This window comes from Eupeodes corollae, chromosome 3 (genome assembly GCF_945859685.1).
Source record: "Eupeodes corollae chromosome 3, idEupCoro1.1, whole genome shotgun sequence".
Classification (NCBI taxonomy): domain Eukaryota; kingdom Metazoa; phylum Arthropoda; class Insecta; order Diptera; family Syrphidae; genus Eupeodes; species Eupeodes corollae.
In genome coordinates, this window is record NC_079149.1 from 136625830 (window position 1) to 136697045 (window position 71216).

Sequence of the window (71216 nt, forward strand, 5' to 3'; positions counted from 1 at the left end):
ACGCAGTGGTTTTGCCAGCGTTGAAGAACACCTCTTCAGAACAATAGCGGGGATACCATCCGGACCAGCGGATTTATGTGTGTTTAGATCTCTTAGGACTCTTGCCACAGTACGAGTGCGAAAAAAGATTGGTCCCATAGAATCACTAACTCGCTCAAGTACAGGCGGAGTCATAACACTCACTGGCAGCGTAGAATTGGCGGCGAACTGCCTAGCAAAGAGATTAGCTTTCTCTAAAGAGCTAACAAAAGGAGTGTCATTATCAACGAGCGTAGGAACCGAAGAAGAGGAAGAATTCCTCATGTTTTTTACAAATGACCAAAAATTTTTACTGCCTTTGGGACATTGCAGTATTTTTTGCCGTAAATTTTGGTCATGTAAAAATTTGGTCCGTCGAATATGGGCGTTGCAGGCCTTCCTGGCTTGTTTGAACTTTTTCCGGCTTTCCTCAGTACGGTTGGCTTTATAGCAACGGAAACTAACCTCTTTGACCCTAATAACCTCTTTACAGCTCGCATCAAACCAAGCGTTTCCCTTGGGTCTGATGCTTTTAACCCTATTCGGGATAAAAGTTCTCATTCCCAGGAGAATCAAACTTGTGATCATATCAGCGCTGGCGTCAACGTCACTATCGAGGAAGCATAGTGACCAGTTAAAGATCCTGAAGTAATTATTGAGACCGTCCCAGTTGGCTTTCTCGTATTGCCAAACGGTTCTCTTAGGAGCTCTTTCTTTAACTGGATTTTTGCACGAGAAATTTGCTGATATAACACAATGGTCAGATGTGCCTAGAGGAGATAGAACACTAACAGTGTACTTATCAGGGTCAGAGGTAAGAAACAAGTCAAGAGTGTTTTCTGCTCGACCTTCAACGTCCGATATTCGGGTTGGCTCGTTGACAAGCTGAGTTAGGTGGTTCAACTCAGCGAAGATTTCTGCACACACTCCATCGGGTGTTGTCTGGCCTGAATGTTGAAGCCATGAAGAATTGTGTACATTGAAATCGCCCGTAACAACGATTTCAGTGCGAGGATAGGACGAAACAATTCTTTGGATGGAATCAGACAAAGCATCAAATTCACGAGAAGTTGATACTCTGTCTAAATTTGGGCTTCGATAAAGGAAGCAGTAGTGAATGATTTGCTTATTCACGGAGAATTTAAACCACATATAATTAAAAAAGGAATTGGTGCAAAGACCATATTGTGGTAAGAGCTGATAAGCAACATCATTCCTAATGTATATGGCGAGGCCATGGTGAGAAAAGAATAAAGGCACCAAGCTATACCCATGAATAAAAAATTCAGCAGGATCGGAATCCTCACCTACTTGGGTTTCACTTAGTGCCAAAACAGCTGGCCTGTATGAAACAGTATGGCGGTATGCTAACAAAAAATTTGTCCTTAGCCCACGAATATTACAATAATCTACTCTGAGTTGTCCAGTCATTGCAAAATAAAAAAAATTTCTAAAACCAATACAGATAGAGATGAAAAATAAAATTCACTGAATTGAAACACAGAATAATTATCAATACCCTTCACTGCTAGTGTTATGCCTTAGCAGTGACGAGAACCGATCCGACCCTGTGATGCAAAACAGTAAATTCAATTCAAATAATCTGCTGAAACACAGATTAGCAAATGCACCAATTCCAATTGTAATTGATACATAAACTAGGCTGTGCAACTGTGGAAGAAGGGGAAAGTAAGGATGGGATGGTACTCACTGTGAAGTGCTGTGCTGAGTGGCTTATCATTTTTTTGTTTTTGGTGTGTTTTTGTTGTTTTTTGAGTGGCGTGATTTCTATGATATTTTATTATGGGGTTGCACTATTGTTTTTTTTGTTGTTGTTTTTTTTGGAACCACTAATATTAATAGACGGCATCGTAGGCCATGACTCTCAAGACGTTCAAGAAAAGTCTTTAGATTATCCAAATGCTCTCCTTTGCTTCTCCCAGAAATAATGACATCATCGACATAAGCTGCGCCAAACAGCCCGGTTGTCAATTGTTCGATGTAGTTTTGAAAAATTCCCGTAGAGCTAGCTGTACCGAAAGGTACACGTAGATATTGAAACAGACCAAACTCAGTGGAAATGACACAGATTTTCTGAGACTCCTCATCTAACGGGATCTGTAAATAAGCATCAGAGAGATCTATTTTCGTAAAATAACAACCACCTTCAAGACTGTGAAAAATGTCCAAGACCCGTGGCAATGGATGACGATTTACTATTAGTTGCGGATTTATTGTTTGCTTGAAATCGCCACAAATACGAATCGAACCATTCGCTTTTTGAACAGGGACGATGGGGGCAGCCCATTGACTCGTCTCAATTCGCCGGAGAATACCCAGCTTAAGAAGTCTTTCTATTTCGGCTTTCACTTTTTCTTTTTGGGCAAAAGGGACGGGTCGATATTTACAAAATTTTGGTTGTGCATCAGCCTTTAATACCAAATGACCAACGTAACTATTGCTACATCCCAGCTCTGAATTGAACACTGATTTATAACGTTCACAAAGTGTTTTTGCTTCTAAAGCTAGTTGTTGCTGCTCTTTGTCAGAATTGTCACTTGAAACATGTAGAGCTTTTTCTTCACTTTGTTGCTTTATGCTAAGATCAAACGCATCAAACAAGTCCATTCCCATAATGTTGGAACCATATTCGCTATCGACTACTAATAAAGGCAATCTACGTACAATACCCCTCCAAATAATCTCTGCCGAAATCATGCCTTTAATGGGAATTTTAATATTACCATATGCTCTCAGTACTCGGTCGGTCGTTGCACAAATTGGTTCTCCTAAATTCCGATAACCTTGCAAACCTATTAATGAGCAGGTAGCCCCCGTGTCTAATTGAAAATCAAGCGGCACTTTGTTTACTTCTAGTGACACAATTAATCTCTTTTTTGATTCTTCGCATTGACCAATTGATTCTTTTAGAGTGCATATGTCTTCATGCTGCACTTCGTGTATTAAATGTGCTGTTTCTCTAAAATCTTTATTCGAAGTATTTTGATTATTATGTGAACGCGATTGGTAATGACGATGCTTGGAGCTTGAGCGATTGCTTTGTCGGTTTTGAGAATAATCCCGTTTCCTACGACGTCGATCACGTGTATTTTGTTTTTTGTTCGAAAGACATACGCTCTGGATATGCCCACGTCGATGGCATTTGTCACATACAAAATCTAAATATTTGCAATTTTGGCGGTCATGTTGCACGTTGCAATCAGGACATGACTTTCTATTTAAATAATTGGCGTTTTGTGACTTACTCGAGTAAATAGCGTTGACTTCAACGGCGGCGGTGGTAGACATTGGTTTTCTTTCTCCTTCCTTCAAGATTGATGTGGCTTTCTGCGATAACTCAAAAGCTGTGATGATACTCTCCATCTTTTGTAAGGAAGGATCGCTGTCCTGCGTGGCTTGCAAACGTAGTAGAACATATTGTTTTTATAAAAAAGTAGATATCTTCATAATTTATTATCTGATGTTGGTTTAGCTCAGAAAGTTGTATTCGATGGGAGATTAGAAAATCGATTTCAAACCGATGTTGGTGCTGTTTAAATTTCGAAAGTATATTTTTTTAAATTTTCATTTTCAGGCAGTAGAACAAATTTGTTAAAATGAGACCCATATTAAACTACTTTATTTTGATTAATTTATCAACTTTGGAAAAAGGTTAAAACAACAAAACAATTTTCGTGCAAAGTGCAAACTGACCCTTAACACAAAACAAAATGTTTTAATATGACACGTTATAAACTGCAATTTGTTAACAGTGTCGTATTCATCTAATTTCTTGTTTATTTTTACTACAAAATGGCTTACTTTGACTTTTGACAAGCAATTTTTCGTTAATTTTGGGATATAAATTTTTCTCTGTATCGTATCTTCTCCAACATTTTAGAATAACCAATGTTTTTGAAAGAATAAACAAAATAATGGAATTTTTCCTACATGCAATGTTGCAGTTAAGTCTGGTATTACACGATGCCTCACGACTCACGACTCACATGAGTGCGAAAAAGAAAGCAACTATGAGAAAATGAGATGCAAACAAAAATTTCCGGTGAGTCTCGGGAAAATTTTTAGTAGACTCATTTTGACGTTTCTTTTTTCTTATATTCGTTTTATGCTGTTCTTTTTCATTCGATTTTCTTGTTGCTGGGATAAACAACATCCAATTTGTTTGAAAACCAGAAAAGTGTGTATCTTCAACAGCTTCAACAAATTTTCGGAATCCATTTCCAAGATCCTATTTATTTCGTTTTATAAATTTTACTCAACTTTAAATACTATCGAAAAATTAAAGCCAACGAGAAGGAGCATTCAAAACAAAAAAAACAATAATTGTCAAATTTGAGGCATGGGGCACGAGTCAACATGTAATAGCGCTTGCTTCAACGAATACAAATTTAAAAGAAAAGTCAAAAGTGAGTCGTGAGTCATGAGTCAACTTTTAATAGTGGACTAAGTAACTATTAACAATGTCTAATTCGAACTGTAGACATAAAAATGATGATAAACCTCGGCTGTCATTTCGGTTTGACTGCAAACAGTGATGGACTTGAACAGTATTCACATGAGCACGACCAACGAACGACGAATGAACTACAAAATATGAGTTTTTATGCGTTTGAAGACATATTTCCACACAAATTCTTAACAAAAAGATAGCAACATAGTTTCTATTTGATTTATGATGCATACTTTTACATTTCAATATCATATATTAATAAATTTAAGGAAACATATTTAATTGTCGCAAAAAAGATTGTAGTTGATACGAACTGTCAAACTTTATCCGCGTTTCACATTATTCACACTCGCAACAAATCAAATAATTGTGCGTACTTAACCTAAAATAATCATTCTTGTTATGATTTCATTGGTGAATGGTGTTCATTTGCAAACTGTCATGTGCAAGAAATGTCAAAATCGACGAATATTCGTTCATTCGTTGGTCGTTGGTCGTGCTCATGTGAATAGTGCTTTATTGTGAGAATTGACGTGTTTATATTTCTGAGAATTTTCTATTTCAGAATGACGAACGAAATTTAAGGAACTAAATTTAAACAGAATTCACTAATCATTTAAACGTGTTGGAATTAAACTTTTCATTTTTAAGTTTTTGCGATAGAGAATACCTGTGATATCTAATCATAATACTTCTATTATCACAGTTTTGACATCAAAAATGGGGAATTTTGTTTAGATTTCTGAGAATACGTCCTCCTGGTTAGATCAGTATTTATATTTCGACAGACATATAAATGCTGCTCTGACCAGGGCCAGAGGAGCCTTCGCTCTGACGAAACGGCTGTTTTACGGCAGTCGGCTTGACCCCAGAGTGAAGGTAATTTGCTACATGGCCCTCATACGGCCGATGATCGTTTATGGTTGTCCTGTGTGGTTCAGCGTTGCCCCTTCCCAGATGGAGAAGTTTCGGGTGTTCGAGCGGCAGTGTTTATAACGCTGTACCGGCTTATATCGAAATTGACAAATTCTGTACTGTACTGTAGGTCCCCTCCATTCCTAACAATATTACTCGCACACATGAATGGTTGAGAGTTGTAAGTCACTAGGCCCTAGTTCACAACGGACTGTTGCGCCACCCAATTTATTTTTATTTTTATAACTACGCAATTGTCTTACTTGTCGATTGTCTTACAATTTTTTTCGGTTACAATAATTTGGCAAAAAAGGTTTGATATTTTCACAAGCATTAATCATCATTTTGCAGATCTATTTTTCATCAATCGTAAATATTGAAGTTAGGGTTGTTTGTAAATGTAAAACGTATGAGTACGTTATTAATAGTATCTATTTCAAAATTAAAAATTGTGTTCGTTGAAAGAAAATCACTTCGCACGATTAGGATGCAAAAAATGACAGCTGTTGAGTTTGATGTTAGTGAATATGACAGTTTACATTTCTAAGATCTCAGAGATTTCCGCCTTCTCTGGAATATAAACAACATTTCTCACCTTTGTTGTCAGAAATGTCAGGCTAGAATGTTTTATAATTAGATTTCTCATAAATCCTTTATCGCAGAATTTTAAAGGGATAACAAGAATTGCAAAACTATTTTAATCAATAGTTAACTGTGCTTAAATTTCACATTACTGCTTTGTCAATCTGATTGAAAAAAATCCAAAAAATATTAGAAATATAAACTGACCACAACCAGAACTGTCATTTATTCTCAAGTCAACTCTTTTAGAAGGATACTGATTGTCAAAAAATAACTACATTCAAAAACCGAAAACGTTAAACTATTACAAATTTGAAAATAAAACTCATATAAATACATTTAATGTTTTGTTTTTATTAATTTTAATTAATTTTCCATTCTGTTGTGTGTTCGTTAGTTATAAACAATGATAGTCGATCAACGGACAATGATAGACATTTTGAGAATCTATTCAAAACCATAATTTATTGTTCACAGAAAAGGTTAGAGGAAATTACTTAAAAATTAAAGAGTAAATACAATTATTATACATCCAGAAATGATATCGCATTATCATTAATTTTAATATCATCGACAAAACGTTTTTTTTTTGAAAATTTTCATTTTTCTTTTTGTTTTCATCTTGTTTTTAAAAACCACAAAAAATTAACGGTATAATGGATGCTTTGCATAAATATGCCCGTTTTTGATGTGAGTTGTATAATGCAGATCATCATTTTGGATAAATCTAAAAGTATTTTCTGTTTTATGTTTTTCAACCAAATGAATTTTTGTTGTTTTGTTTTTGTATCTTAAAATCTACACAATAATTTCAGTCATGTTTTTCTTGTTTGCTCGATACCTACTTAAATGCCTAGTTGTCGATTTTTTAATTTTAATTATTATAAATTTTTATAATATTGTACACACAACGGTTGTGCCTCTGTCTGCTACAAACATCTTTTGTTTCCTCTTCTTAACTTTACTTTGTTTTTTTTTTCGCTTTGTTTTTTAATTGTCTGAATTTGATGATGATGTTTACGATGATCCTTGTAATTATTAAATTTTAAATATTATAATATATTTTTTTGTTTTGTTTTAAATTTTAATTTTATGTTCCTTATATGCATTTCTCTTTTCGTATAAAAATGATAGGTTTCCTTATTTGTTTTGCTTCAAGTGATTATTCCATAACTAAAATATGAATTTTTCCATTTTGTTGTTGTATATTTCTATTATCGGTTTTCTTTGTTTTATAATTAGTATTGTATGTATATTGAGTAAAAAGTTAGAAAAAAATATTTTTGTTATTATTTTTTGTTTTGTATTAATTCATTGTAGTGATATTATATTGTTTAGTACTTTTGGTTTTGGTTAATGCGTTTTTATTTTCATTATTTTGTTTTGTTTTTTTTTTTTAGAGACTTATTTTGTTTAAATTTTATTGTTTGTTTTTTTATTTCTGCTTGATAGAATATAGTTCTATTTTTTTGTTTCTGAATAACTTATAATTACTTAAGTTTGTGTGTTTTAACGAACTCATCCAGTAGTCCACTTCCGGGGGATACGGATGTGGACTTGGGTGATTGTGTCATCTTTTGTTAGAAACATAATTCCTACATTCATACATATTGCAACTTAAATATTGTTGTTGAGTTTTGTTTTTTACACTAAATTGGTTGTTAAAATATATATAATTGAATATGAATTTGCTTATTACATTAATTTTACTTTTTCTTATTCTTTGAGAATTGTGTTTTTGTTTTTGTTTTGTTGATTTCCTGTTTTATAAATATAGTTTTCGATATTATTGAAACGTTGTTTTGCTGTAACTGTATAATGTCGTCGAAGATAAATTGGCGGTGTTTTTTTGTTTAGTTTGTTTGTTTTTTAATTTAAATTTGGGTTATGAAAAATGGAGGAGGAGGAGGATTAGGACAAAGTAAACATAAGAAAACGAAACAAAAATATAAAGTATACTTTTTTTTATAACAATAATGTCAATGCATATTCATAAAAGTAAATTTTTGTTTTTTGTTTAAATATTTGTAATACATCATCGCTGTCGTTTCCGTGGGAAACAAATCAACTACATTATTATTTATATATTAGTTATTTAAAGACAGAACTGACAAATTCGACTTAATCTCCGCATCCATGGAAACGCGAGCCACAAATTAAATTGTAAAAATCCAATATAACTTCGACGAGGACCGCAAACACTGATGGTCTGCTGATGGGTTCGTTTTTGGGGATGTGGCTTCTTTAATCAATGACGGTGTTTTGTTTAAGATGACCAAATGTTTTGTTTTCAAGCCCATGATTTTGCTTTTTCGATTTTTCATATTTTTCGTTTAATTTTTTTTTTGAAATTGGGAAGTGAAGGAGCAAAAAGTGCGTGTGTTTTTTTTTAAACTCATCACCAACAGAAAACAGACAATTCACCTGTATGTTCGCTATTGTGCCGCCATGAGGACACCGATCGGTCCTGGAGCTGGAAATAAAAAAAAAAGAGAAGCAAATTTTAGTGTTAGTTCTTTTTTTGGAAAAAAGACAGTTTAATAATACTTTCAATTCATGTCGTTTGCAGTAATTTTATCACAGTAGTGGCTACTATACGATAATTCCTACAAAATGGTCATACTATTGGAAATACGCTCTTACACGTTGGAGGTTCATTGGTTGTTGAGTCACTTTGCTTAAATTTAATAAAACGGATACAAAAACAAGTCTTAATTCAAAAAAGTCTTTGAAAGTAGTATAGTTAAAATATTGTAAAAATAAAGGTATATTTTCCTTTAATATTATTTTAATATCACAAATCAAAAATATTTCAGAAAAAAATAATACTAAAACATTTACATGATATTTTATTTTAAATAAGAATGCAATTGAAATTCATTTAAATTAAATTAATATGCACGCAAATGTTAAACGAAAAAAAAACTAATTCAACAACCAAAAAATAAAAACATTTTCAAGATAATTTTTCCCTCAGTTGACTAAAGAAATATTATAATGTGGCGTTTTTCTAAGTACGTACAGTTCCCATGCAACAAACTAAATAACTCCCTTTCCAGAAAACTAATAGTAGCTTCTTATAAAATGTTTCATTCAATATCAATACAATCAACTATTTTTCTACTAGATATATTCAAAGATTTTAATAAGATGGAGCAAAATTACTAAGGAACTCAAAAATGTTAAACCTTTGCTAACAAGTAAATTGCTAATTGGCTTTTATTAAAAAAAAAACCAGCATCCAAACATGTCCAAAAATTGACAGTTCGTGAAAACAAAAAAAGGAACTACGCTTAAACGGACCTATTAATTGGAATTCCCAACGGTAGACGAGACCGTTCCAACTACTGCTTTTATAAGAACAATTGTATATTGTAGATGTCATATGGATTTAGCAAAAAGTTTAAGAGCGATTCTGTGATTTTAACTTTAGCAAATTGTTAAGAGATAGTAAGATGTTAAAATCGCTTAAAATTTGCCAAATCACATTTTTAGCCTTGTAAGTAGTATTACAATTTACTAAATGGTTAAAAACTTTGCGCCACTGATTTTAATTTTAAATGTTTGGAATAGCTAATATCTTAAAATTTGTAACGATTTTGTTTTATTTCTTTTTCAGGAAAAAGTATTCAACAACTGAAAATGGAGAAGTTAAAATTCTATAACGAGATCTTATGAACACCATACACAATGGAGTAGCAAAACTTTTTATCAAGAGACTCAGAAGTCCAATTTTCAACAATGTGTGTATATTTATCGTATTGTTTTAAGCACGGATATCTGGGCTAAGCTTAAGTCTTAGAATTTTATATTTTTTTTAAGAAAAACGAAGAGACAGCTATAAAATATGCCAACAAAGAAATGTGACAATAATTTCAGACGATACAAATATTAATTGGGTGGCGCAACAGTCCGTAGAAAACTAGGGCCTAGTGACTTACAACTCTCAACCATTCCTGTGTGCGAGTACTGTTGTCAGAGATGGGGGGGACCTACAATCTTAATCCGAATCCGAACGCCAAATTTAGGAAAGTCCTATTTATGACAAGAATAACTTTTGGAGAATTTTTCAATTCCTCGCAAGAGGCAGTACTAAAAAAAACTTTAGAAGGCATATGCATGCCAGAGGTACTATTAATTTCAGATAATGCCAAAAGTTTATTCAGGTAATGGTTTAAATAAGTCATTTTAAAGAATATTTAAGGTACTACTGAGGATTTCAAAACTGATCATCAGAACAACTACGCTTTAAAAATACCATAAGCTAAATGGATACAGAGTAAGGCCTTAAAATATTCTAGGAATTTTCTTGTAACCTTTAAATGTATACTGATAACTCTTTTTAAGGGTAACTGAACTAAATGGCAAAACAAAGTTTAATGACTTGTGGAATTGTGTTCAGTCGGAAACGGAAATGTTTATCAACAAAAATCAGTGCAATATGAGTAATTTAACCTCAAGCATATTTTTAAATAAGACCACTTTAAAAAGAGTGTTTTTAAGGGGTATAGAACTTTAAATTGTTAAATCTTTTATGACTATCCGCCATTTTGTCAGCTGTCAAGGGATTGATAATCAAATTGTTTTGGAATTTCAACGTGACGCCTGGAAAACTCCTCTTATTTGGTTCATTGTAATGTTGTTTGGTGATGAAGTCCACTTTTGGTTGGATTGATACGTCAAAAAACATAACTGCCGTATTTGAAGTGATGATAATCCTCATGTGTATGTTGAGACATTTTTCATCCACAAAAACTGAATGTTTGGAAGAATAATTGGCCAGTTCTTCCGTAAGAACGATGTTGCCCAGAAAGTAAAGAGCCATGACTTTCGTTTATCAATTGAACAACCATGATGTTAAGGAGCTGTGGGCTCAACATATCACACTGCTCGTGTCACTACTGAATTATTGAAGGCCACGTTTGGTAACCGCATAGTTTCACAGTACGGATCCGTGAACTGTTATTGAGGATCGTGTGATTTAACGCCGGTTGACTTTTTTCTGAGAAAATATAAGAAGTCTGCTAGTCTCTCTATAAAGGTCTATAAGGCCAATACGGGAAGGGAAACATTCGTAGCGTTATTGTCGATATGTGGCCACATATTTTGGAAAGTCATCGAAAATTCATATAAGACTACGTCCGAGTCAGTCGTGGCGGTTATATGTCAGAAATGTGTAGTCTATTTTAAATCCCTAAAGAAATATCCTTAAATTCTAATATATCAGAGATATCGGTATTTTCAAATTATTAACAAAATGTTTCGTTATAATGTCAAGACTCTGAAAACAGAAACCACAAAATGGAATAAGAAAAGCTAAAAAGATTACTAAGTGAGAATGCATAGTGAATTCTTTAATTTTGTATACTCCTGCCTTCAATATGACAGAAAACATTTTCCAATACCTCAGAAATGTAAACTGGTCTGTTATAAGTCTATTTTTCCAATAACAAAAAGCAATTTTTTGACGTGAAGTCTAAGCTTAAAATTCATGGGTTTTCCCTTGAATGTTTTTCTTGTACTTTCACTAAAACTCAAAACTTACAAATCATTCTAACAGAGGGCATAACAAACAAAATAAAATGTTACTTAATAGTTTTAAAAATAAATTTACCTGTTGCATTTTATCAAAATCTAAACATGGTCTATGAGGACGCTGTAGTCTTTGTGGGGCGTGATGGGCTCGCATTGGTCGCCGGCGTGGGGATATTGCACAATGAAAAAGTTTCGCCGGCGGACTAACTGAACGCACATCCAATTCTAGTCCTGATGTTGTTGATGCTGGACTGCTTCGACTGCTGTTGTAATGAAATTGATATTTTGGCTGAGGTTGGTGGATATGATGGCTGCTGCAGCTTGATTTTAATGCAGCAATACAGCTACTTTGATTACTGGTACTGGCAGAAGATTGCTCACCATTGCCACTGTTGCTGCTGGTGCTTCCATCACCGCTTCCATTTTGGTCACTACTAGTACTATCACAAGAAATTTTAATGTTCTCAATGCCACGACTCGCCTCAGTCAGGATAAGTGGAGTTGCGGAACGGAACATATGGCTTCGATTCGGTTTTAACGCTTCCAATGGAGGCGAGGTCCGGAAGTTAACTGGTGTTGAGATCGGTTCTAACATATTTTTTAGCTGAAAAATGGAAAAAAGAACAAAAATAAATAATCGGTAGCTACAAGAAAAGTTTTGTTTGTTTGAACTTATTTGAGTCGATTTAGGAATTTTTATGAATGATTTGTATAACTTTAAGCCAAACCAATAAATGTCATTTACTAGCTTGTCAATGAAAAGCTTTAGTATCCATGATTATGGTTCGCAAAAATTAACTTTTATACCTCGAAAATCTCTTTTTCAAAGAAAAGATTCTGTGTAGTGAATGAGTTCAGTGAAACACTCAATCAGAAAAATACATTTTACAAAGGTAGTACTCGCCTTGAAAATTACGTTTTAATACTCCTGCATTTCACTTTTGATATATATGAATAAGATACGAAATAAACGAGATTAAGAGTAAGAAAAATTAGTTTTAGTCGTCTGCTTTTCTTTCCGCCTGTCTAAACCTCTTAAGTAAAAGCCTGAGCCGCTGGAGTTTTCTTGATAGGAACATTGTCTTAGCTTCAAATATAACCATACCTTTCTACTATGACATTTTGCTACTCTAACGGTTGTAATAAAAAAAATAGTTTAGCAGCTTTCTAAACCTTCTAATAATTTTGACTGTCAGTTTGACAGAACGGAAAAATGAAATAGAAACAGAATTCACTATTCATTCTTACCTAGCATTCAAATTCGCTTTGCATTTCTTTTCTTCCCTTTTGAATTGTGCGATAGAGAATAATCAAGTCGTACTAATTCTATTGTCAGATTTTTGAAAGCGAAATTGAGAAATCAGCCTAAATGACTTTTTAACTGTCAGTTGTGTTAAGTTTGTTTTTATTTGACAATCCAGTCTCTCGGAGTTGAACAATTTATTTTATTCTGAAGTTGGGTGTAAATGGGCAGTTTACAAAATGATCATATTTTTGACAGAGACAGCATTAGACTCATTTTGACGTCTAAAAGTCTTTTTGCACCGTTAATAATATTTAAAATACTACTTGTTAAAAGAAAATCACTAATTGTAATACATAAAGTGACAAAAAATCGAGTTTTAGGATATTTCAAGTTTAGAAGTGAAATACTCTTCGTTTTAGAATCATTATTTCCTTTTTTTTCAAGTTCAGAAGAGTCTCTCGGGTTTCGGATTGCCAAAAAATGAATTTGAACCTTCGTAGATACGTTCAATAAATGTTTATCTGCCATAATTTTATGGCTTTGCCGCCCAACGCTCCAGGAGGAGTTAAAGTGCTGTTTCTAGCGGCCGGAAACGAAGAAGAAGAATTTTATGGTTTGGTTTCTTTGAGCAGTTTTAGCTTATTATTTGAGTTATATTTTATCATAACTACGATTAAAAACATCTTAACAAGATCATTTTTTAAACTTTTGTAAGAAAAATTTAAATAGTATCCTCATTTTGAAACATCGATAGTAAACTTATTGTTTTAGATTGTAATTTTTTTAGATCTTCTGATCAAGTCGTATGTAGTTAATTATTATTTTAGAAAATACTAACCTCATCGTCTGAACTATGAGCCAATGATCGTTTTCTATTTTCTATCATCGTTGAGCTGGAACGTTTCGATGTGGATGCAGCCTCACCAAAAAGTTCATCTGGCTCTAACGATGATGAACCTCTTTCGGATATGAGCGAAGAAGCAGTCCCACGTACTACAAGAATACTGGCTGCCGCTTCTGCGGCTGCTAAAGAAGACGGTCCATTTATTACCTCAAGCTCTTCTTCTGAGCTGTGTTGATCATATAACAGGTGGGACTGACACATCATGGCAGGGGAATCTAAGGAGCAAGCGGTATCAGTTGGGGAAGTAGCGTCTAGGCGAGAGCTCATGCCTTCCGAGAAATATGAATTTTTTAAAAATATTATGTGAAAAACGTGAATTCCTTTGAAAATTGTAAATTCGTCAAATTTGAATTTTTTTGAACTTACTTGTTTCCATTTCGGGCTCTGAGTGAACTCTCTCAGCATCTATATCACCATCAGATTCGGTTCCGGAATCGTGTACGTCACTCTGAAAGCAGTTATCAAAAGCTATAAGTATTTATCGTACAATCAAAGGTATAGCGTATAGGTATAAAATGAAAATATGTGATTTTGGTTGCAAAGGGAGTGCTTGTGTGCAGCATTTGAGGAGGCAACAAACTGCCGCTGCCGCTGCCTCTGCCTTTGCCGCTGTCGCTGCCATTGCCACTGCCGCACATGTATGCTCCATGCACATAGACAATTTTAATTCAGAGTAAAGTGCTCCTGGTGTCTATGTGCATGTGAATACGAGTCGTGTAAAATCTGCGCCTGCATCCTGAAAATGCTACTTTTTCTACCGTTCGTCGTCGTCGTTTTCGACGTTGTCGTCCATCAGAGAAGCAGCACTATGATGAAAAACCACAATCGTTTTATGGAAGCCATATTTCATGACCTTCAACTATTTTGTGGGCGGCGTACCTATCTATTTTTTTTTTTTTGTTTAAATTAAACCATGAAAATTCTATTGCTCACCTTTTTGGTAAAACTACAAGAATTGTTGAGGTTATCGTTAATCGACTGAGTTCGCAACTTGTGCGTGATATATTTTATCATATTCGCCGGCACAACTTCGGTGGTAGACGAAAATAAAATATTTTTCGTCTGCGAGAGTAAAACAACAACAAAAAAGAACTCAATCCACGGCAAAGTTGAGGGTCCTTACCCCTCGTCTTCGTTCCAGCCTCTTTCCTCGTAAAGCAGCACCTTCCGGGTGTACGTTCTACAACACATAGGTTCACAATATCGATTTTAACGATTAATCACTTTTGGAGGTTTTCTCGTTGACTATACTAGGTAGAGTAAGCATGTCTCCTACGCACAGCAAAATTTTCTGTTCAGTTCTTTTTTCTTAAAGCTTAAAAGACGACGACGACGTTTGCAATGAGCCCTGAAAGTTTTCTAGACATATCTTTTGGATTATCCATCACTAAGCTACTACATAAGCACACCAAAACCGATTCGATTCTTAAATAATTGGCATTTGAAAAATTGTGTAATAAAAACCAGACTTTGTAAATAAATTTAGTCGATTTGTCTACCTCCTCGACCGGCTCGGCGGCGTTACAAAAACTGATTGTAGATGAATGTCTATCTCTTGGAGTAGGAATTGCACTTGGCTTGGTCTTGGTGGTGGTTGGTTTTGTCTCTACATGCATTTTAAATACTCATAAATCATAGCACGAAAACGAAATATTGAAATGCGCAAATTTTGAAAATTGTCCATAGAAAAAGTGAGGGCGAGCCTCTATGTTTTTATGCGCCGAGAATTTTACCACCAAAGCCAATGTGTATATCATATTTTGGTATTCTTGTTTTATTTTTGTTTTTAATTTTTTTTTTTATTTTAATCACAACATTTTATCAGCAGCAAAACCAAAAAAACAACCAAACAAACGATTAATTAAATCAACGATATTAGTTGAATGTTTTCTTGCCCGTGCCAGAGCCAGTCCATACTGGTTTATCGACGGAAACCCGAAAAGATACAATATCTAAATTTTGGATGTCTCCTATTGTGTAGTGTAGTTTAATGTATCTAACTTGCAATGAGTTGCTTTGGTCTCTCTTCTTTCTTTCACGTTTCATGCAGCCTCTCTTAATTCTTGCAAATGCAATGCCTTCGCTTTCGACTTTGCCGCTGCTACAAAGCTCATAATGTCACCGATTACGTGTTAGGAAAAGCTGAAAAGCTAAAACCCAGCTGCTGAATGCCGTAACTCACGTAGGTTTTTTTAAGTTGATATAATTAAACAACGAGATAGCACAAAGTTGTGAGGCATTCATATTTGTGTGTAGGTTTTTGTTTAGTATTTTGTTGACCAGTGCAAGTAGATGAGGAGAAAGTCTTTTTTTGGAGGGAAATTTACGTTTTTTTAAGCTTGTTTTCTATGAATGAACCCTTTTTAACTTTACTATTCTGTTACAATTTACTCTAGACGAAGCATACACACTAAAAATAAAAATAAATAAATTGGGTGACGCAACAGTCCGTTGAGAACTAGGGCCTAGTGACTTACAACTCTCAACCATTCCTGTGTGCGAGTAATGTTGTCAGGAACGGAGGGGACCTACAGTTTATATGCCGAATCCGAACGACTAATTTGAGAAAGCGCTTTTTTATGACAAGACTTACTCTTGGAGAATTTGTCAATTCCTCGCAAGAGGCAGTACCAGTGCAAAGACTTTAGATGGCATTGGCAGGGATCGAACCCAAGACCTCTGCCATGTCAGTCCAAAGCACTAACCATCATGCCACGGGTACACACCTTTAACTATTAAAATACAAAATATGGATAATTTTAAACTCCTGCAAACCTTTTTTTATGACGCAGTGCTTATTTTATATGATTCAATAGTAAGATTCTATAAGTCTGGGCTTTCTAAACGTGATATTTTTTTAACTATCCGTTTTTAACCCGAAATTGCCGACAACAGTTTTAATTAAAATTAGTTGAAATCTTATTTAGGCGAAATTTTCTTATATATGAATCATTTAACAAAACACATTTTCTTCTCTAAAATAACCTTAACACAATTCAAAATTTGACAACTCTCTTATTCTCTTAGTGTATTTATTATAGGCGTAACGAAATAGCAATTTTAACAGTAACGAAAACATCGAATTCAAAAGTCATTTCAAATAGATTAAAACGTCAACAGCTCTTTTGGCAGCATAAAAACGAATAAATTAAAATAGGTGACAAATTTGCAAATGCAGTTTGAACAAAGTTACGTTGAGCCTAGTTACTTAAAACTCTCAACTATTCCTGTATACGAGTAATGTCAGAGAAATGCCGAATGATAGATAAATGAAACGAAACCAAAATCCGATTGTCACACTTTGATAAACCTGAGAAATGTCATCTTAAAAATTGGTAACTTTTGCATAGCGCCATCAAGGGTACAGGTCTAAAGTTGATGTTGATGTTGCTGTATTAATATATTCAAACCCATCTTAAACCAGAGTCTCTGAAAAGTGTTAAGTGTTTGTCAAAATTTCTGTGCTATTCTGTTTCTGGCTTTAGTTTTCGATTCAACCGCAACTAACTTCACTTAAATTACATTTCCTTTATGTTACTATGATTTCCATTTTTAATTAAAAGTATTTGACTTCTCTGATTGGTATTGAGCTACTTTCTCACCTGATTTTGAAGTATAAATATTTGTAAATAAGGCTATTTAACTACTATTTAACTATATTCGCTGTGTTTTATGATTTTAGGAATACTTTGTTTAACCAGCTTTAAAAATATTGAATATCGAGGAACCGGTTCTCCTCATAAAAATTGTTCAAGCGATATACAGTAAAAATAGCTTCCGGTTCTTATTTAAATAAAGCAAACAACTCAAAAATCTGTCAGTTAAACACTAAATAAAAAACGTTTTAAAAATAGTTGCTAGTCGAAATAAAAGCAAACAAAAATTACCTCATACGATTTTCAACCTTACTAAACTAATTTGTTGATCCAAATTTTTGTGTTTGGCTAACCTTAAAACTGCTATAACTATGGCACGGACATTCAAAAATGTTAAATCCAGAAATTTTAGGATGTAAATATATACACGCATTTAATCTTCATAGTTAACTCAATATCGATAAGATAACATTTAAACAACTATTGAACTCACGGCTCAATATCATCTGTGTACAAAAATAAAAGCATGAGTCTTTTGATTGTTTACTAGCTATGTTAAGTCTGTTGCTTCACATTAAACTTTCTTACACAAAGACTTCAATACGCTAGAAATCATTTTTGTTTACAAAAATACTTAGTTGGACCTTCAACAACAAGTAATTCTGACATCGTTAAATTAAGGCATATCCCATAAATAGAAGAACTGACACTGACATTAGACTGAGTTGCCACCCATGTTTTTGTGAATAAATTAAATAATCCTTTTGCAAAATGGAAATTTCAAGATTGTTGATTGTAATTATTTTTTAAACTCGTTCCACCATATACCTAAATAACTTAATCCGCCAATGGTGACCTACTGGTCTGTAAGACCGGGTTCGCGAAAAAATGTGAATAAATTTCTTCTCCGTTATAGTCTTTTGTTGAATTTGAACTTGTGTATTGTCATAACAGAGCATCTGTTGATTTAATATCGTTGTTTTATTGACAAGGAACATTATGTATATTTAAAAAAAAGTGAAATATTAGTAACATATTTCGAAAAATCTTCAGTTGAAAAACCGGTCCATGAGACAGGCGTCACCACTGATCAAAGTCAAAATTGCGTCACCAACGGCGGGTTAACGCGAAACTGAGTTACCTATCATGGCTGTGGGAACAAATTACTTTTCCTTTAGCAAAAGGGAAATTCCACGTTTGTTGATGGGAAATTCTATTCTTAAAAGTCCTTTTACACTCGTTAGAGTCGTTAACATAGTGCTTTCTCTCTCTCTTTCTTTTGATACTCTCTTTTATGGTAGAAAAATACAATTACAAAACCCACACATCATACTACTCACTTACTCACTGCAACTCGTTGAGTACCTATGTGTATAATGTGTATAGTATTTATTGTTGTTGTTGTTTGTTGCCTTTTTGCACTTCTATCAGGAAAACTTTCTTCGTTTACGCTTAAATTTTTGAACGAGTACGCGACACTTTCAGAAATTTCAACACCTACACCACACACTCTCATAATAATAATGCATGTCTTACATAATTTACAAACAAAGACAAGACTTATCTATGTAACTTTGGTTGTAGCTTATAGATAGATAGGTAGATGGATAATCACTCTTAAAATAAAAAGAAAAATAAACTTTTATCTGCAAAAGATACGTAGATACTCTCGGATGCGCTTACCTCTGCGAATTCAAAATGCCATATAATGGCTGATGGATTTATTGCAATTACGGTGGTAGATGCATCGGCTGCCTTCAATTTCAATTTCAAATTCAGTTTCAGATTCAGATTCAGATACTTTAGAGCTAAAGATGTCGAACTTAAGTGTCTGTTGTCTCACTACACATCTCTAAAAAGCATATAGGTATAAATCGAAATAAATTTGGATTCAGGCCTGCGCATATGTGCAGCACAAATTGAAAATCGTGACCACTATACGCTGCTTGCAAAAAAACAACAACAAAAATTAAAAGCAGTCAAGACAACAACGGTACGAACGAACGGCGGCGGTGACGAGCGACGAAAACGAATCAAATCCAATCGAATGGAATGGAATGAAATCAAATATAAAGTCGATGTAACACTTTGAGTTTGACGTGTCAACACACAAAAGAACAAACATAACAGGTTAGAGGACTTCGAGTCTATATTTCGAACGAGATATGGATTCTAGTCTAGAGGAACAACACAAATCCACTTCCTCCCGAAAACCAACAATCAAAAAATAAAAGAAACTTCTTCTAGATCTAGATCTAGACACAACCAAATCCAAAACCAAAACCAAAAGCAACCATTCCACTCTCTACTTCAAAACATATGTGTCTATAGGTACACATCATGCACACATGGCAATTGCACTAAAAACAGTGTATCTATGTTTGTCGGTTTGTTGGAACTTGGAAGCCATTGCACGACGACGACGATGAGCGACGATGGAACAAAATCAATAGAGACCCATTATGGGCACACAATTATTATTTTGTTCTGATAGTTTTGAGTCTTTGAAAAGAATCTTTTAGTAGTCCCAGGAATAAATAACTACCTTGCTTGTGGTCACTTGTCACTGGACACTGGTCACCTGGAACATCAATTTAGCGAGTAAGATTGACTAAATCCGACTCCGAATTATGAATAGAGTGAGGGAGAAGGGGTAAGTTTAGTTGATTATTTCCGCGGCGGTAGTGGTGCTGGTTCTGGTACTAGTATAGTGGGTGGTAGTAGCCGTATAGCCGTAAGCCCGTAACCCTCCCGACGACGACAACGACAACGACGATTAACAACGATTCGATCACCGGACGGACCGTTCTTGCAGATAAAAGACTTTCATTCACCACCACAAAAAGTTGACTGATGGCAGTGAGGCAGTGGCAGTGGCTTTGGCTTGGTTTCACGATTATTTGATTTCGCATGCAACTCATGGAAGGAAGGAACATGGATACGCTGTGAATCTGAATCTGAATCGGCTCCAAAAGTTGACATTTTACTACGCGTACAACAGAAATACAACTCTTGACGTTGGTCTTGGTCGTTGTAAACGTGACTTTTTTTAGTATACTCGTGTGTGTGTATACAAGTAGCGTGTAATTTTGTGGTGGTAATAGGTAACTTGTTCAGTTGTATATTTTTATGGAACTCACTGTCATCAGTAAAAAGCTCCCCCTAGTGTCTATCAACTGTATATCATATCAGCGCGCCATGGGCTGCGGGGAAATGGGCATAGGGACGGGGACTGGAATTAAGATGTGTATAGATGTTTATTTCTGGTAGTGGGTGAGACGTGAGAGCCATGCACATATACATTTGCTTTTTTGATAGCGTACACGTTATGTGCCATGCGCAGTTATAAAGAGTGTGTAGGTGTTTGCAGCAAGTTTGCTTTGAATGGTCTTCAAAGAGCTTTTACAAAAAAGCTCGTTTTTTCTTTGAACAGGGTGTAGAAAAAGGAGATTTTCGAGATTTACTATGTGTCAATTATACATTTCGGATTCAGAAGTTTTGTTTTATTAAAGATTGATGTTTCGTTTAAAAAAAGAGCTGTAAAAAGTTTTGATTTCAATTCTTAACCTCAACTTTATAAGGTCTAAAACGGAACGTAGAGATGAACATAGATAAAGAATTTACAACATTTTCAGACCACTCTGTGCTGACAAATGAGATGGCAATAGCCTAATACCGTTCAATTACATATGGTCTGTTCACACGGTTTTGGTAATTTTAGTACAATATGTCACAACTTCATTGACAGGTGATCCGATAATTTAATTTTTGACAGAAAAGACTCATCTGGTAATCATATGACTAACGTTTTTGACATAATTGTTACAAGAAACTGTCATTTCAAATATCTGACAATCCTTTGTTTTAGCTGAGGTTAATTTAAATATTTTGCAATCTTTGGTCCATCTTTAATTGTCAACAACCCATACACATTTTGTGTAGTTAAGTTTGCACTTATTAAGCAGTTTCTGTGTAAAACATTTAAAATATCTATATTTAAGTTTAAAAACTATGGGCATGTTTATATTTCTTAGATTTCTGAGAATTTTTGCTGTCAGATTGACAGAGCAGAAGAATAAGAATTAAACAGAATTTAAACTAGCTTCGTATTCCTATTCTTCGTTTTTAAATTGTTGGATAGATAATAATTGAGAAATATATTCCTAAAGTTTTCACAGCAAAAACGAGAAATTGGTCGTATTCACAAAGCTAGTAGCTACGTAGTCAAGGGATTCTGATTGGCTAAATCTAACTACAAAAGTAGTTGAAATTTCCCCTCCGACGTAGGATTCGGCTACAAAGTTAGTGGAGAATGATTTTGACGTTTCACAGTCAGCTGTTCGGTAAAGTAACACGAATTCAAAATGAAATAAATTGTTCAATATTTAAATACAAATATAAATCATTCAAATTGTGGCTTAAATTTGATTTTATTGAATTTAAAAAAACACAAAAGATAAGTTAAAGTTATCAAATTATTTTAACTAACTTATTTTATATATTTGCATTTGTCAATAATATGACAGTTCCAGATTGACTAGCTTTGTAGTGTAGTTTTGTATTCACAAAGCTAGTTGAATTTTGACTACGATGCCAAGCCAGTAGCTTTGTGAATGCGACCATTGTCCTTATGTTTTCGAAAATATTGAAGGCTTCAAGATTTTTGAAATATAAACTGGAAAAGTTAGAAATTAGTTTGAGAATTTGTTTTCTAAGTTTGAAACTAAGATCAAACCATATAAAATATCGTTAAAACCCTAGGTTGTGTTAACATTGGCTTCTTCTGAATCCATTTGGATTGACATCTTAAAATTTGAGCTTGCTCCTACTTTATGGCATGAAAACGATAGTGAATAGGATAGACACTTTTTTGACATTTCTTCAAATTTCACGGTGTAATTCTCAAAGCCAATGTGCATTCTGCAATAATCGATATCTTATCACTTTGAATATAAAATGAAACAACCTCTAAAATATTTTAAACAATTTCGAATTGCGTTTATTAAATCTAAGCACTTATTAAACATTAATTAAATTCTTGTTCTTATTTTAAATATTTTATAGGTATATGTAAAAAAAAACTATCATAAATTGTGTCAAAAACTTGGCATTACAATTATTAATAATACTAAACTATGTTTTCGCTTCGCAAAAAGTTCGTTCGATTGTCTATTTACAAAAACTTAAGAACTAAATGAAAATATTAATGATCTTTTTCGAATTTAAAAACTACATAGCAGTTTCCAGTGGCTGGCTGTAACTACGGCTATCTTGCTGGAGCGGATTCATTGGACTGCTTGATCCTTCTTCGTCGAAATTTGTTTCGAGTAATGCCTCCGATTTGGATCGCATATAGGAACTAGAGCGTGGCTCTTGGTCGGCAGTTTGGTAAACAGTCTTTGGGCGTTTGTTGGCCTCTCTATGGGGATGTAGGGTCGGCTGAGTAAATTGTGGCGGAGCCTTACTACTTCGAACTGCAGTGTAATACGAATCGGGACGTCTTATATCGGCTGGATTTTCGTGATGAGCATTTTCTCTGACCAAGTCTTGATAGTCTTTCCTCGGATTGTTATCGGCTGGTGTGAAGTTGAAGTTATCAATTTTCTCTTCATAGGGTAGCGTACTGGATTGTGACTGATTAGATGAGTAGGGAAGAAAACTACTATGACTTTGTTCCTTTTCTCCTGGTTTATACTCGGGAAGAGTGTGTTTAAGTTCATTTAAGAACGCCAAGTTCTCATTGTGGGTTCTCAAAGGCAGTGTACTGGCATTGCCATAGTAATCCGAACCTATTTCATCCATATCTCCAGTATCTGTTAAGTGAATTATGGGTGAGTCTTCAGTTAGACTGGCGTTTGTGGAATTGTTCCTTGTACTTGCAAAAGTTGAATTGTCTCTGTAGCCTTCATTACGGTAGGATAGCTCAAAACGTTCTGATGGATTGGAGGCATAAATCGCCTTGCCCGTTCCTCTAGGCGTACCAATTGTGGCTACCCTTGGCTCATTCCCATGACCAGAAACATGTGCACCTTTTGAAGGACTTTGATTGGAGTACTCCCCGTATTTTGTGGTATGAGGTTGGATCTTATGAGTCTCAGCGGTTTGGTTAAAAAATTCCTTCCCACTGACACTTGGTCCTTCGTATGTATCAAAACTAGCTGTCGAACTTAATACACTCTTGTCCATTGAATCAATTGATCCATTGGATTCCATTTTCTTATAGTCTTGAGCTAAATTCCGTGTAAGTGTTGCTGTTGATGATGACACGTTCTAATATGGCATTTTAAAATAAAATAAAATTAATATAAAAAATGAAAATAAATAAAGAATCAAATAAATTAAATTAAACAAAATAAAAAAAACTCATACGAAATTGCGTCGCCGTAAAGATCCTTGAGGATCAATGCCGTTTAAGCTTCTTAAACTCTGCCGAATACTGTTTCTCCTCTGCAATCGTTGAACATGCCTATGTTTGGACTTGGCATACCAACAGAAAGCCATCATAATCAGGAGTATGATGGCTAAAATAAATGCTGAGATGATGCTTACTGCGAAGACATCAGCTCTCCAGGATAATGGATCAATTACAACCTACAAATTGTCAAAGTCAAAGTATAATAAATGTTGATGTATATCATAGATAAGGTCTGACAAAATACCTTTGGATCTATTTCACAAATGAATCCTAGCTCTAGATTACACTCTTCAACTTCAATATCTCGGAAGATAAAACTGGTACACTTGTCAATGTGATTGTAGTCTTGGATCCAAACTTTTTCTGGATATCTATTCAAGAAAAACTACACTTTTCAAAAACTCTTTTAAAATATATATGCAAACTTACTTCAAATGCTGCATTTGGCTCTGAAGATAAGCCCACAAAGTAGCACTGTCAGTTCGAATAAATGGCATCGATGCATTATCTGAACGACAAAAGTCTCTAGCCTCTCGGAATGGCATCGGAGCACCAATGTAGATGAAACAAGTATCCATCACTAGAGCCCATCCTGGTGGACATTTTCCATCAAGAATTGTCTGATTGTTCATTTGGAATGGAACTGCTTCTACTTCTAGCAAATATGGATCATCTATTTTACGAAATCAAAGACATATTGATATATTTTTAATAAATAAAATTATTAAACTTATGAATCGCATACCTGATTTATCACGAATTCGTGATTGCACTGAGATTGATTCATTGAAACTCCAGTAATTGTGACGTGCGTCTACTTTAGATTTCCACAGCTCAATAGTGCTAAAGAAAAAGGAATTTAAAACAAATATTAAGATTATTTTTAATGATAAAACTTTAACTTAACAAAGTAGAATTAAAACTGAAGATTTATAATTCTCCTCATATTTATTATCATTAAAGATTTGAAGGCTTTCATATTGCTAAGATACAAACTTTTGTTTAATTCGTGGTTAGGCATCATAAAAATTGATTTATTGCATTAACTAATATTCTAGAAAATTTCTATACTAATTCATGCTTTTTTTTTATTTCGCTAGTATTTTCTTAAAGGGTTTTTTTTCAAGCTAAATTTTAAACAATCTATTATTAAGAATTTTGCTTCATATTTAGCAGTTTAAAAGTTGTTCCAAATTTTGTATACAATGTTTGTTCAATAAAATTTCCTTTAATTAAAAACAGTGCAACTGAACACATCTAAATTGTGACAGTTCGTGGAAAAAATTAAGCAAACAAACCTTTTTGTAGGAAGCAGACCTAATTTTATATGTCAAAAACTTAAAATAGCAATGGGTTCAGACGACATAAGGGACTAAGGCAAGTTTCTAGTATCTGATTGGCCAGCTGCCAAAAAATTACCTTCCAATTAAGTCAACTTTAATGGAAAGTTGACTGGAAAGTTAGTCAAGAAAAATCGCACCAACTATTAAGCCATGTCTACTTTTATCAAAATGACAGCTGATCGTGTTTATTTATTCAACTAAAAGCTGAACTTTATTACTCTTTGATTTATTAGTTTTCTGCAAAACTTCATTTAACGCTTTTTGTAAAAGAGTTCCTTGTCAAATTGGAAATGAAATAAGTAATATTTCTTTACAATACAAAAAACAAATCGTGGTGGACTTGTAGCTTACCAGAGGAGTGTTTTGTAGACAGTAATTTTGATGGTTCTTTTTGTACTATGAACTTAAAGTAGAGGTTTGCGAAGCATAGTTCTAAAATTGAAATTCATGACACTTGAAAAACTAACTAGTTGCCTTGGTCAAAATTTACGTTCAAATAATGAAGTTGACTGCAAATAAAGTCCCTTATGTTGCCTGAACCTGCCCAATTTTAGTGTTTTTATTTTTGTAAAATGTTAAGAGACAGTAAAATATGACAAATTCCTAATGTCATTTGTTTTTTTTTTAGTGACTTTAGAAAACGGTTTTAACATTTTACTAAACCTTTCTAAAATTTTGAACCAAAAAATGCAGTTAATTTTAATTGTTATGTGTATAGGAAAAATTAGGTTTTCCTTTGGCTTTTTTGGTTACTTTGATCGTTTTTAATTAATTTTAATTAACTTATTTTATAGCTTAATACTTTACCTGTTCCAATACTGCATATCATAGCTGTTGTATTAGTTTTGAAAGGATAAAATATTTTTTGACGGAAGGAGAAAACATGCAATGGAAAGATAGAAAATAGGTAAAAGAATAAAAACTATCATTTTTACAGAGGAAACAAATTAATTTCAATCAGAAGCAAAAACTCTGCTTTATAAGAAAGAACATACTTTGAATTATTAACGGTTATCATTTCGTAGTCATTCTCAAAGTTTTGGAATATATTGTCGACATATTGTTGGCCAGCAGTTCCAGCTACAATGGTTGCTCGTCCTTGATAACTGGTGGCAACGTTTCTAAAAAAAAAATAGAAAAGAAGTTTTAAAATCTTGACGGTTTAAGATCACAAATTTTCATACTCATAAAATCCGTTGTGCGCTGTTGTTTGGTAGATGGGAAGTCGAACTTTGTTGAAACCTGACACCTCCATAATTCTACTTCCAATATTACTATGGACGTAATTGTATGTAAAGTTCGATATGACTTGTTTCAATCGAATGACGTCATGATAGTTAGCATCGTTTTGGGCAATATAATTCCTATAAAGTATAACTTCTTGATACGGTGAAGATTGTCTGGCTTCAATATGCAATGTAGGTCGATTATGATTTTTCACGAAGAGGTTATGCTGAATAAAGCCTTTCAAAGAAGTTGCTGTCCCACGGGAATCGGCTCGAATATATAAACCTCCTTGATTTTCTTGTACCAAATTGTTCTGGAAAAAATATCACTGATTTAAAATATTTGAACGAATTCATAATGGTTAAATTACCGTAAAGAAAAATGACTGCATGTTTTGAACATCAACTCTAAGAGCACTTTCACAAGTTGAAAAGTTTCCATACAGTTGTCGGCAGTTGTTTTTGAATTTATTTGAACCCAGAGTAAATGTAGGTGACACCTCTCCAGCGGATGCATATGTGACTGCAGACTTCGTAGTTCCACTGATTTGAGAGTATGTCAAATTATGTTGTGCATCTCGATCTGAAAAAACAAAATAATTCCTTTAGATTCGCTTCAAAAGCATTAAATTTTGTCTTACTTAGTCCAATGGCTGAAATTGGCACAGTGACAACCTCGGCAATGAATCCATGTGTTTCTGGAGCACCACTCGCAATAAGACGTATACTCAAAGTTGGCCCAGTAGTCTTGAAAAATGAATTTTGATTCGATGAATCAGCTTCAATCTGTCCAAGGAATTTGGAAGAAATATTATAGATGTCGCCATCGTACAACTGGATAGTATCTGGCCGGCCATACTCCTTGGAATGATTAAACAAGTTCGACTGCAGTAAGCGGAATCCAACAGGCTTTGCCCGATAGACTGCGTTGAAAATTTTGACACAGTTAACTGGATTATTGTCGTATTTGTAGTACAAAAGAATTCGTTCTTCTACTGTTATCACTTTGTTTGGATCACAGATGTCGACAAGAGAGTAGAGATGGTAAGAAAGATCCAATGATTTCAGAGGAACAAAACTGGAAAGATCACTTTCTCGCCCTTCGCCAGTCAGTGAAATGATATTCAATCCATTACCGAAAGTATTGTTAATGTGAAGTAAATTCAAGTTCACTGAGCCACTTGGCGAAATAAGATTGATGCCATGGTGAGCTGAGTTAAGAATGGTAACCGAAGTGATCTTTGGATTCTTGAAGATTGCCTGAATGGCGGATGATTTCTCATTATGTAAGATTCCAGCATGTTCTATACGCACATATTCCAATTGACTTTCTTTAGCTGACATCAGACCATGAGTCCTGATATCATGTACGCGATTTTCGTATAAATTTTGCTCGAAGTCTGAATGTGCGAATCGTATTCCACCCCAATATGTGGCGTCATCGGTTTCCATGTTCCCATAACAACTCACGAAGACGAATTCATCATTCCAGTGGCATTCATGAAGTCTGCCGTACAATTGTCCATTTAACCTCTCAGTGCAGTCTTCTAGTCTGTTTTCATCTCCTTTGCATTCCAATGGCTGAACCCATGACCAAATTCGAGTAAGGGAATTCGTGTGGAACTCAATACGACGATCATGACCATAGTAAACATTCAGCGGGTCATATCCAAGCTCTCGACACACCACCTGTGCATTTCTTTCGGTAAACCTTTTATCACAAATCGGCACCCATTGAAGAGTTGTATGATTGAAGTACTCCAAGAACCCTTCGTGCACAGAGTACATTTCATCATCATGAGCTCTAGATGAACAATTTCTTGCAGTACACAAACGTATGGAATCATGTGAGACAAGATTTTCCAAGGATCTCTTGTTAAGCATGGTATAAGATTCATGGGACTTGGGAGGTCGTGGTTTCATAATTATTTGGGAATCTTTATATCCAATGGCATTAAGAGTTCCTAAAACGAGGATACCTACATTCGGTTCGAATTCCAAAACTGTTCCAAATTGTATCGTCAGCGTTACACCTGGCATAACAGTGATATCCGAGATAACATTGTAAGGCTCTGGTCGTCTCTTCAACACAAAATCTCCTGATATCCTTCCTCCAATCTTATTTGTATTGGCATTTAACTCTTTGCCGTGATTGGTGCTCGAGTCCACTGATACACTGGCATCGAAGGAGTTCTCGATAAGGTATGGCTGGAATACAACTTCTGCGTGGTTGTTCCAGTTGTCAAAATCAAAGATTCTCGACCGAATGTATGCTGGATCCGAAGATCCCCACCAGTTCTCCATTGCATAGAGGAAGTTATTGAGCCTGGCTGATCTGACTCCCGCTATCAAGTCGAAATCCATGGAATTCTGTACAATCAAATTTCTGTGGATTTTTACCTTCTGAACTCCGTCGAAACGAATGACAGCTGTTTTCGGTAAAGACCTCTGTTCTTGTTTTAAGGTTCTTATTTGAGAACGCATTATAGAAGCTCGGTAGCTAGCTACCGGGTCGTATCGATTATCCTTTATTGTGTTGTACTCGAAAATAGCTGGGACTTCTCCGATGATCTCACTTAAACTGTCAGCCTTGACTTCAAAGACGAATTTACCATTGTTGTTCTCCATTCGATTGTAATCAAACTTCAATTTTTTCTCCATGCCATCTAATGCGATCAATCCCTTCCGACAGTCATTGTCGAGGAATAAGTTTGAAGTGAAGTTCACGGAGGCGTAGTGACCCTTAATGTTTATCATGAAATCCCTATTCCGCCTCCAGGTATTGTTTCCCAGAAAGATGCTGTGCGTGAAATTCTCGTTATACTGCCAGACGTACGGAAGTGAGATGTCCAAGCCTCCATGAAGATTCGACTCGATGGTATTGTCTTGCAAGGCATAGTGGAAGAGGTTATTCGAAGAACGAAGATCCTTAGAGACGTGACGAATGCCTAGGCCATTTTGGAAGATTAACGTGTTATTGATGTGAATTGTCACCTCGGAGATGTTGCTCGAATGGACATCCCAAAATGGTGCCTTCACCAGAAATGCTTCAGCATCGTTAGAACTTATTTCGGAATTGGAAATCTTGATTGATTCGTTGGCCTTTCGAAGGTAATGTTCACCGTTTTGTCCAAAGTACCGATTGTAGTAGAAGGCCGAAATGGCTCGAGCATTTTTCTGGATTTTTGTTGATCTGATGGTCAGCGAAGGAATTGGTCCTCCAGTCACTCGATTTCGAACGTCCTGAACAGGTGCTGACAGTGTTGAAAGCATAATCACAGCACCTCCCAAGGCATTCTTACCACTTTCATAGTACAAAATGATTCCGTAACTGCTGCTAGTTACTGGAAACACACTCAGATCTCGTTTGACTTCCCACAATTTTGATCGATCGTTTTCTGTCTGAGAATCAAGAATGGATATTCGTTCTGTTGATCGGTTTTCGATGGGATTCAAGAGCTGGATGCCCATGACATAACCCGGCTGGCATCGGATCGCCATTTTTCTGATCACATTTTCACCTGACTGTTTTTCGGTTATTATGTATTTTGTTTGCCATGTGCCGAGATCGAAATTAAAGTCATGTTTTGGAAGGAATACAGGTTCGTAGTCTGTGTCAAAGGTATTGAAGTCTGGTGCCATTTTAAACCATCCACCAAGCTCCCTCTGATCGACTGCAGAAACGACTGGGTTGTGTGAAATTCCACTGCCGAGATTATCTTTTATCAATGAGCCATGAATTCGCAAGCCCAACTGCTTCAGACTTATTCCATCACCCTTATTGTTTGTGAATTCACTGTTCTTGATGTTATTGATGGATTTTCCTCCAAAGACATCTGAATAAATGACTCCAAGACCGTCATTCAAATTATCAACAATGCGAACATTTTCCAAGTTGTGTCTGGCAAAATCCATTTGGACTGCAGGCTTGAACGAGTTGGTTTTATAATCAAACAAACCAGCCTTCTCGACAGTAACGTACTGGAGGTCTGCACGTTCAGCTAGCATACTGAATCTCAAGCCAGCCCAACCTCCATCGTGACAACGGACCCCAACGTCATTATCGTGTGAACATGAATTCTCGAATTCGCCGCGAGATATTCTCTCTGAGCGACATTTGGTTATGTCAACATCATGTTCCGTACATCGAATGTTTGAAGCAATAACGTCTTCCGTTGTGCCAACTCCTGGCATTTGTGAAGGATGCAGTCGCCAGTCTAGAGGGTTGAGAGTATACCCGAGATGATGGCATACCAAGGCAGCATTTATTATATTCCAACCGTAGTCACATACGGTTCCCCAGCGGTCATCGAGGAAGATCTGCAAACGACCCTCGTGCTCCCCAGATCCACCGAGCAATCGAACTGGAACATCTGTGAGGTCTTCTTTTCTCATAATGGACTCGGTTTCCATGTCTATTGCTTCCACATCTTCTCCATTTACATCAACAGTGTCATTGGTCGTTGGGGGCATAAGGGTTTCTCTCTTTAATGTTAACAGAATGTCATCCGGTCTTCTACCTCTTGCTTCAAGCTTTCCTGCAACCATCATCCCCACACTTGGATCAAATTTCAGCGTCACATCTGGCTGTAGAATAAGCTTGCCTCCGGGACGAATATTTATGTCCCTATTTACTCGATAGGTTCCAGAGGGTATCATTTCTTGACCATCAACCTCCCCACCAAGCAAATCGGAACCTTCATTGAAGAACTTATGGACGAACGTTGGTATCGAAATAATAGTAGAACTTCCCGGATTCGAGTTGTGCAATAAATATGGCAGATATTGAATCTTCGCTAAATTGTATCGATCATTTCGATGAAAAAGTCTTTCGTAAATTTTGAACTCGTTTGTGAAGCCAAGCCAATTATAAGTTGCATTGATAATCTGACTTTGATCACAGAGCTGTGAACCAATCTCATACTGGGAGTCATAGTTCGAAATTATGTTGCGGAAAATATCTACATTACTCGATGAGACTACAATTGGTGCCGAAACTCGGGAACGCGGATTTAGCTTCTTTTCTCCAGCTTCAAGGGAGGCTGGGCCAAAGGGCTCTCGAATCTTGTTTTCTCGTACGAAATTTCTTGTAAACAGAAGCCATTGAACGTCTTTGTCACTATAAGGGGACAATCCCAACGAAACCACATAAACTCCCTTGTTTCGCATGAAGTAGTTATTCTGGATTATTAGCTTCACCGGTAATTCATTGAACTCATCCCAAGGAGGATTCCGTATATACAAAGATCCATAGGACCCATATCTGAATTGATTGTATTCGATTCTTCCCACAAAGTTCAAAGCAGGACTCATAAGTATTGAGTTCCGTTTGCTATTCTCAAACATATTGTGGCCTATTTGAAGTTTGAGAACTTCTTCGCTGGGGTTTTTCAAGGGAAACCAACAAGTGTCAATGTAAATATCGTCCAAATTGCTTGCATTAAAATGATTTCCAGTTATGTTGATCCAAAGTGGAGCACAAAAGTTACCATGATTGATGCCGGTCTCTAAATTATTGAACATATCTGTATACTCCACAGTTGTTGTTTGGTTCAAAGGGATGAATTCCTTTCGATCTATTTCTTTGGTTTCGTTAAGCCACACTGCGAAGCCAAAACCCTGATTAGAACTTATGGAACTTCTTGAAATATTCCTATTTCCACCGTAGTAAGTGATGTTGACTCCATCGCCTTTGTTAAAGCTTATATTGCTGTGAGTGATGTTGACATCTCCAGCGCCACCTGTCACATGGACACCAGAAACATGACCATTATTCGATATAGTGGTCCCCTGAATTTGCAGCTGAGAGCGGATGTTGTCAATGGCAATACCACGTCCAGAGTTGTCCTCCACTACAGAGTCAACTACCTTTAAGTCAAATGTTCGTGTAGGTCCGGTTGTGAGGCGTATAAATCCTAACACTTCCGTTCGCATTTCCGCTCGAAACTGAATGTACAATTTATCTTTCGTACTAGTAACAGCTTGGTGTCGAGTATAATTGCGTAAGTTCCATGAAGACAAAACACGGTCCCCAGGGGAAGAACCATCAAATATTGTAATTGTCGCCGATTCATTTCGTGCGACAGTGAAGTAATCAAAATGAACTGTCAACACGTAATCCGGATGTGTAAAGAAATATTTGCCACATTCCTTAGCCGCTCCAGCATAGAATTTCTGATGCATCGATAGACTTATCGGAAAGGTCTGACCCGACGTTGTTGGCAAGGTACAAAAGTCATGTATAGTTGCTCGATCAGTTCGCAAATCTGGACGGAGATCATGGCCAACGTATTTTATGCCATCTGCGGCATTGTCAACTATCATACATCCTTCCATGCTAACCGAACCAAAACTGGAGTTAACAAAAACCCCAATTCCATTGCTTTTTCGGACAGTTATGTTTTTCATTGCAAAGCCTCCTTCAGGAAGAGTGGTGTTTATGCCTGTGTAAGCTGAGTGATTTATGACTATGTGCTCCATCTCTGGAGGGAGGCCAAGAACTTCTAGGGCCGACTTTGCATCTCCTTCCCGTCCATATCCGGCTTTCAAAATGTCCACATATTTCAATGCCGATTGTGATATTGCTGAATATACTGTGTTATCAAGACCTAACGATTTGGCTGCTGGAGCATTCTCGAAGCGCAGTCCTCTCCAGTGTCCAATGACATTCTTATGGACTGGAATACATTGTATACCTATGTCACTATGGTAATCACAAACTCCTGAGCCCAGCTGTCTGGTGAGCCAGGCGCAATCAAAGAGCGATGATTCAGTTCCTTGACACTTGGGTTCCTCGTACAGTAAACGAGGTACCTTCTTTGCAGAACGTTCCATCCAATTCCAAAATCTTCCGCCTCGAAAACCCATCTGCCGGCACATTGTTTCATAATCCATTTGTGTCCAACTAAAAAAATAAATATTTATTTATTGTAAAGTTCAAAAACTACAAATATTTACTTTCTAGAGTTTGTGCAAACTGAACGCCATTGTCCTTTGTGGAAAATTTGCAATCGTCCCTCAAGCGGAGTCGGCCCATCAACTAATCGTGCTCCTAGTTCCTCAGGGTCAGGAAAAACCCTGTTGGAACTATCACGGGATGTAAAAGTAATTCTTCTAGTTGGTGTTCCCTTAAAAAAAAAATAAAAACAATACAAAAACAGTTCATAAACATAACATAATTAAATTGGCATATTAAGCGCAATAGTTAGCGCCACTCCCTAGACAAGACATCTTAAGAATATGTAATTAACTCACAGAAAAAACACCCTAATGTGTCTTGAATGAGTTAATTCAATCTGCAAGCGTTCGGAATCAAAGGGAAAAGATGACAATTAAGAAGCCACGACCCAGAGACCATTAGGTCAGTTAGCTCATTCAATTTCAATTAGGCGAGTATCTTTTGTGTTCACTGCACCACATTTTGACTAGGGACGCCCGACTGAGAAAACTGAATCATTTGCTAATCTTCTTAAATTTACATTGAGGAAAATATGAAGACAGTTTATGGTGTGTATAGGTCATTTGTTTTTTTCATTTTCAAATGGAAAATAATAATTGTTCGTTTGATAGTAATTTGTTTTAAAGGCATTTCCTGTAAAGTGTTGTTTTGTCGATCATAAAACAAGTTCAACGCTTGGATAGGTAGTCTTGATGAATTAGACATGTTTAAAATGGTTCAAAAAATAATCTGATGAAATACATGCGCTACTAATAAAATAAAACTTCTTAAATCGCATGAATATTATTGAAATTCGAAACATTTCGTAACGCCTTATAAAATCAATGAACCTTAAAGCTTAACATAAGGTAATGTAAAAATCCCAACGAAAATTTGCACACATAGTAATATTGAGATTTTGTTCGATAAGCTACCTGTCAAAAGAAAAACAATCTCTCGTCTTGAGTCAAAAATAAGGCCATTAAAATAAAAACCTTATCGAAGTTATTTATTTGGGTTTGGGTTATTGATTTTACTCTGTTAAACTTTGTCTCTTTCTTCTCTTTGAGCTGTCAAATTGAAGTAAACAGCGAGCGACAGGAATCGTTCTTGTAAGATTTTAACGAAACTTAACGAATCGCATCTGAATTGTATTTTAAGTATTTAAACGTTTTTCTTATGCATGAATATAATTTAGCTTAATCTATTATGGATCAAAAATTACAGATGCCATAGACTTATTAAAGTTCGTAGTAGTTTAATGTAGAATTTCGACCTTTTCTTCTAAAACTAATGTATGGATGCAGTCAATCTTAAAAAAGTAACTACTTTTCTTCGCAATAAAATTATACTTTAATATATAATGCGAAGTTGGATTTTTATGACCTAAACTTAAAAATACGATACAGAAAGAAGAAATAATTTAATGCTTTGAATTAATTAAACAACTGGAAACAAAAAAAATCTGGTTTCTTGACGATAAAATAATTTAAAGCTAAGAAGTCTGGTTTTCACTTTTACTTGAAACGAAAATGAAAAAAATATACATAACTAGATGGGATTTGACGTTTGATTTGACTTTATAAACTTGATAAAGTTTTTGAAATAAGTCGAAATATAGGCTTTTTTATTTGCTTCCCAAATTCAATTTCTAAAGCCAAGCTAATAGAATTAATTTTTGTTTAATAATTATATTTTAATTTTAAGAACAATTTTTGTAAAGTGCTTTGTTTTCATTAAACTTATTTAAGCTTTTAGCATTTTGAACGTAAATTTTTAATGGAAAAACACTTTCTTTGATTTTTACGAACAAAAATCAATGTAAAAAATTTGTTCAAATTTAAATGTAAGAAGGTGCCAAACTGAATGACGCATCATATTTTTTTTTTTTTTTTTTTTATAATAAACACACACTCAAGGGGATATTACTACCCTTATTATGCAGATGCACAGTGTGAGCACTAGGAAGAGGAGAGAGGGTTTAAAAGGAGATGTCGGTGCACATTGGTTTTGAATTCCTGAATATTGCAATGACTAGGAAAGACAGAGTGTGGTAAGGCATTCCACATTCGCGTAGTACGGCTAAAGAACGAATCTCTGTATTTGACAGTACGACCGAAGTTGGGCTCGAGGGTATACTGATGAGCATTCCTAGAAGCGCGAGTATTACGGTTGAACTGTTTAAGGGGAGGAATGCAACTGGCTATTTCACTAGAGCATAAACCGTTAAAATAACGGTAAAAAAGGGTCAGACAAGAGACCTTACGACGATGTTCAAGCGAAGTAAATGAACTTATGATGATATTATCACCTATCAATTTAAATGCTCTACGTTCAATACTATCCAAGAGGCTTAAGTAAGTTGCAGGAGCACCAGCCCAGAGATGGGAGTTATACTCAAGCTTTGGACGTATGTAAGTCTTGTAGATAACAGCCAGATCAGAAGGGGTGAAATATTTCTTGCATCGCCTAAGAAAACCCAAACACCTTGCGGCATTTTTGGCAACATCGCGTATGTGATCATTCCATAAGAGGTGGTTGGTGACACACATACCGAGAATATCGAGGTGTTCAGTCTCATTGATGCAAGTGCCATCCATGGATAATGGCAATGGGGGTATATCTCGCTTTAACGATACAAGACAGCATTGCGTTTTCGAAGCATTAAATTCCACGCGGTTTTTTAATCCCCATTGAACAATGCTGTTTAGATCGGAATTTAATGAGCTTATCATATTTTGTCGTTGCAGTTCCACATCCGAAGAAGAGGGATGTGAGTCTGAAAACGAATATGAAAAGCTAAGAGTACTATCGTCAGCGAAACAATGAATTGGATTAGATGTTGCAGACAGAAGATCATTAATAAAAATGAGAAAGAGTGTTGGAGATAAAACAGAGCCCTGGGGCACACCAGCATTTATTTTATGGTTTTCAGACTTGAATCCATCCAATACTACTTGTATTGAACGATCCGAAAGGTAATTACTAATCCAATGAAGCAGGGATTCATGAAAACCGAATGCACGCATTTTCGATAAGAGAGCCTGATGCCAAACCCTATCAAATGCTTTTGAAATATCAAGTGCAATAATCTTACTTTCTCCAAAACGATGTAAAGATTTGCTCCACTGTTCGGTGAGATGAACCATGAGATCACCAGTGGACCTATTGCTACGAAAGCCGTATTGCCGGTCATTAAGAAGCTTTCGATCTCCATGACCTTGGAAAGAAGGGACGTAAGTGCAATCGGTCGGTAGTTAGAGGGTGAGAAAGATTCGCCTTTTTTGGGAATAGGCTGGACAAATGCCGTTTTCCATCCGCTCGGAACGAGACCTGAGGAGTAGGACAGATGAAAAAGCTTACGCAGTGGTTTTGCCAGCGTTGAAGAACACCTCTTCAGAACAATAGCGGGGATACCATCCGGACCAGCAGATTTATGTGTGTTTAGATCTCTTAGGACTCTTGCCACAGTACGAGTGCGAAAAAAGATTGGTCCCATAGAATCACTAACTCGCTCAAGTACAGGCGGAGTCATAACACTCACTGGCAGCGTAGAATTGGCGGCGAACTGCCTAGCAAAGAGATTAGCTTTCTCTAAAGAGCTAACAAAAGGAGTGTCATTATCAACGAGCGTAGGAACCGAAGAAGAGGAAGAATTCCTCATGTTTTTTACAAATGACCAAAAATTTTTACTGCCTTTGGGACATTGCAGTATTTTTTGCCGTAAATTTTGGTCATGTAAAAATTTGGTCCGTCGAATATGGGCGTTGCAGGTCTTCCTGGCTTGTTTGAACTTTTTCCGGCTTTCCTCAGTACGGTTGGCTTTATAGCAACGGAAACTAACCTCTTTGGCCCTAATAACCTCTTTACAGCTCGCATCAAACCAAGCGTTTCCCTTGGGTCTGATACTTTTAACCCTGTTTGGTATAAAAGTTCTCATTCCCAGGAGAATTAAACTTGTGATCATATCAGCGCTGACGTCAACGTCACTATCGAGGAAGCATAGTGACCAGTTAAAGATCCTGAAGTAATTATTGAGGCCGTCCCAGTTGGCTTTCTCGTATTGCCAAACGGTTCTCATAGGAGCACTTTCTTTAACTGAACAGTTTTGACACGAGAAATTTGCTGATATAACACAATGGTCAGATGTGTCTAGAGGAGATAGAACACTAACAGTGTACTTATCAGGGTCAGAGGTAAGAAACAAGTCAAGAGTGGTTTCTGCTCGACCTTCAACGTCCGATATTCGGGTGGGCTCGTTGACAAGCTGAGTTAGGTGGTTCAACTCAGCGAAGATTTCTGCACACACTCCATCGGGTGTTGTCTGGCCTGAATGTTGAAGCCATGAAGAATTGTGTACATTGAAATCGCCCGTAACAACGATTTCAGTGCGAGGATAGGACGAAACAATTCTTTGGATGGAATCAGACAAAGCATCAAATTCACGAGAAGTTGATACTCTGTCTAAATTTGGGCTTCGATAAAGGAAGCAGTAGTGAATGATTTGCTTATTCACGGAGAATTTAAACCACATATAATTAAAAAAGGAATTGGTGCAAAGACCATATTGTGGTAAGAGCTGATAAGCAACATCATTCCTAATGTATATGGCGAGGCCATGGTGGGAAAAGAATAAAGGCACCAAGCTATACCCATGAATAAAAAATTCAGCAGGATCGGAATCCTCACCTACTTGGGTTTCACTTAGTGCCAAAACAGCTGGCCTGTATGAAACAGTATGGCGGTATGCTAACAAAAAATTTGCCCTTAGCCCACGAATATTACAATAATCTACTCTGAATTGTCCAGTCATTGCAAAATAAAAAAAATGTCTAAAACCAATACAGATAGAAATGAAAAATAAAATTCACTGAACTGAAACACAGAATAATTATCAATACCCTTCACTGCTAGTGTTATGCCTTAGCAGTGACGAGAACCGATCCGACCCTGTGATGCAAAACAGTAAATTCAATTCAAATAATCTGCTGAAACACAGATTAGCAAATGCACCAATTCCAATTGTAATTGATACATAAACTAGGCTGTGCAACTGTGGAAGAAGGGGAAAGTAAGGATGGGATGGTACTCACTGTGAAGTGCTGTGCTGCGTGGCTTATCATTTTTTGTTTTCGGTGTGTTTTTGTTGTTTTTTGAGTGGCGTGATTTTTATGTTATTTTATTATGGGGTTGCACTATTGTTTTTTTTTGTTGCTTTTTTTTAGGAACCACTAATATTAATTTATGTTTATTTTTTTTGTTATGGTAAATTATTGTTATTTTTGTTTGTTTATAAAACTGTTTGTGTATATGTTTAATTGTTATTAAATTTATTTGATGATAAGAAAAAACTGCTCCACGACACGTTTACGACCAATAAAAATAAAAAAGAACGAGCACAGACAGAACGGAGACGCACAACACAGGGGCAACCTTCCCCAACAAAGGTTCACTGACAACTGAGAAGATAGTGCAACAAATGTCAAAAATTTACATTTACACTGGGCAGCAGGGTTTTGTAATTGACAATCAAGTTACCAGTGCATAGAACTGTCATGCTTAAGGTCTTGGGTTCAATCCCTGTCTGTGCCAATTAACTTTTTTTACTGGTACTGCCTCTTGCCAGGAATAGACAAATTCTCCAAGAATAATTCTTGTCAAGAAAAGTGCTTTTTCAAATTAGCCTTTCGGATTCGGCATATAAACTGTGGGTCCCTTACATCTCTGACAACATTACTCGCACACAGGAATGGTTGAGAGTTGTAAGTCACTAGGCTCTAGTTGTCAACGGACTATTGCTCCACCTAATCCTCCAAGAGTTAATCTTTTCATGATAATTGTTTTCTGAAATTAGCCATATATAAACAAATTATGCTCCTTCCTCAGTTCGAGATCGACTTTAAAATCAATCAATCTCGTCAGTTTTTTGAAAACCTTTTTAAACTCTAAAAAATTGATTAAAGGATTTTTTAGGCTAATTTCCTGAATTAAATTGTTTTCATTAAAATTCGTGTTGATCTTCCAAAACGCTTTATTTAATATTCCGTTTTCACATCAGTATCTTGTTAACTTCCAAAAAATCCTCATAAGTTTTTAGGCTTCACCTGTCCTACGTAAACCTTAAAGAAACGCTTAAGTATTTAAGCTAAAACGGCTCTTAAAATTTAAAACGCAAACCATTATAGTCGTAAGGTTATATCAACAAGACTTTGGAAATATATTGAAAATAATATAAACGTAATAATGTTGAAAACGGTTTTTTCTAAATCAAAACTTCATTTAGAGTCCTTTAAGTCTTCCCATTACTTATGAGAACTTTGCAAAAATGATTTAAAAAATAAAGATTTGTACAGTGCACAATTATCATCAATTTTTTTATCAAGAACTATGTTGCGTTCAACCTTAGCCTTAAAAATACCGTGTTATATTTTTCACTTATAATTTTAAAGAGATTAATTTAAAAAACCTGGTGTAATAGAGAAATTATAAGGTGAGATTCAAATTCAGGACAAGAAAATCCTTTGGAAAAGTATTTTTGGTTTGGTTTTTGGCAGAAATAAAAATTAATTGTATTGACCAGTATATTTTATTGTGGTTTTGGTGAAGACATTTTTGTTTGAAAAAATAATAATTTTACTTTTGTCTTTGCAAGGTAAATATGTAAAAGAAAAATGAACCCATATAAATCAACAAGATTAAAAATAAAAAAAAAAAACACACAGAAAGTAATACTTTATATTTCTTAACCCTTTGATATCTGATGGCTGCATGGCTTTAACGGTCCTAAAAGTGGACAATTACTTTAAACTAATATTCAGTTTTGCCAACACTTCCCTTTCTCCATAAACCTTGAGAAATAAAATTATTATATCCATAATTTAACTAAAATGTTCAACTGAAAATTAATGCAAGTATTGAACTCAATATCTTGCATTTTTCAAGAGCACATTGACTACAAATGTAGATGATCGGATGATCTCGCTTTGCACTTCAAGTTACTTTTCCACAAATCAAGTTTATCATCCGCATATGCAGAACCTTTAGTCTTGGACGAAATTCTAGATTCGGAAATAAGAGTTAATGAAATTTCAAATGTTATTATTAAAGCAAGAAATGGAAAAGCACTTGGTGAGGACGGTATAAAGTATGAATTTTTCAAAAACGCCTGCCCAACCTTGAACAACAATTTACACTTTTTTAATACGATATTAACAAAAGCTACAATACCAAACTCATTCAAAAAGTCCATGATATTTCCAATACATAAAAAGGGTGATACTAATAACCCTGAAAATGAACACGATGGCTAAAATCTTTTGCGGTCAACTTGTGAGCAGGCTTGAACATTGGGTTGACAAAATGACAATCATGAAATTCTTACGGAGCTTCAAGCGGGTTTCAGAAAAAATTACTCAACTTTCGAACAAATATTTGTCTCACTTCGATAATAAAAGCATTTCAAGCTGGGAAAAAAAAGTTTACTCATTTTTCGTCGATTTAAAAGCAGCGTTTGACCTTGTTAACCGAAATGCACGCTTATACAATCTGTAACAAGTAGGTCTTTCGAAAAAATTATCAAAGTCCTGAAAGAAATATATACGGGGACACAAGCAGCGGTATGGGATGGTTCAGCTTACTCTCAGTAGTTTGATACAGACCCAGGAGTTAAACAAGGATGCCTGTTAAGTGCTCTATTATTTTCGCTCTTTATAAATGACATAGTCTCATGTATAACCGGTGGAATTCATATTGCTGACAGTAATGTTAATGTGCTTTTGTATGCGGATGACCCAATTTTACTATCGGAATCACTTGAAAACCTAAAATTGATGATTAACCGTCTTTCAAATTATTGTGAAACCTGGGGTCTCCCTATAAACATTGAAAAATTGAGAACTATGGTCTTCACACATAGCTCCCGAAGTTTAAATAGAAATAAACGGTACTACAAAGGCAACGAGATTGAAGTTACTAAAGAATATAAATACCTGGGAGTAAAAATGAATACGGTTCTAGACTTCAAAAGCCACCTTTAAGGAAAAGCTTCCCAGAGCTTGGTCAACATAACGGTGCGAAAAATATTTTACAACCAAAACATCACTCTTTCATCTAAATATAAGGTCTTCGAAACCGTTATAAAATCCACACTCTGTTATGCTGCTTAAATTTGGGGAAGAAATGAATTCGAAGTGGTTGAAAAATTTATCGAATTTTTCTGAAAAAAAAATGTTTAATTCATAAAGAAACACCGCAAACTATGCATTCTATCTTGAAACAAGGTTGATTAAAATGTGTACTAATAAACTTAAGTTTCAAGCATCCTGCATTTTAAAAATTTCTGCATATTCTAATACTCGTCTAACGAAAAAATAGCTGCACTACGAACAAAGAAACATCGGCTAGTGGATGATGAAATGGCAAAATATTGCTTCTTATTACAACATTAATTTAGACTGGAACTTCAGTAACCTAGACTCCTTAAAAGAACAGCTTTTCTTCTTAGTGCAAAGAAATGAAGACCCGTAACGCATTGATTGAAGAAGCACGACAATCTGAAAGCAGAATTATATATTCAAAATTAAATTATCACCTCGGCAGTAACAACTACTTTAAGGACAACCTTAGCTACGAAGAAATATCGCTGCTCTTTAAATCGAGATGTGAGCTCATCTACCTTAACGGTAGTCTATACAATGGTGCATCAGACCATTTTTGCACGCTGTGCAACATGAAGGCCAAAGAAGACAACTTTCATTTTATAAGCATTTTTCCAATATTCAAACACCTCAGACTTGCATATCAAACAATGGAACGTTTTACAATGATGGAAACATTAGAAATTTTAGAAGAAACTGGAAAGAATTGTGTAATTTTCTTAAATCTATTATTAAATACAGAAATTTGTTAATGACTGAGTATATTTAAAGTTAAATTTTCCGTTTTATTATGTGTATATAACTTTTCATTACCATTCAAGGTAACGGCTAAGCCAAAGCTATCTCAAATTCATAACTATAATACTTAAACTTTGTAACCAAATAATTGTTCTAATAAAATGAATTACTTACTTCTTTCTGTTAACTATTTTAAATCCCATTGCTTTCAAGGAAAATTTCATATAGGTAACTATCGTGCTCTATTTTTCAGCTAAAGGATAACATTATGTGTATTGAATACAAAACTGGCGCCAAGGATACTGTTGATTTATAGTGTTTTCTTTGTGTAAGGAATTGGATCGATATGGGTTAGGTACAGTCTAGTCCATGATATGGCAATAAAAGTATTTTAAAATTTAAACAATAATAGAGTTGTTCTTGAATTCAATATTGAAAAGTAAATTTATTATTTCATAATAAAAATTCAAATGAATTCAAGGTTGATAGCGAACAGTGCAACAAATCTGAAGTGCAAAATAAAATATTTTAGAGGAAAAACTTTTTCTTAAAAAAATGTTTACCTCAATTTAACATTTTTTTCAATTTCGTCTACAAAAAGTATGGTCTTAATGAAGTATGGTTTATAAATTTAATAACATAATATATGTACATATATCATCAATTAGCATTATTTTCAATGTAAAATTGACAGCCAAATATTGGTACACTGGGCGTATACGCACTATTTTCTTTCGTAATTTTTGTCTTCATTTCTGTTCGTGCGGGTTTGCTTTTAAGACCAGCTTAGACCAGTTCATTTCTAACATAAGAAGTGTATATCCGCCGACCTATTTTTATATTGGTTTAACTTCAATTCCTCCCGCAACAAAAACTGTTTTTGAACTAAACTTCAATAAGCATTATAAAGTTAACGTGATATTTATTATGCAAAACAATTGCTGTTATTATCTTTAAAAAAGGATTAACCTTAAAGGCCAAGAAACTGTCGCTAAGCTCGTTTTTCAAGAAGCTACAACCCTGTCTACTTTCTATAAAGTTTGAATATAAAGTTCGTCCTTTTAAAGAAAACGAGTAAAGTGGTTATTTTTGTTGATTTTCATTGATAAAAACGGCAATGACTGGGCACACTCAAAACGTAATAAAATGAATTTTTTACCCGAGACAAAACTTAAAACTTATTTCTTATTATTTTTTATAATATTGTAAATTAAAAATACGCATTCCTACAATGGCTATATCCTTTTTTCCAAAACACCAACTACTATCTTTTGATTTGATTCAAGGGTTAACAACCCTATTTAACACCCACTGACCGGTTTTCTTTATCATATATAAAAACTGAATTCTGAAAACTATATACCCATAATTCATTCACTATTGGGGAGGTTTTCTTATGGCGTACAATTTCTTCGCTGTAAGTACATATCGATTGGTCTCCTTTTATTATGATGTCACTTGCCCTAATTCCTTCAGATATCCTTCCTTGACATACAGAAAATTTGTCAACAATGCAAATAAAATTCCTTAGCCTTACTTTGAATAAAATTGTACGTATAGCTATTTACTTATTTTTGTTGTTTAAAAACAGTGACTAACAATTCTCGTAGGAGGGGAATAAGATACACTACACTGATGACGCAATCTGTTTATATTATAGTATCAGTATCGCTGACGGTTTTATTTACTTAAGTTATGATTAACAATCTTTTATTCAGTGGAAGCTTTATCTGACTTTTTACAGGTGATAAGATAGCAAAGAACCTTTTACTTCAGGTGACTTTAGAGGTACAGGTGTATTTTGAGGGCAAACAGAACTTGCGAATAGCTCTAAATTTGTACATAAATTATACTTACAACCGCATTCATGACACCTTGCACAGTTATTCCAGTTGAAGGGGAAAATTCTATTGTCACTCCGGGCTCGATAGTTAGCTTGGAGCCTTTTGGCACCTCGATGTCTTCCGTCACTACATAAGGACTCTCGACAGCTCGTAAGATTCGTTCACCAACAATTTCACCTCCACGTATTTGGGTTACAGGACGGTTGAGGGTATTTTGGGGCTTATCCTCATCAATATCTATTTCATTCTCACTAAAAGCACTGTCACTTCCACTTCCACCTTTTTGAGCCACTGTCGTCGTTACCGCACTTAGTAGGCATAACAAAAAACTTACACAAATTATCACAATTAAATCGGAGCGCCCACCACTTCTCCGATTACTCATTTTCTGTCGTCCAAGACCTGTCATAGTCACGTCTTGTTTCATCGATGCGGATTCATTGGCATTCGTCTATGACATATTCACTGGCAATTTATTTTTAAAGGTACATATGACAATCAAGAATTTAGGACACACTAATTTAAGGAACCAATGGAAACTTTAAATTCGAACTGTTTTTTGGGCGCGGGTGGCTTATCACATGGAACCGTCACGGTTATGGGCCAAGACGGTTAAACAAACAATCCAACCGAATGAACGGAAAAAACGAAAATAAAAACAAGTTTAGCTAGATTAAGAATGCATCTACACACAAAGAACCGTTACGAAGAACTAAACAAAATATAACTGTAAAAAGTCGGAAAACCAATTTACAAACACTGAAACACTCACTATAGTCACAGTATATCGGGTATCTGTGTGAGCCCGCCAAAGAGTGTGTTGTGTAGCACTGTGGATGGCGGCTCGGCGCGTAGTCACTAAAAACAAAACAAAAAACTATGAGAAAACGTCGAAGCGCTGCTGTTGCTGTTACGTGAATGAAAAGCTACAGATAGAGTGTGGAGTGTGCATTGAACTCCCTCGATTTGGTCTTTGAATGTCAATAGATAGATAGTTAGATACTTTTGAATGCAGGTAGATATGTTTTGCTTTGGGTGCACAGCAAGCAGAAGCACATCACTGGAACGTGTGTAGAATGTTGCCTCACAATTGCGAGTTTACTTGTTACTGTTGTTGTTGTTTTCTTTAAAGCTATAATGTTGTTGAAGTTTGTGGAACCCAAGTTAAATGGTACTGTCCCGCACGCGTGAAGTTCCTTTTTTTATATATTTTATGCACTCGAACGTGTCTTTTAAGATCGTATCTTTACAACAGCAGCAAAAAAGTCACTCGAGCAGCAACTTACAGGTATTATGAACTTAAAAGTGGCAGTTAATTAATAGACTTATTATAAATCAAAAAATTGGATTGATTTTCGTTCGTTTTCTTTTCACCAAAAATAAAAAATTCAAACACAAGCGGAGAAACTGCTTTAAGAGAACAAAGCTAGCACACAAATATTTTGCATACAGGTATCTATCTATAAAGGTGTGTACAAGAAGGTAAATCTTTTTTTAAGATTTTTTCCACATCCACATCCCCGAAATGCTTCGTTTTTAAGCTTAAACCAGGATAATTTTGGTTTATTAATAAAGAAAAACCTTCACTTCAATGAATATTGATCACTTATTCATCATTTTTACACGTTTTCCGATGATCTTTTGTAGATGGAAATTAATTTTTAGGTGCGGTCACTAGAGACACAGTGGTAGATACTTTTGACGAAGCACAGAAAACAAAGCACAAGTGAACACTCCAAAGGTGAAGACGACAATGGTGAGACTCTTAGTTGGGGAAAACTTTCAAAGTGTGGTTTTTGGCTTGATTTTAAGTTCGGTTTGATATCGAGTTTAAGATTCTCTTGGATGTACCGAGTTCTCTTTTGACACATTTATGTACGTTTTGTATATTCACCTGTTGGGAAAAAAGCTTACAGAGGTAAGACCAGGCTCGAAAGCTTTTTTCGATCTATCAACAAGTGGTAGATATAATTTGGCTAAAATGAATAAAACAAAAATACAGTTAAAAGTTTGACCAGCCGTTTTGTGTTTATTTTGTTTGATTGTTTACATCCAATTACAAGATTTGTTTTTGTGTATGTTCAAGATCGCCCTGGTTTGACCTAGATTCTAGACCATGAGTCAACACTAGGTTTCTATCTATCCCAACTTTGATGAATAGTTTCATCTGTTTTGTCATTAATGTGGTGTTGTGTCATTCGTCGTCGGTGTTATGCATTTTGGTAGATCGTGTGTATTTTTGTATCTACCTGAAAAGGTTTTATTTATACCTTTTGTGTTATTTTACGTCTAGCGTAATGTAGGCTTAATTTTGTGTTTGAAAGTTGGAGTTTTATTGGACTTTTATGTACCTATGGAATATTTGGTATAGCTGCTGTAGTTTTAGATATTCAAAGTGAAAACAAAAATATTTGTAGACACTTGTTGATCAGCTCGGGGGTTAAAATACTATTTAGAGCTTATACGTAGACAGGGCAGGCTTACCAAATTAGGTTTTTATATTGTCAGAAATTGAGCTATCTCCTTCCGAAATTCCTGACAGCTATTTAATTATTACTGACCAACGTATTTGAGTTATAAATAGGCCAACAAATAATTTTGGGCTATTTTTATAGATCATTTATTTATTAAAACCATACTTTAAAAAAATGTTTCGAATGAATGAACTTGCTGAAAAGCAGTGCTACTGATGAAAATGATGCAAAAACATTACAAACTATAATTTTAAAAGAGTTATTCTGCGTTTGATCTCAGCGCTGTTGTTGCTTTCTGCGTTTACAGCGGAGCCTACAGGTAGACGAAGTCCTTGACTACCTCAAAGTAATGTCTTTCAAGCACGATGTTAAAAAAATCACATAACAGCGCATCGCCTTGTCTGAAACCTTTTTTGATATCGAAAGGTTCTGTTAAGTTGGTTTCCAACTTTTATGGAGCAGCGTGGTCATCTTGCAAAAACGGACGAGTTTGGCAGGGATGTCAAAAGTAGACATGGCTCTTTACAGCTCGTCCCTGTAGATGCTGTCATATGCGGCCTTAAAATCGATGAAAAGATGGTGGGTGATGATGTCGATTTGATGTTCTTGGGTTTTTTCCAGGATCTGCCGCAATGTGAATATTTGATCAACTGTGGACTTTCCTGGTCTAAAACCACACTGATAAGGACTTATCAGGTTGTTGACGATGGGCTTTAGACGTTCACATATTAGGGCAGAGAAGATTTTATAGGCGATGTTAAATAGACTGATTCCTCTATAGTTGGTGCAGTTTAGAGGGTCTCCTTTTTTCAGGATCGGGCAAACAATACTGAGGATCCATTCATCGAGCATGCTTTGTTCCGACCATATCTTTCAGATAAGTTGGATACTCAAGCTTTAGACGTATATAAGTTTTGTAAATAACACCCAGATCAGAGGGGGAGAAAAGTTTACAAGTTTAAAACATACAATTTTATTGTTTTCTGTTGAAAATTGCGAAGAAAATAAAGAAAAATATGTAACATTTTTTAACTAGATTTAATTTAATTTAAACGTATATTGATAAGCATTAAATAACTGCACATCGAAAAAAACACTTTGAGATAAAATTAAAAAATTGCATTTATTTCAAATTAATTTTTAAAAACGCTATAAGGATTGTCGAAAAAATTGAAAGCCATTAGTAAAACGGAATGGAGTTTTTAGTAATTAAATTTAATCATTCAAGTTTTTAAATGTATCTAAACATTAGTTTAACTTCAAATCCATTGTTTCATCTAATTGTTCCAATCTTTTGCTTATAATAAAGTTCTAAAATGTTCAAAAATAAAAACAAATACATTTTTTATGATAACGGGTATCTCACTGAAAAAAGTTAAGTTAAAATTGGACCGCCCTTAAAAAATCAAGCTCATCTTTACTTTGTCCTAAAATAAAGTTTAACTTAGCTACCTCCAGTTAAAAATTAACTATTTTGAACTCTACATTATTTTAACTAACCTAATAAATCAAATGCATTAAATAAAATTCAGACATTTAAATTCATTGTCATATTTAACATTAATCCTATATTCAAGCCCATCGAAATTTAGGTCAAATTTGTTTGTTTTCTGTTATAAAATTAAATTGGTATTCAATTTAAGGAGTAATTTTGTATATGAACACTTTTGAAGCATTTTTCGTAGGCTTACATGGGAGCATATTTAAAACAAATAATTTTTACTTCTGTCATTTTGCTTCTTAATTGAAGATGAATTGATATTTTTTTTAAACAGCGAATTTGAAAAAAATATTAAAGTGCCACAAACTAAATGTAAATGTTCCCAAAATACTAATAAAACCTTTAAAAGTAATAAAATTGCTTCTCTGTTTTGCAAGTTCCTAAAGAGATCAGAGAAGGTAGGTTTGTGACTTTGCTAGAAGTTTTGCTTATTACTCCTTTAACTACCTTACCGAATAACAGTGTCGGTACAAAGCTGTCGGCAAGAATATTCAACCATGGGATAAGAAAATGTGTCAATAAAGTAGAAATCCAAGTATTGCCCCGACAAGTTGTGTATTAGGAAGAGAACTAAATCGTCGTAATTTATGTATAGTATTATCGCCGTTGGAGGTTTTACATACAAAATGTATGCAAAAAAAGTCTGCTCGAGCAAATGTTACAGTAACAACTTTATGTGTCGCTCCGAAAAAAATCTTAATGATAGTACTTTAATCTTATATACAAATTCGTATACGTAGTTTTCTTACGTGAGGTCAACTTGTGAAAATAAAATGATGTAGAACCAAGTTATAAAACTTTCAAACAGTAATATTTATTTGTGATTATTTCTCATCTTTTTAAAATCTTTTCTCTTTTCTTAATATTACTATTACCATAGCGACGAAACTCATTTTTGGCTCAATGGGTACGTAAATAAGCAAAATTGTCGATTTCGGAGTAAATATCCGGTACATGACTGTTTACCTCCGCCGGTTTACCTCTGCCAGTTTACCTCTGGACAGTTTACCACCGCCGGTTTACCTCTGGACGGTTTACCTCCAGAGCAGGTAAGGTAGTTTGAAATGTGGATTATTTTGCTCACAGGGTGCTTCTTAATAAATGCAAAGGCCGATATTTCTGCTTCTTAGTGTTTTATTTTATAGTGTTATTCGGCCGTGAGTTTATTTATTTTTAAAAACTGTTACTCATAAATGTTTTTATGGTCAATTTCTCGTTTTGTCTATTGGAGAAAGAGAAATTTGAGCTTTGTTTGATTAAAAAGATTGAATTCTGTTAAATATTCAAAAAAAAAACACACAAATTTACTTAAATATCAAATGAATATTTTGCTTTAGAAAAAAACGTTATGGTGTTGTGGAAGTGTCATAATTCATTTCATAAGTATTACAAAATTAAAGAACAACACAAAACTAAATGCCAAAAGTTTTCAATTCGATGCTACTTTTGAAAATAATAAACTACCTTATCTGCTCTGGAGGTAAACCGTCCAGAGGTAAACCGGCGGTGGTAAACTGTCCAGAGATAAACTGGCAGAGGTAAACCGGCGGAGGTAAACTGGCAGAGGTAAACTGGCGGTGGTAAACTGGCAGAGGTAAACCGGCGGAGGTGAACTGTCCTGCTTCGGCCTCGACAAATGTTTGCGTTTTTACACAATATATAGCCACCTTAATCGACATTCAAACTATTTATGTGTTCAGCCAGTAAATATAATGAACTTCCTGCGCGTCTCTTGTGTTCAGTCACAACGCTTCACTACCAACATTCCAAAATTAAAAATTAATGCAAAATACGAAGATGCCGTGTTCTGATTGGTCAAACAAAAACTCTCCACCAACCACACCAAAAAACAAGCCAACGCCGTTCGCCATTTCACAATTTTCAGCCATTCTCGTTTTAGTTTTCGAAAGGAGCAGACGTCCCGTGAAAATAGTGCGTGCATAATAAAAAGTTTAAAGTGAAAAGTAATTTTTCTTAAATTCACCTCAGGTGCATCGCTGATCACCTTGAAATAGCCGGGAAGAAAAATTAGGTTCAACGGTAAACTTCTTCAAACAATTATTAAAAAAAAAAACAAACAACAATATAATTGTAAAGATAAACATTTAAACCAAAAAATTGCTTATTTATTTTAGTAATTTTCGACGTTTTATTTCGTCCACCACTCCCTACTTCTCCAAAATACAATAATTTGCATATTATATACGATACGTACGAGTACATATATAATCCAAATATATATGTACCTACTTTTGTCCGTTCAAAGATCTAAGAGCGCAATTAAAGTGCCTGTGCCTTGTTTTAACTCACATTTCTGCTAACGCCGATTAAATTCGTTAAAAAGTCTTCTTTAAATCTATAAAGCCATCATTTAATAAATTCGATATCGATTGATCCAATTAAATGGCAGATGGCACCATCGCGTCGATTACACTGAAATCGCAATGGAAAAAAAAAACGCTGATCTCAAAAATATCTAAAAAATCGTTGAAAAATATTTTTGCCAACGACGCCATCTTGAATAGGGTGTTGTACTACATCCCGACATTACATATCACTTCGAGTTTATTTTATATATTTTTCTTCTCTTCCCTTCACTTCACATACTAAATCCGCCTCTGCGAAAAGCAAACGATATATAAATAAAAAGAAAACATTTTTTGAAGCTGAATCAAGATAGAACAAGACACAATCACCTTATTTGTTTCGATTCGATGTAACGCCGTTAATTTATCCAAAAAATAAAAGCAAAGCACATTTTTTATATAGAACCCTTTTGGCTGTGCGAAAAAATAAATAAAACAAAATAAAATCACGTATTGCTACTCACTCTCCACTTAAAAGTTTACTCCGCCGAAAAAATCGTATTATTTCCTCCTCTTCCTCAACAACAAAATCAAAATATTAAATATCCTTCGTTTTTTTTGGAAAACATGACGCATGCATTAATTTCTTCATCGTCTCACGAATCACGATATATTTTCTTTTTCGGAAATTACATAAAAATAAAATCAAAAAAATCATCAACTATCGCAAGTCGCATACTGAAAACGGATGTGGGACGGTTTATTTTGTTCCCCCCATAGCCACCCCTCCTAACAAAATCAATATTAGAATTTTCTATTTGCTTAATTTTTCCCTAGATACCTTTTCCTAATTTAATTATTGGTATGATGGGAACGCGAAAAATCGATTCTTTGCACGACATGCGTGCTACGTGCTTCGTGCTTCTTGGTTTGTGGGATCATCGTAGGCATAGGCTGGCATAAATTGACGACGCCATTTTATTCTTTAGCTCGCTGTTAAAATCTTGTTTTGTTCTTTTTCTTTCTATCTGTGTAATTTTTCTATTTGATTATTTCTTATAAACAAAATGGCGTTATCTGGCTTTTTATTTATTTGAGTTTAAATCCAAATTAAATTTATTTAGATTGACGATAAGTGGGTAAATATTTCAGTGCACTGCAGCAACGAGATAAACAAGTTTTGCTAATCATGTTTTCTTGTGCTGTGCGCTGAATTGAATACTTCTTCAGTTCATTGTGCTTGTTTTTGCTACGCCGCAGGCCGCAGCGCAGATTAAATTCAAACGCCAAGCCTCAAGTAGTAGGTACCTTTTAACTACCTACGTTTGAAATTGTATGTGCTGAAAAAGTTAGAGATAACGAGAACGAGCACACAGAAACTGGTTATTGATTCATTTCTCAGTGGAGGTAAACTATGCACATATAGTTTCTCTCCTTGCTGACTCCCAGTTTCCAGAAGTTTCTGGAGTGTTAGATTTTGTATACCTACCTTCCTAAGTACATGGGGGTTGGTTTGTATTTTAGTATACTTACCTAACAACATTTGTTACATGTTTCTTTTGGCATCTTTTGGTTTGGGTAAATTCTAAGCCATTTCTTTTTGGTGCATATTCTTGAACAAGACTTCAATGAAAAACTAAAATGATACATGCTCATCTCATTGCAAGAAACTTCGAGTTTTAAATCTCTCCACTAGAACTTTTGTTAGTGAATTCCTTCTGTAGAATTCTTCACATAGAAACCTTAAAAACATTTAATTTACATTCTGTTTTAAGTTCGTCGAACTAATTTGCCTTCTTTTGCAATTTTAATTTACCTTTCAACTATAAAAAAAACGAGTTTTTAACTAATTAACAGCAAATGTTTAACCCTTTTTTATCTTTCCTGTAGCTGCATAAATATATAATTTATTTATCATATAATTAATTAAAAAAATCAACAATAGTTTTAGTAGAAACCGTTTCACATTAGATTCAGTATGCGATACAAAAAAACGAACAACAACGAAATCCCGATTATCATAATGTAAAAAGTTTTGTAGATACAAAATAAAAAAAAATATAATTTACAACAAAATTTCTTCTTTGGAAAAAAAAGATAAAACTGTATACACACTTATTTATTTCGCTGTTACTTTATATCACGTATATATTCGCCGAATTTTATGTTATACTGCTACTACTAGTAACCTACTATTCTACATGCAATTATCAATAAGAAAATCACATTTACTTCTCAAAAAATCTCAAAAACATATCAAAGAACGAATACCTTTACCTACTATTATCAAAACATTTCACAGTCAACTCGAAGTCAGTCGTCGTCGTCGTCGTAGCAACTCTTCGTAGGCAACGAATCCGAATCTGAATCAACGTTCTACGTCAGCTCATCGGCATCTCCTTCAGTCCAAGTCCGACGAACCTATCTGAACTCCCGAAACAGAAACACACAGTAAACTACAAATATGAGTGACAGTCGAGGAACACGCGTCTACGTTGGCAATCTTACCGACAAAGTTAAAAAGGAGGATCTGGAAGGAGAATTCACTAAGTATGGTAAATTAAACTCTGTTTGGGTTGCTTTCAATCCCCCAGGTTTTGCATTCGTCGAATTCGAGAACCGCGATGAGGCGGAAAAAGCATGCGACATTCTGAATGGCTCAGAAATCCTAGGCTCACAACTCCGTGTGGAAATCTCAAAGGGTCACCCAAGACAAGGTCGCCGAGGTGGCGGCCGAGATTTCGGACGTCGCCAAGGCGGAGGAGGCGGCGGCGGTGGTGGAGGTTTCCGTGGCCCACGCAGCAGCAGCGGTGGGTTCCGTTCTTCTCGCGGACCACCCGGTCGTGGTTACAGCCAAGATAATGGCTACAGTTCAGGAGGCGGTCGACGAGGTGGCAGCGGCGGCTACGGTGGTAGCAGTCGAGACAGCGGCGGTTTCAGTGGTCGACGTGATGGTTTCGGTGGGGGTGGTCGCGATAGCGGCCGTTCCTACGGCGGTGGTGGTGGCGGATTTAGCAGCGGCGGACGAAGTGGCGGTAGCGGTGGTGGCGGACGATTCCGCTCCCGATCACCAGCCGGTGGCCGAAGATTTTAAGCTATAATCTACTCATTTAACTATAATTATAATATTATATACACTAGACATTGCTGTATGACTAAATACGTTTTTGAATTAAATCTTACTGCATTAAACAAGAAACAAAACAAAATAAATAGAAAAAGAAACAGAAACAAAAAACGAAAAATCCAATAAAAAAAAAGTAAAAATGATGCCGTGTGTGTGTTGATGCGGCGAGTATTTTAGATTTTATTTCGTAAATGTTAGGTTTTCGAATGTGAAAATGCATAAAAGAAAAATTAAACATTAACCATGTACGAAAATAAAATTATCTTCTTTTTGTTTTTTTTTACTAATATTTTGCCAAGAAACGAAGATTGAAAGAAATTTTAGAAATAAAGTATTTTAAGTAAAAAAACAAACGAAAATGTATTGAAAAGTGTATTTCAATCGATATATCTGAGACTTGGATACTTTTAAGGGAAGAAGTAGAAGAAGAAGAAAGAGGTGAATGGTTTTTCTTTCTAATTTTTGTCCAACTCTGAATTATTTGTCGTACATCCACATAAACAAGACTAAGCAGAATAAATGAAATATGTATTATAAAATTTTGTCTTCTCTTTTAATTCCTGAGGGTTTAAAGTTTTCAGGTGGAATGGAAAAAAGGGTAAGCTTTTAGTAACGTTAAGAGTGTTTGTAAAAACGTCTCCCTTAATCTAGGCATACACGATTAACAGACCGGCGAACCTGCTACTGTTAGCTGTTTGTTTTCTCGTGTATGGGCGTGTAAGCGAACCGCTCACTGTTGGCGAACATTTTTGATTGTTTCGTGTATGGCGATGTTCGCAAACAAATTCTCATTTCTCATATGAATGCCATCGAGTTAGATCGTCAGAATTTTGAGATCTTCGTAGCTTTGTCCAGTGGCGAGGAATCGCAAAGTTGCAAATAACCTTTCATAAGGCGTGATGCGATCTCTCTTCATAGAATCTTTTTAATTATTGAAGGTGTAACTTTGTAAAGAAGTTCTCTATACGTTTTGTCTTCCATTCGCAAAAATTTGTTTAAATCTTCATGTGATGTTATCTCCAATTCTCTCAATAATTTAACATGAGAAAGAATGTAAATTTTTAGCCCTATTATGGCTTTCAACTTGATACATAACAATCAGACCTATTACGGTTGTCGCTAGTTGACATTTTTGAATGAAATTGATGAATTGGTATTATCGTTGTCAGCAATCAAAATTTTTGATAAACTGTGAACGCTCTTCAGAAATTAGATCTATTCTGAATGATTCAAATTGACAGTCTTCAAATTTTCAGTAAATCACAAATTTCTTGTTGATAAAATATTTTACGGATCGCGAAAGCCAAAAGCATGTCTACTATTGAACTATTTTTCGGTGAAAATGACCAGAGAGAAAAAACTAAAAAAAAACTATTTTTTTTCTCTGTCAGTTCGAAGAAATGGTTTTCAGAGTGAGGATGAAATCCTTGAATCGGAGGATGAGCAGAATATGGATATGGACTGTAAAGAACACATAGAGGTGCCTGAAGGCGAGTACGATTCCGATGATGAAAAACCATTGTCAACTTTGAGATCGAAAGATAAGAAAAACAAGCAAAAAGTAACATGTAGGTTCAAATCCCGTGCAACATATGTACATGTAAAGCGATTATACCTTTTTAGTTACAAAAGAACTTCCAGAAGAAATGTTCTCTCTAGAGACCCCCGCTGACTTTTTTTCTTTTCACGGGAGAACTGTTTGGTATGATTGTTGAGGAATCCAACAAAAAAGCATTGCAAAACAACATAAATAAGCCAGTCAACATAAAGCGAAGTGAAATGAAAGAATTTGTCGGTATTTCTCTTTTCATGTCCCTCATAAAATTGCCTTCTACAAGGCGGTATTGGAACTCCCAACTAGGACAGCCTCTTGTTTATGAGACCATGCCATGTAGGCGGTGGGCGGAAATAAAAAAATGTGTCCATTTCGCTGATAATGATAAATTTGTTCGATTTGGTCCACCTGGACACTTTTAAAAGTCAGGCCAATCCTAAATAATATAAGGGAACGACTTCTACTTATACCAAAAGAAGAACTCTTACAATTCCCATCATCTTAAGCAGTATAATTGAAAAAAGCTACATATGTAAATAGGGTTACAAAAACTTCGTTTTAAGCGAAATATCGGGATTTTGATATATTCGCAGGGGAGCAGAGCAAAATTATACCAGATGGTTTCAGAGATTTGGGTGTAAGCGGAAATGTTGTGTCCAGGTTGGTTTCAACGGTGCGAAGACATATAAACCACAAAATTTACTTTGACAACTGGTTCAAAAGTCCAAAACTTCAAGTGTATCTAACCAAAGAGGGTCTTCTTCCATTGGGGACCGTGAGGCAAAATAGAGTTCCCAACATTGAAGTTCCAAAAGAACAGAAAAGAAAGAAAAGAGGACGAGGAAATATGATAGAAAAGATGGCTCCCATTGAAGGCGTAAATGTTTCTTTTGTTTCCTGGTTTGATAATAAAATTGTGAATATGCTTTCCACGTTGGTAGGGACTAATCCCACAACAAAAAAAAAGGAGGCAGTCAAGGAAGGAACAAAAGTACGTAGATGTTGACTGCCCAAAGATAATAGATGAATATAACAAGTGTATGGGTGGTGTTGACATTTTAAATTCTATGCTTAGTCTTTGTCGAATTGTGTGTTGTCAATGCATGGATTTTGTGGCGGCAGAAGAGTGACACGTATGTATATGCCTCTTCGATTTTAAGCTGGCTAAAGCAGAACACCTATGCAAGAATAAAAAGTGTCAGAAAAGGGGACGCCCGGCTTCAATTTCAAACACTCCAAAGCGTCAAAAAACGACCATCGATTCAAGTCCTTTGACCCCCCGCTTCCTTAACTCAACATTTTAAGCAAAAAGGGAGGCGTCATGACTTTCCATTAATTGCCTATGCTATGCCAAAAAGACTGCAAATGCAGGTCATTTATTATGTGTAAAAAATGCAAAGTAAGTCTGTGCCTGAACAAAGATCGAAATTGTTTCACATTATTTCATTCCTAGTTTTCTTGTTTCTTAAAAACATGAATCACAAAAAAAAAAATTATAATCACCTTACGTATTTTGATGACCAACTATCGACTCGACCCCAGCAATGGTAGTCACCATCCAGATCCATTCAAAACGTGTAAACAATTTGAAGACGGCCTTCATCTATCAGAAGAACAGCTTTATGGCTGCTTTTCAAGAAGGATATTGCTTGTGTCAAAAAGAACATAAAGAAACGTCTTTCACAAATTACAAAACAATTTATATCAAAGTCGTTGAAAATCTGGAAAAATGTATTGTGGAGCGAAGAATTAAATTCAAACCGATTTAGACCTAATAGCAAAGTCCACTTTCGTCGTCCAAGAAATAAAGAGCTTAATGCAGTTTTAAGTTGAATAACATAAAAACGGTTCCCACAGAATTTTGTGGATAGTTTGCCAAGAAGACTTAAGGAACTTTTAGAATATAATGAGTACACTTCTAAGTTCTGAATTAAAAAAATAGATTAGTCCTACGCCCAGTTACTTCACAAAGTTCTAATGTTAGGACCTTTACTATTCTTTGAATTAGTACTCAAATCGGTATCAACTGATTTCTTTACACAATTGACAGGACGTAGTCCTATCAATTTAAAATCTAACATTCGTTATAACTCGTTCCCCAGCACCTCCTTAAAACAAACTACGACCTAGTTATAAAAATTATCTTTTCCATTTGTTAATCATTTAGTAACGAATAGTGGTAAACTATTTAGTGTCCATCGACATAAAGTTGAAAAAAATTTTAGAACAAGTGTGTTTCCATGGCGAGCCTTTGAAATGTACATAAACTTAAAATATATCTTAAGGAGAAATGACGGTTGGCCACATTTTAAAATAGGAAGATGAAAACAGGAATTTTCTTTTGACTTCATACTCAGAAAAATGCATTCAAGTGCATGTACAGGATTATGTTATACTAGAAGTATCATATTTTTTAATTAAGATGTTATGGATATAAATAAACTACAATTACAATATTAGTTATAAGGTCCTTTATAACATATGGAAAGACTAAAAAATGAGGACTTTAGTCAAAATAATGAAACTATTGCACGGAAATAATAATAAAAGAAAATTAATACGCAGCCAAAAAATAAAGCAAAAAGAATCAATTAATTTTCCAACGTTAAGTGATTTTCACAACTTCAATTTTAATAGCAATTACTTATAACATTTTGTTTTGTCTAGACTAGTCTACTTGGTTGAGACGCGAGTGCGCTTGTTCCATGCGAAATTGATGCCATAGTTCTTGACACGTTCCTTCTTTGGTTTCTCTTCGCTCTCGACAAACCATCTCAATCCATTCTTTTCACAATGAGCAATAGCTTCCTCCTTGGTGTTGAATTCAACTTGTAAGTTCGATAGTGGATCACCTCTACAAGTATTTCGAAATATAATTTAAAATCCAAAAAAGGCTAAATCAATAAAGAAGTCTTACGTAGACGCCCAACCCATCAAGGGATTTTCCCAACGTTCACGGTTATCGAATTCGATTTGCCAATTTTGAATGTTATTTGTTCCACTTTGCATGGCGTTCTTTGGTGGCATATGAATGCGTACACGACGTGTTTTCCAATGTTCCGATGGAACTCCCGATATTGGAGTTATATCAACCTTAAATTATACCAATCGAATGAGTTAAATAGGATTCTATTATGAATTAAGATTGTGTACTTACTTTAACAGGAACAGTGATAGTTCCCATAAGCTTATTCTTCTGCGCGATCTCTTCGGGCTTAGCGAGAGCAGTGGATACATCAATAAGTGGTGCTTCACGTTTACCCACAGACTTATAACGCACAAGTGGAGCTGCTGCTTTAGCCCTATTGGAAAAGTTTATTAGTACAAATTGGCTTGAATTGTTAGCTTTGTTATGTTGATAAATACCAATTGTTTGCAATCAGGGGATTGCCCAGGACTTTAGTTATTACGGACATCGTCTTGATTTTCCTCGATTATGTAAAGAATATCCAAAATCAAAATCGGAATTATATTGCGATGACAGTTGAATATGACATTTCTTATTTTTGTTCAGTTGTCAAACTTCCAAAAAAAGATCTGTTTGTGTAACTTGGGGACATAGGTTCTGTAGACTGGAACTTACGTTTTTTAAGCTGTAGGCACATTCTGCAACGTAGTCATACAACGTAGTCAATTGAAGCTAGATTATATTTGGCACTTTTTATAAAAGTACACCGAAAAGTATAAATTGTATGAATTTTATAGTCATTAAATGAGAATAAGTTATTAGATTGAGATATTGTAAAAGTAAGGTTAGTTGGTTTCACATCTGACAATTTAGCAGAGTTTGGAAATTCAGCGTGAATCGTGAAAATGTGGAAATCACTTTAAAAAAATATATACAAATTTGAAAATACCGCGTCGTTGCAGCTTGTGATGGAGTGCGCATAGCCATCAATTTTATTGCAAAATCAATTTGATGACAATTTTATTTCTCAACTTTATTGTAGCATTTCAAGTTAAAAGTTAGGCTACCGTTGACACCATATGATCAGACTTATAAGTGCGAAAGAGAAAGTAGGTGAAATAGAAATACTTTAAAAAGTCTCAACCCGCAGAGCTCTGGGTTCAGGATTCTTGGATAGTTTTTGACGTTTCTCTTTCTTGCCTTTCTTTGTTTCTTGGCATTGCTTTATTATTTTTTCTATTGTTACCGAGTAAGCAAGAAATATTCCGAAAGAGTCTAGCTTGGTAGTTTAAGCTTTGGAATGTTTCACCCGTTGAAACAAAGTGATAGCCAACTTTTCTGGCCCTCAAAATTGTATTTGTTTATGTCGTTTTCAATGAAAAGCAGGTTAAAAGCTTCTTCATTCATCCTATTATAATTTAAAAACGATGGGTTATTTTAGTTCTTTTGACGAGAAAATGAAGGATTCTCTACAGATTTCAATCCAAAAAATATCCTAGTGTGATAATGCGACATTGAAGAGATGGGTGTCCAAAAGAAAATATGCGAAACATGCAGCATACAGAAAGTCTGAGTCTAATAACACACAAAGCCGAAGCTAGAGCATGTTTGTGATTCAGCCATAAAGTTCTCAAGCTCATAAAATATCAAGTTTCCAAACACAAAAATCAACGTGGCCTGTTTCAGAAGCAATACATCAATAACAGGGTATCATTTTCACATTGATGCTTTATCTTTTCTGTTTAACAGATAAGTTCAATTAATTGTTTAGTAAATCAATGTATGGTACGGACAATCAACTGAAGGTGTCATTAAAAATTTGATTCCGTTTCATGGGTTAAGATGTTACATTGTTGTAATACAACAACTTTAAAATTTTCCCGCGAATTTCGGACATTTTTTTGGAAATACAATTAGAGTATTTTAGATGAACATTTAAACCTAGATTTATATTCACATTATGACACTTCCTATAATCACCATTAATAAAGTTCTCTGTATTTCGAAAGTGGAGAATAGTGTAGGCGCACCATTACTCATTGTGTTCTGTTGCCTTGTATAGATTTTCAGCCCATTCGCAAAACTGAATGACAGCCGTGGTATACTTTCCTTGCAATTGATTGTCTCTAAGCAACTGTCAAAAATTCCCAAATAAAAAACATTTCACAGCTGGGACTTTGTGTATTTGTTTATAAATATCCTTGTTTTTGTTATAATTTTCAAACTTCTTCGAAAAAATGAAGAAAACATTAGAATCTCACCCAAAGAATTTAATTGATCAGTATCTTAAGGCTTCGAACAAGCTTAAAAAGTTTGATAGAGTAGTCTTCAAGTAAGAATCCATATCAACAACAAGCTTTTAAAAGCAAAATAATATTCCAACCTTCTTTTTTTACAGACGATTTGCACCAAATGTATGCGAAGTCTTGAACGATTTCAATGATTTATCGCTAAAGTTTGAAGATGCTGGCATTTATCAATACGCTGCTATGTGCTACCTTGGATCTGCCAAATGTGAACAAAGCAATGGTAGATTTTTAAATAGAAAATTTAATTGAGGATTATTTATTAGCTTTCTGTCCTTCAAGGAAACAATTTATCGGAAATCAATTGTTATTTAAAATCTGCTCGAGCATTCCTAAAAGCTAATCAACTTTCCGAAGACCTACAAATGCGTTCCAACAAAGGAGAATATCGCGAAGTAAGTTTGTGAAATTATCAAACAAGTTTAAAACAAAATTGATTTAAATTTTCACAGGGTGCCCTAAAGTCCTATTACTTGGCACTTTCGAGAGTAGCAGATGATGGGGTTCTAAAAGCGGCAATAATCCGAGAAATAACAGAAGTGAATAGCAACTTCGATGGAACCAGTACATTTTCTTCGCCAAGTCATAGAATATTTGATCTTGAACTCTCGGCAAAGAAGAACATCGAAACTGGTGACTATTTGGGAGCATTGGAGAGACTCACAGATATTTACGATAATCTGACGGAGCGCAAAAAGCAACATCTCTATTCGGATTTGCTTAAAGAAATCGAGATCTGTCGACTTTTGCTATTGATCATATTGAATCTTCCGCCATCAAGACAATCGCCTTCACACATCAAACTCGTCGAGCACTATTATAATTTCAAAAAGGGCAATAGTCACGACTTGGACTGTATGGAACTAATTTCCTTCGATTTGAAGTGTATACTTTCGGATATGATCACTGCCTGGCATGACGACAGTAAGAGCGATCTGGGAAATGCCATCGACGAACTGTGTGAACTCAGAGATATGAGTTCCATGGAACGCATGCTGGTAGAAAATATAATGAAGAGTCTTATCGCAGTTTAGGGTACATGTTTTATAGATATAGGAAATAGTTGTATAGATTTTCAATAAGGAAGGTATTTTTAATAAAAATTCTTATTATATTGTTATTGAGAGTTATAATTCGATCGAATATGGTAATAATTAATTTGTTACCAAACACTGAATACAACACTGACAAAAGTATCGCATTGACAAGGTTTTCCTATTCCTTAACTGTGAAATTGAAGAGTCCAAGTAAGATGACCGGTCACAATTCATATTTTTGAAGGACCTTAAAGCTATTTGAATCGATTTTAAGTTAATTTTATAAGAAACGCACCAATTCTAAGTCGATTTAAGTTGCATCTTTTAATATTGTTCATTATATAAGCAACAATAAAGTAAAATTATTCATTAAATCAAAGTTGGATTTTATTGAAATTATTTTGGAATCATATGAGGAATTGAAATATAATCCATGCCTTAGTACAATCGTCTTCATGCTTTGTTGCATTAATGAATACACCAATTCTGCACAACGTATAGTTTTCAATCTGGCAATACTTTTTGGAATTGGTCTTTTTGACAGCTGTAATTTGATTTATGTTTTATTGGGCAGGTTCAGGCAACATAAGGGACTTCATTAGCAGTCAACGAATTCTTTGAACGTAAATTTTGACCAAGGTAACAAAATACAAATCGTGCAGAACTTGTAGCTTACCTTAGAAGTTTTTTGTAGACACTAATTTTGTTGGTACTTTTTGTACTGTGAACTTAAGGTAGAGCTTTGCGAAGTAAAGTTCTGAATTTAAAATTCATGACATTTGAAAAACTCACTAGTTGCCTTGGTCAATACGTACGTTGAAAGAATGAAGTTGACTGCAAATAAAGTCCCTTATGTTGCCTGAACTTGCCCATTTTCATAGAAGTAGACTTGAGTTAAGTCTTGACTTACTTTCCAGTCAGCTTTCCATGAAAGTTGCCTTAATTGGAAGGTATTTTTTGGCAGCTGGCCAATCAGATACTAGAAACTTGCCTAACTTTCAAGTCCCATATTTCGTCTGAACCTGTCCATTTTAAGATGTCTAGTTTTCAAGAAAAAATAAAATGCACACAATTTAATTCTGTGGCGAATAAATTCCAGCAGAGAGGCTCAAATTTTGACCAATTTTTGACGTATGGGGCCACTTTGGTGCGGTATGTCAGCAATAATGCGCCAAATATTCTCTTCCATGTCGTTAATCGTCTTGGGCTTATCTTCGTACACAAGCGAGTACTGGACTAAAAACTTAAATTTTTCTTACTTTACATTACTTTACGCGCTTTCTGTTTATACAGTCAAACAATATGGATGTCATTTGACGTTTATTCGATCGCTATTACCGCGTTTTCAAGAAGAATTGAATCAGGATTTAGCGCCGTATAGACCTGGATCGGATCGAAATAGGATTACTTAATCCAATCCCGTTTACCCTGGTTACAAGACGAGATCGAGGAATCGAATTGAGATTTCGTTCCAGGTATATGGTGGCACTGAATCGAGGAATCGAATTCAAATGGAGTCGAAATGACATTTCGGTTTTATTTGTGTGCGTACTGCTATTTTTAAATAAACTTAAAATTTTTGAACAATGCTCTAAACACAAAGACGAGCGCCAAATTAAATTCAGCTTAGAACCAAAATACTCCATTTAAATGGAGTCTTTTTGCTTAGAACAAGATGCTTGTAAGATGTGAATCGAATCGAAAATTTGTTTGTAAGCCTGAATGGAGGAATCGAGTTATTGGTGTGTGAGCTTTGGCTTGTGTGCGTGCTATAAGTTTTTTCCCTCTTGTTTTTTCTAAAGCTTAATTTGATTTGGGGCACTTCTTTGTATTGAGAGCATTGTTATAAAATTTTAAATTTGTTTGAAATTATTCACGTAGCAGTACGCACACAAATAAAACCCAAGTGTCACTTCGATTCCATTTGAATTCGATTCCTCGATTCAGTGCCAACATATACATGTACATGGATCGAAATCTCAATTCGATTCATTTCCTTGATCTTCTCTTGTAACCATAGTATATGATTAGCATGTCTTACGCCGCAGGTCTTAGTTAGAAAGACGTTCATGAAAACATCCACACCTACCGCTAAATCTAATACTTTTCGCGTTTTTTTTTTAGTTCAGAGCAGAGCTCGAACTGTCAAAAAAATAATTGTGTTTCTTTTTGAGCTCTGATCGTTCACAACTTCAAATTCGTGTTTCTTTTTTAGTTCTGAACATGTTCACCGCGAGCTCTGTGAGCTCAGAATAAAATTACAGAGTAAACGGAGTAAAATGTTGAGCATAAACAATTTGATATTTGAAAGCCGGGAAATTAAAACAAATCATCGTCGATCGTAAGATAATTTAGAAAAAACAAACCTTGGCAGTTTAGTACTAAAGTTCAAGTTGTTTCATAATTAAATCAGAGAGTTCTGAACATACGCTACTCTACTCTGTTCGTTTAGACTCTGCTCAGTGCTCAGCTCTGAACTAAAAAAGGAAAATGCCATTTGTTCCTCTAATAGATTGTGTTATTTTAGAGGTATGGAACTTTAAGCTGGCAACACTATTTTAACTGGCGGCAAATTTGTCAGATGCCTTGTTTTGGTTTTGCATTTCTTCATGAAAAGACTGAGACTAAGGCTTGAAAAAAGTTTTCAAACTGTGCAAATTTATTTTGAGAAATTGTGGTTCTGCTCGAAGTACGAACAAGTATCGTTTGCATTTTGTTTAGCAATGAAGCTTAGTTTTGGTTGAATATAGAGTCAATAAATAATATTGCCGTATTCGGAGTGATGTTATTCCTCAAGTGTATGTTGAGTTACCGTTATACATCCACAACTGACACTGACTGATTGATATACTTTATGAGTAAGTGTAGTAATATGACGGTACTTCTTCAAAAACGATGCTTACAAGAAAGTTGCATTTAATGGCGGTCGCCTTAGACCCATGATTACTAATTAAAGAACCATGAAGTGCAGGAGTTGTGGTTTCAACAGTTTGTGCTACAAAGTATATATGTTATTAAAGAAACCTGTGGTAACCGCATAGTGTCACATCAATGATCCGTAAATAGGTCCCCAAGATCCTGTGATTTAACGACGATTGACTATTTTTTGTGGTCGCTAGTTTACACCGATAAGCTTGGAGCGATTGACCAGTTGAAAGAGTACATTAGACGCATTATTTTGCCAAAATACGGACACAAATGTTAGAAATAACATCGAAAAATGGGCATCCCGATTAAAACACGTCCGAGTCAGCCGAGGTGGTCATATGACAGAAATTATATTAAAGATTGCCTTTTGAATAAAGTATATTTAATGCCAATTTAAAAAAAATCATCTTTGTTTTATTTTATTAAAAAAAATCTAGAAAAACACCTAATATAAAAGGATCAAATGTCAAATATTAAGGCATTGTTCACACAAGGTTTGTAAAATAATGGAGTGACCTCAACTTCAAGGCACCTAAATACTGGTAATTTAAGAAAAAAAGTACAAACAGTATTATAAGAATTCTGTTGAACAGAACGAAGCAGATACAAACTTCAGAACTGATTATTTCGAAGTCATCTGCTTACACGACGAGCCAATACAGCACCAAATTTACAAACTTCAATAAACAATAGCTGACGGTTAGGTTTCAAAAGTTTCAAATATTTCAAATAGTTTAAATAGAAATTTGAAATAAAAAATAATCACGCATACGCCTCAGTGAACACCTTCGATCTTTTTCTTAGAAACATTTTGAATAAAAATAAAAATATTTCACCTTTATGTGCTCTTAAAGATTAAAAACAACATTAAGTTTGTATGATTAATATTATAGAAAAAACAAATCTCCGCATCTCAACACTTAATAAAGTTCGCAAAATAAAAAAAGATACAAAAAAACGGAATTAAAAAATAATGTACACACATTTTCCAATTTCACCGCCACAACTCTTGCGCGTTAAGTTGGTTTTTCTTTTTTTTTAATTCTTTGTATACAAAAGTGTTTATTCTTTCCTCTCACAGTCTGAGATTAGCCTAATTATTTCTTTCACTTGTGCCTACAGGTGCCCGAGTAATTAAAGCTGAAATAAAAAAACTTAAAAAATCTAAAAAACCAAAAACTCAAATGAAAAGTTGATGTGTAGGTTGGTTGGTACATTCCTTATAATTCAAAGCTTGCATCTTTGGTTATTTTTTTGAAAGTGAAAAAAAAAAAACAAAAATGTTTACATGAAATAAAACCTCAATTTTAAAATTAACTTCTTAGAAAATACCTGTAATCATAATTTATACGAAAATCTCTTCTTCTTTGTCGTCATCCCTCATGCATACGTTTAATTTAAACATTTTTTTAAAATTTTATTTCTTCTTTCTTTTATTTGTTTTTATTTCCTATAATTGACTCATAATCACATCAGCACCCTGCGCTGGATTAAGCTAACATACCCTCTCCGCGAGCGGCGCGAATAAACTTTTCAAGAAGGAAATGACTGCCTTATTTTTGTTGTTGTGGTTAAAGTTGTTGTTGGTAGAGCAGTAGAAGTACATCCAAAACACAAAAACAGCACCACCCTCCCCAAAAAAACGTAACGAAAAAAAAACAGTGTCAGTGGGGTAGTTGGTCCACATCCACACTGTGAACTTTTCACACGCATAAAGTAATGTGCGCCCCATGGAAGAATCAGTCGATTTAGGAGCTTTTCGCCATTTAAACGTTCCTTTAATGCGCTGGTCCCGGCGCAACGCTGCTGCTCAGTTTGCCATTCCAGAAGAGTGAATTCTTTTTTGTTTTGGGTGGTATTTTACTGGTGAAGTGAACTCAACTGTTGTCTGTGTCGTTATTATTTTTCCTCTGTGTGTAGAATAATTTTTATATTAGAATATCCTTTTTGCTTATAATCCTTTACTTAAAATTATTACAAACAAAATAAAACACCAACAAAAACCGTGTAGACACCTAGAAAACCCCTGGTTATTTATTAAAATGCTTCCGTATAAGTATTGTTCCTCGGATAGATCCTTTTGAAGTTAAATTTTCCGCAGGACGACGACGACGACGTGTAAGTAAAAATCATCACGTTACATGAAAGAAAATGTAAGAAAAAAGTCAAGTGTTCCCGTCAAATTCTCAAAAAAAGATATTTTCTACAACGAAAATATACTATAAGTTAAGTTTTAAGTTAACAAAACCAAAACCCATATCAAGACCGTGTGAGTGAGTGATGTGCCTGGAGTTTGTGTGTCTGAAAAATCGATGTGGTAAAACGCCTGCAAAAATAAAAATAAGAAAAACATCTTTTCCAACTTCCCTAAACATTCTAGATTTTCGTTCGTTTTTAAAAAATCTCTACACACTGCCTGCATAAATGCCATGGACAAAAAAGTACTCTAGATTTCCTATGGTTCCGCTTCCAAAACACAAAATTCTCTGAGTCGTGTAATCAAAGGATAATTTGCAATTTTTAATTTTAATCCTTACGCCAAAAAAACAAAAGGGAACACATAATTTTTACTCTAAATACGCCTTTTTTTGTATATATCGATCGATCCAAGAGCTTTGCATTCTTCCACCCGCCACCCGCTCGCGCTTTACCTGCCATACCGACGTCGATGTTTCGTGTTGTAAAAGTGATGGCCCCACAAACACGGAGAAGGAAGAAGGGTGCATTACACTATAATTGAAATAAATTTCTCACCAAACAAGCGAAGTCGACATCGACATGTGTATAGTTCCTAACATGGCACTTCTCAGACTCACAATCAGAATCAGAAGTGGGATTGTTCAAAATACACAAAGTGCTATTTCTTGAATTCGAAAACGAAAACCTCACATCGTTCGATGTTTTGGTTTGTTTATAAAATTTGTCTATTTGCCTTTTTATAGACACTCAGAACTCAAAATCAGAATTTGTGTTTGAAAAGTAAAAAGTGGATAGACCGAGTTGTGCGGTTGGCTTGAGGTTTTTCTGATATGAAAACTGTTGATTTTGAGTGTCTGTTCATATCTTCATAATAATCATCCAGGAGAAAGGCAGTTTCAAATGTCATGTCGATGTCAATATAATGACTGCAAGGAACGAACCAAGAAGAAGATGATGCGGGTGCATTCATCTCTTGTGGCCATGTAAACAATATATTTGGTGCGGAAAAATATACACAAGACATCAGGACATCCTTTTGTGTACGCATGTCTGCTCTCTAGACTTTTAGTTTAGTTCAAAAAGATGATGATTTCACTGTACTCGTTCGTACGTTTTTATGTGAGCTTTGAAAATTGCACGCGGTAAACCATATGTGATGTGATGCACAGTGCAAAAATTGTTATGAAAAGATAGCCGGATTAATATGGCTTATAAAAATAATTGCGTTACTATTTCTATCATCTCCGTATGAACGCGAGCGACCGCAAAGCATAGGAGTGTGTATGATTATGATATAATTGATGCTCGATGTCAAACATGACATTGTGTTTATCTGAATGTAGACATTTTAATCTGTAAAATGTTTATTTAAGTTATTTTGAAGAACCTACTCGGTGAACGCAATTTGATTTCACTTTTTTTTGTTGACGTCTGATAGAGTGTGACTTTTACTTTACATTATGTGTTTATTAATTGGAGCAAAAAGTACTTTTCAGAAAACTGTCATTCGTCTTTCATTAGAATTCAAATAATAATCCTACATTTGTATACATCAATTATCATTCACTTTCACTTTGAAATGAATGAACCATAAAGGCTGGATTCAAGAAGAAAATTATAGAATTAAAAAAAGAGTACAGTCAAAATGTCAGTTGTAAAAATTAAAATTTCTTGACTATCAAAAATATCAAAAGAAAATGTTTCTGAGTCAATGAAATTATAGACACCTTAAATGTCAATAAAATTATAGATTTTATAGTTAATAACCATAATTTATATCACAAAATGGCAAATCAAATCAAACATTTTAGACTTTCTCATAAGATTTCTCTCTGGAACTCGTTATTTGAGATTTCACTATAATAACCAAATTTTACAAGATATAAAACGAGTTGTTAGCCTTTGACATTAGTGCCGATGGTTGTACTTTATAGGTAAATGACAATTTGTGACATTTTCTCTTATCGACGAGTCACAAGTGTCTTGTTTATTCTGAGCTTATTTTCAAAAAAAGTTGCATATTGACGACATTTTAGAAACTAATAGTTTTCTATAGATTAAAACATTGATTTCTATTAACCCGCATGGAAATAAAATATTTGACGACGCTATGATAACGAAGAAGACTTTGTGCCTTACATTTCTGAAAAGAATATTTTGAGTTTTAAGCCTTGTACTCCTCAGTTTCGAAAATATTTGTCTTAATATTGTTACGTTTGACTTAAAAGGTTTGTTTGATTAAGCAAAATATTTACAATTTGCTGTCAGATCCAAAAAAAAGAAGTTTAAATGAAACCTAAAGAATTCAAGTTATAAAACAGACATAAAAAATCTAAATATAATTTTCCAAGAAAAATAATATTCAAACCATTAGACTCTTCGACAATTTTCAAAGAATCAAGATTTATACGACAAAGCCACATATCAATCTAAGATCGCAAAGTTTTCTGTATTCATGGGAATATAAACAAAAATTTTTACTTAATTCCGCACTTTACCTGTCAAAACTTTGAGAATAGAATTATTCAAAAAGAAAAAACGAAATATACAAATTTCAGTTGAGTGTTGGTTCAGGAATTCTATAACTTTTGATTATATTTAATTCTTCTACTCTGTCAGTCTAAGAAATTTCTCAAAAGTCTAAGAAATTTAAATTAGCTATATTTCAAAAGCTAAAGACATATTTTTGACATTAATTTGACAGTTCTATTTATTCCTCCAATTAAATGTTTTTCTACGGTTCGCAGAAAATTTCAAACATATACAAATTGTAATGAGAGAATTTAAAATAAGCTTAACCCTTTGCTTCGCTGATTTGAAATGAAATATTTACACAATGAAAGTAAAATAAAATTTGCGGTAGATTTATAAAAAAGTTTACAATTTTTGTTAAGACATTACATGGTTTAAATCGCTTGAAGCGAACTCATTGATAACGTTCGGTTTGCAATCCAATAGGCTATCTGAGATAATTAAAAGTGGAATATGTTTGTGATCGACCAAAACCGATATATTTTTGACAACAAAAGATTTGTTTTTTATCTCCTTGTGCCATTACAGCACCAATTTACTACGTTTATATGTGATTTTGGTGATTTTGACGTTAGCTTGAACATGCTTTTCATGTTGAATTGAGCTAGCGGAGTGGATAAAATAGCAGTCATTGGTTTGCGACATTGAACCCTTCACTATAAGATTTAAAAGCGATTAAGAAAGTTTAATTTGTTATGGATGGTATTCAAATCAAGCCTAAGATTTATATTTTTTAACTAAAAAAAAAGTACTTTATTCCAGAACTATTGCCTTAGTTCAATTTTATCAAATTCGGAACAAAATCGTTTCACTGAATGTGTTCTATTTTCTTTGTATTTAGCCCTATCAGTTTCACTTTCAATGATCAACTCTAATCTAAAATGATGGGTTTCAATCAAACTTTTGTCAATGACAGAATTTTCAATGTAACCATAACCCTGTGAAAAAAATCCAATAATTTCAACTCAACCCCAATTGAAACTCTTAACTTAAAGAACGATGAACCTGGGTTAACAATCCGATCCTATTACAGCTCGAGTTTTCAATTCTGGTTGAAAAACGTAGTAATTTGGCAACACATCATTTCTTCTCGTTCCAACTCATTTAAAAACAATACAAATTTCCATTGCAAAGCTCTATTTCTGTGTATTAATTAATTGAGATTAAAGTACATAATGAGACGTCAAACTGAGTCGTCTCAAAAGTCTTCATCATGACCATGGTTGTAAGATTCAAATCAGTTTGACAGATAAGTCACAACAATAACCCAACACAAAATCACATCAACTATCAGATTTTGACAAATTCCTACACATGTCATTGCCTGTACTCATTATTCACCTTTCACCATTTTCAATTCAATATTAACAGAAAAATTGTTATTGCTTTGTTTTCTTATGTAAAGTTTCTTAAGAAAACATAGTACAAAATAAACAACTAATACAGTCGATTTTTTCCCGCCATTTGAATTGACAGGTGAAATGACTTTTGCATGTGAAAAGTTCTTCTATATTTTTCAATTATCTTACAAAAGTTCAAAATTACAAAAGCCTTTGAATTTTAATTTTAAATCATTTGACTATTTTTAGAACAATAACAAAATATTTGCCAATACTTTGGTTCTCTATCAAAACAGTCTACAATATATAAATTACAAAGACTGTTATATATATGCACGTAGTAAGTGCATTTAAGTATATAACAAGAAAAGAAGCTTCTTCAGTCTGTCTCAGTCATCACTTTAGGAAGCTAGGAAGTGTTGGTTTGTCAGCCTTCACAATCAGGGATATATCGTCATCATGATTTGCAAAATTTATAAATTGTTGACCTGTTTTAGGCTATGAAGAAATACAAGATAAAAGATAAAATTGAATAGTTCTAATTAATTACCACAAGTATCTTAAAACCCTTCATGGTTATAAAACATGGACTGGAATAGTTATTGGTAAATGACCGAATCACACGTAGTTTTCCTACAAGGCCAAATATTTTTAAGTCTTAAAGCTCTCACTTGGCGACGACGAAGAATTCTGAAATTTAAAATAAAAAAATTTGCAGTCCTCTCTTATTGAAACCAGCCAGCCGTCCGTATACCTTGTTTTAATGTACTTATTTCAAATTCAAGTGGAAATGCACCATAAATACCGCAGAAACGTATATTTTTCACTTTTAACAAAATACCTAGTAGCAGTTAAGGAGAAAAGCTATCGTTAATGCACCGAAGTCTAACATTTTAATTAAGAACTTATACAAACAGGAAACTTTCAAGACTTCCTCTCTTTAAGTTTTTAATTGAAACCAAATGTCCTTTAATATTTTAATCATATTTTTAAGAAAGTGTTATGATAATTTGCTTGGTCCTTTTTCATGTTTATTAAATAATTATGGTTTTTCTTAAACTTTTTGGTTTGTATTAT

At 34.7% G+C, this 71216-nt stretch overlaps 7 protein-coding genes across 18 annotated transcripts in view; 3 read left to right on the top strand and 4 right to left on the bottom strand.

The window, feature by feature from the left end:
- Positions 1-3402, bottom strand: part of LOC129950831 (uncharacterized protein K02A2.6-like) — a 6569-nt gene extending 3167 nt beyond the window's left edge. The window contains exon 1 of the mRNA XM_056062750.1: positions 1884-3402. Coding sequence (XP_055918725.1) covers positions 1884-3402 — 1519 coding nt within the window. The remainder of the gene's footprint in view (positions 1-1883) is intronic.
- Positions 3403-6320: 2918 nt separating this feature from the next.
- On the bottom strand, positions 6321-20257 carry LOC129949521 (uncharacterized). Of its 3 annotated transcripts, XR_008782042.1 has the most exons (6): positions 14605-15944; positions 14038-14119; positions 13606-13940; positions 11601-12125; positions 8534-8663; positions 6321-8459 (listed from the first exon to the last, which is right to left on the bottom strand). XR_008782042.1 is itself a non-coding variant. In XM_056061040.1 (5 exons), exons 2-5 carry the CDS (start codon positions 14045-14047, stop codon positions 8385-8387), a joined length of 945 nt encoding a protein of 314 aa, XP_055917015.1. In that variant the 5' UTR covers positions 14048-14119; positions 19813-20257; the 3' UTR covers positions 6321-8384. The 3 variants fall into 3 exon arrangements, 2 of the variants coding, with proteins under 2 accessions (XP_055917015.1, XP_055917014.1); XM_056061040.1 differs by lacking the exons at positions 8534-8663; positions 14605-15944 and adding an exon at positions 19813-20257; XM_056061039.1 differs by lacking the exon at positions 8534-8663 and having other exon boundaries at positions 14605-15924.
- Positions 20258-22236: 1979 nt separating this feature from the next.
- LOC129952978 (protein bark beetle) lies at positions 22237-45667 on the bottom strand. 2 transcript variants are annotated; one of them, XM_056065979.1, is made up of 12 exons: positions 43940-45667; positions 33209-33378; positions 26893-33155; positions 26623-26834; positions 26210-26565; positions 26021-26146; positions 25833-25856; positions 24428-24525; positions 24112-24355; positions 23927-24053; positions 23637-23858; positions 22237-23537 (listed from the first exon to the last, which is right to left on the bottom strand). In XM_056065979.1, the coding sequence occupies exons 1-12, from the start codon at positions 44351-44353 to the stop codon at positions 22497-22499; spliced, it is 9297 nt and encodes a 3098-aa protein (XP_055921954.1). In that variant the 5' UTR covers positions 44354-45667; the 3' UTR covers positions 22237-22496. The 2 variants fall into 2 exon arrangements, with proteins under 2 accessions (XP_055921954.1, XP_055921955.1); XM_056065980.1 differs by lacking the exon at positions 25833-25856.
- Positions 45668-49780: 4113 nt separating this feature from the next.
- Positions 49781-53873, top strand: LOC129949113 (RNA-binding protein Rsf1). Its single transcript, XM_056060370.1, has 2 exons — positions 49781-49941; positions 52510-53873. The coding sequence occupies exon 2, from the start codon at positions 52672-52674 to the stop codon at positions 53299-53301; it is 630 nt and encodes a 209-aa protein (XP_055916345.1). The 5' UTR covers positions 49781-49941; positions 52510-52671; the 3' UTR covers positions 53302-53873.
- Positions 53874-57480: 3607 nt separating this feature from the next.
- Positions 57481-58414, bottom strand: LOC129950196 (NADH dehydrogenase [ubiquinone] iron-sulfur protein 4, mitochondrial). Its single transcript, XM_056062043.1, has 4 exons — positions 58256-58414; positions 58047-58191; positions 57807-57982; positions 57481-57743 (listed from the first exon to the last, which is right to left on the bottom strand). The coding sequence occupies exons 1-4, from the start codon at positions 58303-58305 to the stop codon at positions 57563-57565; spliced, it is 552 nt and encodes a 183-aa protein (XP_055918018.1). The 5' UTR covers positions 58306-58414; the 3' UTR covers positions 57481-57562.
- A 1525-nt stretch (positions 58415-59939) lies between these two features.
- Positions 59940-61137, top strand: LOC129950832 (uncharacterized). The gene is made up of 4 exons (XM_056062751.1): positions 59940-60129; positions 60196-60326; positions 60386-60498; positions 60556-61137. Exons 1-4 carry the CDS (start codon positions 60035-60037, stop codon positions 61135-61137), a joined length of 921 nt encoding a protein of 306 aa, XP_055918726.1. The 5' UTR covers positions 59940-60034.
- Positions 61138-65535: 4398 nt separating this feature from the next.
- Positions 65536-71216, top strand: part of LOC129949511 (potassium voltage-gated channel protein Shaw) — a 15956-nt gene continuing 10275 nt past the window's right edge. For 3 of the 9 annotated variants that reach the window (XM_056061024.1, XM_056061023.1, XM_056061025.1), the window contains exon 1: positions 65542-66186. The gene's annotated coding sequence lies outside the window, so the exon portion shown is untranslated. Of the gene's footprint in view, positions 66222-71216 lie in introns of all 9 variants that reach the window. The other 6 variants (XR_008782041.1, XM_056061026.1, XR_008782040.1 and 3 more) reach the window with 5 other exon arrangements.

Excerpts from the sequence above, each read along its gene's own strand:
- LOC129950832 (XM_056062751.1), top strand. The coding sequence starts at position 60,035 with ATGAAGAAAACATTAGAATCTCACCCAAAGAATTTAATTGATCAGTAT. Across the intron at positions 60,130-60,195 it reads TTTGATAGAGTAGTCTTCAA|ACGATTTGCACCAAATGTAT; the intron begins GTAAGAATCCAT and ends CTTTTTTTACAG. Across the intron at positions 60,327-60,385 it reads CAAATGTGAACAAAGCAATG|GAAACAATTTATCGGAAATC; the intron begins GTAGATTTTTAA and ends CTGTCCTTCAAG.
- LOC129949521 (XM_056061039.1), bottom strand. The coding sequence starts at position 14,685 with ATGATAAAATATATCACGCACAAGTTGCGAACTCAGTCGATTAACGAT. Across the intron at positions 13,941-14,037 it reads AGAGCCCGAAATGGAAACAA|GCATGAGCTCTCGCCTAGAC; the intron begins GTAAGTTCAAAA and ends ATTTCTCGGAAG. Across the intron at positions 8,460-11,600 it reads ATTTTGATAAAATGCAACAG|CTCCAGGACCGATCGGTGTC; the intron begins GTAAATTTATTT and ends TTTTATTTCCAG.
- LOC129952978 (XM_056065979.1), bottom strand. The coding sequence starts at position 44,353 with ATGAAACAAGACGTGACTATGACAGGTCTTGGACGACAGAAAATGAGT. Across the intron at positions 26,147-26,209 it reads GCGCACAACGGATTTTATGA|AAACGTTGCCACCAGTTATC; the intron begins GTATGAAAATTT and ends TTTTTTTTTTAG. Across the intron at positions 24,526-25,832 it reads GATATGCAGTATTGGAACAG|CACTATTGAGCTGTGGAAAT; the intron begins GTAAAGTATTAA and ends CTTTTTCTTTAG.
- LOC129949113 (XM_056060370.1), top strand. The coding sequence starts at position 52,672 with ATGAGTGACAGTCGAGGAACACGCGTCTACGTTGGCAATCTTACCGAC.
- LOC129950196 (XM_056062043.1), bottom strand. The coding sequence starts at position 58,305 with ATGTCCGTAATAACTAAAGTCCTGGGCAATCCCCTGATTGCAAACAAT. Across the intron at positions 57,983-58,046 it reads CTATCACTGTTCCTGTTAAA|GTTGATATAACTCCAATATC; the intron begins GTAAGTACACAA and ends GTATAATTTAAG. Across the intron at positions 57,744-57,806 it reads TTGATGGGTTGGGCGTCTAC|AGGTGATCCACTATCGAACT; the intron begins GTAAGACTTCTT and ends AAATACTTGTAG.